The 72089-nt window shown below is 39.3% G+C and overlaps 3 protein-coding genes across 4 annotated transcripts; all 3 read right to left on the minus strand.

Annotated features, from left to right (window-relative positions):
* Window positions 1-1203: 1203 nt before the first annotated feature.
* Window positions 1204-15678, minus strand: wdr41 (WD repeat domain 41). The gene is made up of 13 exons (XM_047373630.1): window positions 15322-15678; window positions 11749-11864; window positions 10964-11012; window positions 9131-9250; window positions 8982-9044; window positions 6541-6652; window positions 6346-6408; window positions 6158-6262; window positions 5887-6071; window positions 5684-5805; window positions 2475-2560; window positions 1985-2118; window positions 1204-1896 (listed from the first exon to the last, which is right to left on the minus strand). Exons 1-13 carry the CDS (start codon window positions 15367-15369, stop codon window positions 1756-1758), a joined length of 1344 nt encoding a protein of 447 aa, XP_047229586.1. The 5' UTR covers window positions 15370-15678; the 3' UTR covers window positions 1204-1755.
* Window positions 15679-33542: 17864 nt separating this feature from the next.
* otpa (orthopedia homeobox a) lies at window positions 33543-38601 on the minus strand. Of its 2 annotated transcripts, none has more exons than XM_047373012.1 (3): window positions 38398-38601; window positions 37519-37934; window positions 33543-34935 (listed from the first exon to the last, which is right to left on the minus strand). In XM_047373012.1, exons 1-3 carry the CDS (start codon window positions 38471-38473, stop codon window positions 34414-34416), a joined length of 1014 nt encoding a protein of 337 aa, XP_047228968.1. In that variant the 5' UTR covers window positions 38474-38601; the 3' UTR covers window positions 33543-34413. The 2 variants fall into 2 exon arrangements, with proteins under 2 accessions (XP_047228968.1, XP_047228969.1); XM_047373013.1 differs by having other exon boundaries at window positions 38437-38594.
* A 7227-nt stretch (window positions 38602-45828) lies between these two features.
* On the minus strand, window positions 45829-58844 carry tbca (tubulin cofactor a). Its single transcript, XM_047371727.1, has 4 exons — window positions 58682-58844; window positions 51541-51646; window positions 48067-48153; window positions 45829-46587 (listed from the first exon to the last, which is right to left on the minus strand). Exons 1-4 carry the CDS (start codon window positions 58732-58734, stop codon window positions 46507-46509), a joined length of 327 nt encoding a protein of 108 aa, XP_047227683.1. The 5' UTR covers window positions 58735-58844; the 3' UTR covers window positions 45829-46506.
* Between the last annotated feature and the right edge of the window lie 13245 nt (window positions 58845-72089).

Below are 72089 nucleotides of genomic sequence, written 5' to 3' on the forward strand. Positions count from 1 at the left end.
ATGTTTTTAGTGTATTCCCAGCAGAGTTGGGTCTGTTCCCAGTGTGCGTTGGACCAGGGCTGCCCCTTGTCACGTATCTGTTGGTAGTTCATGGACAGGATCTCAAAGCAGAGTTGTGGAGAGGAGGGTGTCTGGATTGGGAACCTCAGGACCTCCTCTTCGCTTTTCTGTTGGCTTCCTTAGATCATGACCTTCAGCGTGCACTGCAGCGGTTCGCTGCTGAGTGTGATATGTCCGCGATGAGATTCAGCTCCAGGCCATGGTTCTCCACTGAAAAAGGTGGACTGCCTCCTCTGGGTTAGGCTTCAGTCTCTGTCTCAAGGGGAGGAGTTTATGTATGTTTGCTGTCTTGTAGAATGAAACAAAAGATGGACAGATGGATTGGGGCTTCATCTGCAGTAATGCAAGCGCTGCTCCAGTCTGTTGTGGTTAAGAAGAGCTAAGGCAAAAAACAAAGCTCTTGATTTACTGGTCTGTTTATATTCCAACCCTCCACTATGGTCATGAGATATGGATCATGAATGATAGAACAAGAATGAGCTTCCTCCAGTAGGTGGACTCAGTTTTAGAGATAGCACGAGGAGCTCAAAAGGACACAGTTGAGGTGGTACGGTCATCAGGATATCCCCTGTGCACGTACCACTGGCAAGAGGTACGTGCACTGTGTCTTCCTGGTACTGCCAGGAAGACACAGAACTCGCTGGAGGAACTATGTTTCCTGTCTGGCCTGGCAACACCTTGGAATCCCCCAGAATGAGCTGGAAGATGTCGCTCGGAAGAGGGAAAATCCCTGCTGCATTTAGCAAAGTTTAATGAATAGATGTTCCAGACCAGGCTTTAGGTAAAAAGTCATTGGATGTCTGTGGCCCTGCTTACTATATTAAAACAAAAAAAAAACATGGGTAATAATGGAGAAATGCTTCATGTTGCAGCTAACAGTTTCCATTTAAGAATATATAAATTTGCCATTGAAAATATCATCCTAAAAATTACAAATATGTTGATCTACATCAGCTCCATTTGCTGGATGGCCAAATATGTACCATTCTTGAACTGTGGTCGGGAGCCACACAAAACAATTCCAAGGGCCACAAATGGCCCCCAGGCTGTACTTTGGACACCCCTGATTTAGAGGAAAAGAAGCGCTGAAGCAGGTCCAGGTAAACAGTTGTTTCTGTATAAATGGAAAGACCAGCATTCCTGTCATTTTGAGAAATATGATTTATTTCATGAACATATAAACAGATGTGCAAAATCACATTTACAGTGCACTACATTTAATATGTGAACATGTAGGCGCACTGGCTGCTGCATTTAATTAAAACCTCAGAACCACTTAGGAGGAGATTTCTGACTGCTGCCACCATCCCCCGTACCCGTGGAAGCTGTAAAATGATTAATGAATTTAAGTGGCTGGAATTTTGCAACATAACACTGGGCTTGAGATGAAAAAAGAACAGCATGTGAAAATTAGCAATCATTTCCTGTAAAAATCACAGCAGGGATTTTTCTTTCCCCAAATAGGATTCAGCAGCAGCTTAATGGATCTAAAACACTGATGGAAAGAAAAAGCTTTTCTGTTTCTGAAGAGTTTTTTACTCCATTTTTGTTTAAGCTTTCTTCAATCAAAAGGAGAAAAATAACTAGTTGACAAATGAATGAAAAAAGCAATCTGTAGACTACAGTCTTATGATATGTGAGCAACAATAATCTTCCTCCTCTCCTGAAAAAAAGCCGTGGCTTCAGGGTGAAAAATCAAAGTCTTCCATTCTCCTCCAGTTTCTGGAACAGCAACTGGCTGCGCAGACGGGACTGTCTCTCCCCGTCCTTCCACAGAATCAGCAAGTGGTCCGTTGAGCACGTCACCAAGCCTTTCTCCTTAAAGCTCAGAAACATCTGAAAAAAGAAGTCCAGCGTTGACGGCTAAAGAACAATGGCGCCATCATTGTTATATCAATCGTGTCTGTTTGTCATGGATTCGTACCTGGACTGCTCCCGAGTGTCCAATCAGATCTCCAGTCAGCTCCAGTGTCCTCAGGTTGGGAATTTCCAGAACCTTCTTTGACTGTGGACCAGACTGTTTGCTTGACCGTCCAAAAGTCAACATCCCAAAAAACCCTGTTAAAAGATCATAAAATATGGATTAAACACATTTTGTCATGTTTTGTTGGGAATTTGTGACAGTTTAGCAAAAAGATGTATCGCTGACGTTGCAGAAAAATGAGACATAATTTCACATTTTTCTCCAAATAAAACTTGAAAAGTAAGGTAAGCATTTATATTTAGTCTCCTTTAATCCAGTTTAAGGGGTATGAATGCTATTGCAAGGCGCATATGTGATTTAGGAGAAATGATTGAGTTAGGACAAACTAATAAACTCCCTACCACCCTATGGGCTGCTAAACACTTGAATTCCAGTTGAATTTAAGTGTTTTGGGGTGTGTGTCCAGCAGTGTGTGTGTGTGTGTGTTAACCTGCAGATGCTGGTTCAGCAGCCAAAGGCAAATCTTGGATCTCCCACATCCTCACGCTGCCATCTTCAGAGCACGACATCAGCTCACTGAAACAGAGTCAGTGTCACACACCATCAAACACACACAGCTAGAGATTCAATCAATGTTTTTAGCACTTTTGAACAACTGTCCAGTTTTTGTAATGTTCTTGTTTTCTCATATTTCCCCCAATTAGTGATGTCTGTTTTCACTGTGCCATAGAATATAAATATATCATGATGTGATTTTGTTTGTACCTTCTCCTGACTGATACCTTTGGATCCTCTTTGGATCCTTTGTAGCATATCTGCAAACTATGGTTTTAGCTAAAGGATATGAGCAAATGTCAGCATATATCCTGAATTTCTTTTAGGTAAATCAGAATCACTATAATTGATGTTAGGTACGCATTTACAAAAACTAAAGACTGAAACTGGATCTAAATGTGCATAAAATAAATTATTTGTCTAATGGTGTGGACATGTATGCAACCAGGGTATTACAGCTATTTATTTTGCTATATCTTCCTCCTGACTGATTTGTGTTTTTGTTTTTTGTTTTTGTTTTTGCAGATGATTAATTGTTATCTTCATCATAAAAATCTGGCATTTTAATGGGGGTGTGTACCCTTTTGAGATCTGCTGTACATTTTTTTACTACAGAATAAAATGCCTTTAATCGTGTTTATTATGAAATAAAGAAACCTAAAGGTGATCCTAACTTGACTTTTGCAAGGATGCTTTTGATCTATGAAACACATTGAGGGAAATGGCACCCTTATGAGGCCAAAAAGTGTAGTACATCTCTGTTGTTAGAAATGCCTACAGAACTGTTTGCATGTATCAGAGGTGACCATGAAGGGTTTATTTAATAGTTAAAGATGCAAATCAATAAAACTACTACACACGTTCTTCCAAAGATTTAGTTCTTTTTTTAGATAACTTTGCAACTCTGGGAAATACTCTGCTAAAAACAGCAGCGGCCACAACTACCAATTATGGCGTCATGGGGTAAGAGGAAGGAACTAAAAGGGGGAATCTCTGCAGTCATGATTAAATTAAATATAATCGCATTCAGCAACTGTTTTTGTACAAGTCAGATCAATAAAATAAAACCCATTTGGTTCCTACTGGGTATATAAATGCAGTGAAATACAGCCTAAGATGAAAATTACAGTAAATGATACATGCCGAATGGATTTGGCAGTAACACAAATGTGTATCCCACACTACATAATTTAGGTATTTGATGTGATAGTTTAAATTATTGTTAGATCACTGAGCAGAGTAATCAGACACAAATGAAATTACTGCTAAGAGCTTTATTAGCCTGTGAGGTTATAACAAAAACCTTTTTTCACAGTATTTTTTACCTGACCCTAAAGATTGGTTCTGAAACTCTGAAAGAGTCCAAGAGCTGAAATCGGTTCTGAAGTCAATTAACAGACTGCTCCTTTAAACGAAGAGCCCATGTGTTTGAAACCTTTGCCTTGTAGAGTTAGAAAGTCTAGAAAGTGATTTCATGCAGCCATCCTCATTTTGCATCCAAATGGCCTCACATGCAGAACACTGCAGCTCAGAGGTTGTTCTCAGGATCAAGAACTTCAAGGTGAGAGAGGTTCAGCTGCAGTGAGACGATTTAAGCTAGGTATGTCCAGTAAAGTTCAGCTAGAGCCAGGGCAGTCTCCTCCTCAGGACTGTGTGATACACGTTCGTTGCCACCAGAGCAGAGCTTGCTCAAACCCGCCAGCAGGTAAGTGGGAGGGCATCTACATACGAACTGAGGTGAAAGCTTTTAAAAGAAAAGGCCTAATGGCAAAAAAGCCAGAAAGAATCCACCCTTGTCCAAGGAAAACATCAGACAGACTGAAATTCTACAGGAAGTACAAGAACAGCAGAGGACTGGTGCAAGTTCTTTCTTCAGAGAAAATGTTCCATGTTTGCTGGGAGAGGTTTTGACTGAAGAATTTTCCTTCAGATTATTTGGGACATTGGAATTATAATTTTTTTTCCCGCATATAAAAAAACATGAGAGCAACTGTGGGTTCTGTGTGGTGCCAGAAGGGGACCCTGATAAAATAAAGGCCTTAGGGTTGTTTCTCATCCCTGGGAGTGGGCTTAATCACAGCTCGGCCCCATGAAACTGCCGTGAATAAAAAGTGGGTTAAAAATGTCCAACAAAATCCAAATACAATGAATCAAGAAATATTGCAGCCACTAAACACAACATTTGTGCCACTACAGGTGCAGCTAAGTGTGAAAACTTAGCACACCCTGCAAAACAGAACCTAGTAGAACCACATTTATCCCCTTTCTCCTAAAGCAATGACCCCTGAAAGATGCACAGAAAGAAATAGCTTCGGACCAAAACCTTTGTTTTGATAATTTAAATTAAAAGTGTATGTTTAATGTTTGTTTTTTCTACCTTTTTATAGGTCTGATTCTTTTTCATGCTGCTGTGAAATCTGTGATGGGGAGCTGCTCCTGACACAAGAACCTTTTCTATGCAGAATGACCCGTGCCTGCTGTGGACTGGTAAATCTCAGCTTAACTGTCATGGACGCTAACGTTTGAAGAGACTTGATTTACCTGAACTGAAACTGAAAAAAAGTCCAGCAAACTGAAAGGCCGGGGGTCTTTCTGCATGGAGTTTGCTTGTTCTCCCCGTGCATGCGTGGGTTCTCACCGGGTACTCCGGCTTCCTCCCACAGTCCAAAGACATACCTGTTAGGTTAATTGGTCACTCTAAATTGCCCTTAAGTGTATGTATGAGTGTGTGCATGGTTGTTTGTGTGTTGCCCTGCGACGGACTGGCGACCAGGGTGTACCCCGCCTCTCGTCCATAGACTGCTGGAAATAGGCACCAGCTTCCCCGTGACCCACTATGGAATAAGCGGTAGAAAATGACTGACTGACTGACTCATTTTTTTCCCCCCTTAAAACTTGAGCATAAATTCAATGCTGTATCCCAGTATGATATTGGACTCCTTCAGAACTCTATTTGATCCTATTTGATTAGGAAAGTCAGTAAAGTGGTTATAATTATCATTAATCAATAATTCAATCAAGGTAAAATGTCAAATTTAAACAAATATCCCATGGCAAATTAAAGCAATAAGCAATAAAACAGACCGTGCACAGCTGTTTTCTGGCTGAGGTCAAAGAGTAATGAGACAACGTGTAGCATCGTACTTGTCAGACATCAGCATGATGTGCAGCACATCGGAGTCATGTGCAGCCTTCCTGTAGGCCACCACGGCTTTGGTCACAACGTCGTACACATAGAGCCCGCTGCCCACGGCTGCCAGGATGAGCTACAAAACAAAACACTGTGGCTCACAGGAAAACCACCATGTCCATGAAATATTATTCACTGCCCTCTTTCCCAAGCTCACCCTCCCATTGGTGGTCAGGTGCTGGATGGACATCTCGCTGGGTTTGGGAGCAGCCAGCCTTGTTTCAGTCTGGCTGCTGGGGTGCGACTCCTCCCACAGGATGTGCTCATAGGCCAGATTTTGAAAATTAGTCGAATCCCACAAGATCAACTCGCCTGCATGGGAACCGCTGGCAAAAATCCCATCTGAGGAACAAGACACCAGAAATTCTTAAAACTCCAAAAACCTTTCAGCTTTATTGCAGCTTCAGGGTCTTTGCAAACGAGCGGACCGTTGATGTTAATCAGAGCTCGGATCTGGTCATGGTGCTCAGAGCAATGGCGGACATCAGTCACTGATACGGATGAATCAGGTGAGACCACCAATTTGTAGATCACTGCAAAGAAGGGGAAGTAATTCAAAGCGATGCGACTTTCAGCGGTTTCTTTAGCAGATATATAATATAACTCTTTCTGTCACCTATCTCTTTATCCACAGCAGCTGCGATGAGGTTCTCCGGTAGCTCTATGAGAGCAGTTATTCCTGCAGCATGTCATAACACAAAAATATTCATCAGCATACGTTCAAACAGCAGCTTCAAAGGTAAACTCTGTTGGTGCAACAACGGAGAACGCTCCCTCAACAGCGTTTTCGCTGTCTTGTGTTTGTTCTCACCAGTGTCGCTGTACTTTTGTCTGTGACACAGCAGCTGGAAGTCTTTGTCCCAGACGCACAGCTCTTCCCCGCCGGAGACCCATACAGACAGTCGCTCCAGCACCAGCAAACACTGAGACGCACATACAGAGATCAGAGTGGGAAACGCTCCCAAAGAAGCACAGAAAACATCTGCAGGGATGAGAGATATAATTAACCTGTGCATGATGCAATTAACCTCCATCTGCAATCAGGAAAAAAGCAATTACAGGTTTTAACCTTAAATAATAGCTGGGGGGAAAAAAAACATTAGTTAAGACTATTTTATATTCTGCCATTACTAACACGGTCTGACTTTTTCATCTTTAATTAATTTCTTAACTCTTCTTAAATCTTTATTTAAATTGAGAACCTAAATATTTGGAAATAAAAGGAATGTCCCTCCGATACCCTTAAATAAAACCATCCAGCGCAACCATCTCCCTTTATAAGTCACCTAATCACTAATGTGAGGAGAAAGTGTACTTAGTAGAAATATGGTTGTTCTGTAAAAGCCTCAGAGGCCTCATGAAGACCAAGGAACACAGCAGTGACAGGGAAGATGGATGGAGCTGATGGTGGAGGAAAACCTGTTAGATGCTGCACAAGATTTGGGGGGGTACTGAGGAAAAATTTGAAAAATGTGGAAAACCATATATCCCTTACTTTTTCCTTGTGACGGAAATTTTGTCTTTTACAGGTACATCTAAAAATAAATTAAGATGTCGACGTCACACAGCAGCGCACTGTTTATGGAAGTAACAATGGATGTCGTCTCATTTTTACGTTTTTGATCAATGGGAGCCGGCAATATTATGACCACATCATAACAAGATGACGAAAGGTAACAATAAGAGTGAGCATAACTAATTACAGTGGCCTTTAGTGGAGCAGTGATTGCTAATTGTTTAGAGAAGTCTTTGAGGATCCGTAGTCAAAGCCAGGACAATAACGTAAAAGTTAGATGAAATGGGACATGACTTTTCTGACTACGAATGCTTTGAAAACGGATACATATCTGATTTAGTACCACATATGAAACTGGCACAATATAGATTTATTATTAAACAGTGAAAAGAGTGAAACTGGGCCGTTCTTGCTGCCATGAAAAAGTCTGATATGGTCCACATTGGCCTGCAGTGTGAAGGTAGCCAAAAGTAGAAAGTTCCTTTTATAGTATCAACTCATCTGGGGGTTCCAAGCGAGCAGAGTCGAGCTGAAAATGTTATATCAGAGGACTGCGGGTCCCTGATAGGCTAGGGGCTATCACTGGTTGAGTCACAAGAGCGACTTTGTTACAAGAATATAATCCGCCGTTTTTAAAAACTCGCATATGCCTGAGCTTTAAGGAAAATGGCAACACCAAAATCAACACCATGGTCCAACGTCAAGCTGCAGACGTTGTATTTGGTGGCTGTTGAGAACATATAGAGGGAGCTAGATGATAGCTTTACCTTTCAGCCGCCTTGCTATAACAGCCCCACCTACACTGAGGTGATATTCCATTGTAATAGAAAATAACCTGAATGATGTTATTGTTTTTATCTTATTCGAGTGTCCAAAGTAGATTCCGGTGCCTTTATTAAAACAAAACCATGTAGCCGCACCTTGGAATGTCAGAAAAGCCTCATTAAGATAAAGAAAGATGCTGTATCTCGTCTAGAGTTCATTTTCTTGTACAATAAAATCTCACAGAATATTTCAAGGTCAGTTCGTGCTCCATGTTGGTGAAGGTGCTCATAAGATAACAGTAGGAGGAAGCAGAAAGGCTCTAGTTTGAATGTTTAAGAATTTCTATGCTAACGTACTAAGACAGGTTATTGTCTAATATAGAGAAACAACTTCACTTGATCCTGCTGTTAAGTTCAGAAAATCTAAGATTAGCTGCCAGTGTTTTCCTGAATACCATCTACATACATACAACTACATATATTCCACTGGCATTCAGGGATAGCATAATGATTTAATTGCTAAAGGCATTAAAGGGTTAGGAGCCCAAACCATCCTAATGTAAAAACCGGAAATATAAACTAAGAGGACCTGTTCGGAAGACTGCCCCCTAGTGCTAAACTTGAAATCTTCACAGTCGTTCAACTTGTCTCTCATTTGCCACTCAGATGACAAAAGCTTTGAGCTTGTCTTAACTCTTAAAAGCCTTTTTAGCGGTAGAATGAGGTCATTCGCAAAATTTTACAACCTAACTTATAAAGCTATGGCTGAACTTCTAGTCAATTAGATTTGATTATTGCTTTGTTGAAATGCTCGTTTTTTCTCCATTTTAGAGCGTCTTTTTTTAAATTCATTTAGTTGTTTTGATACAAGGCATTTTGATAGATGCTTCATGCTTGGACTTTTGACTTTGTAGCAGTAAGAACTAGTACATCCACTAAAAGGAAATAGTAGTATTGAATCTCTTCAGGTACCTTTACAGAAGACTGAAGATCTGAGATGGTCTGCACTCTGTTTCCTGTATCAGGATCCCACAACTGACAGCAACGTCAAGGAGAACAGAGTACTGGAGTGTGTACAACAATGACATAAATTCATGTGATTGTGCACGACTTGAGGATACACTGAGACTTCGGTCTGAGGAGGCGGTGATGAGCGATGTGAACCCATTACTGCAGGTGAAGGTGGTGATGGCTGTGATCTGCTGGGAGTGGCCTCTCAGCTCCTGGAGCCTCTCTCCAGTCTACCATCAGACAAAAAAAAAAAAAAAACAATTAAACATAGATTACCTTGCAACAGTATCCATATCCCTTAATCTTTTCCACATTTGGTTATGTTACGACCACAAACCTCAATGTATCTTACTGACAATTTATGTGAAGGGGGTCTGTAACCTGCAGTTTCACAGCTGCTCTGGGTCATCTATATGAAGCCTTAATAACACTGGCCAAAAAAAAAAGACATTAAAACTGAGAGGTATTTTAGATATAAAGACAATAAAAGCTTAGTTTTAGCTGTTTTTCTCTGTTTTCATGCAAATTCTGCAAAGAACCCCCACAACTGAATGGCAATAATGGTACATGAATTCATTTTCTTTTTATTATGTTAAATGAAATTTGTACTTCATTTGCCATTACTATGAAACATATTCAGGAAGATTTATTCATTTTCTCTCTGTAAAGGTTTGGTATTTTGCATTGTTCTAAAACCACATTTTATATGATAATGTTTTGATTAACACTTTTTTCTTTGCGCCTCTAGACAACATTAACTTAGAAGCGGTGGGGGTGAACATGGCTCTTTAGGATTGTAAAGGTCGTTAACCCCTATGATAGACCAACACAACCCCAGGCCCAGTCTTAAGTCTTTTGCAACTGTTAATTTCCCTGAACCTAGCTCCATCCATCTTCCTGTCCCTGCTGAAGAAAAGCATGCCCACAGCATGATGCTGCCTCCCCCATGTTTCACAGCGGAGATGTTGTGTTAATGGTTCTACGCAGTGTTAGCTTTCCACCACACACTGCATATGGGACAAAACGTTGAGTCTTGGTCTCATCTGACCAGAGAACCTTCTTCCATATGTTTGCTTTATCCCTTTCATGGACTGTTTCAAACTGGACTTTGAGTGACACTGGTCACTCATCCATTCCGGCCAGATTTGTGGATTTCACGACTGATAGTTGTTCAGCTGACAGATTCTTCCATCTGAGCAGTGGATATCTGCAGCTCCTCCAGAGATGACATGCCTGCTTCTTGGGTTAATGCTCTCCTGGCCCAGTTTCAGTAACTGACCATGTGTTGGTAGGTTTGCAGTCCTACCATACTCTTGTGCTCTCAGAAATGCTTAGAATATTATTTTACAGCCCAACGCTGCTTTAGACTTTCCCAGAACTTCCTCTCTGACCTGTCTGCTGTGTTTCAAACCTTTTGTAAACAACTGGCAGAATATACTGAACTTGACTGCATTGTATTATTACCAATACTGAATTTAAATGTATTTCATTTAAACTTTAATTTGTCTATATGGTTGAACTGAAGTGATTCAGTTTTTCTCTCTGTTAACTGGGCCTGCCTGTCATAAAGTGCCTTGAGAGAACCTGGACCTTCTTGCCACAAAGCAACAGTGCCACTGTGCAGATATTTATGGTGAGCTGGCACTATAAAATTGAGTTGATCCTTAGTCTTCATGATGCTGTTTGTTCTCTAGCAGACATTTGAGTCCTTCAAAGGTCTGCTGGATTCAGTTATACTGGATTTGAATAAAGGAGGGTAAATACAAATGTGAGCCACACTTTTACAGATTTTGTTTTGTAAAAACCTTTTAAAAAGAAATCCTTTTCTCTTTACTTCATAGCTGAAGGTTGTGGTTGTAACATGACCAAATGTTAAAGCTTCAGGTGTGAATAATTTGGCAAGGCTATGTCAGCGATATTGAGGTCAAATTGCAACTTATTACCTCAATGTTCCACACCAAAACAAGGCCGTCATCCCCTGCTGAAGCAAACCTGGAAGACAAAAATGATATCAGCCGCTCGGTTTGATCCAGCTCTCCTCCGTAAGCAGACTGGCTACTCTACCTCTCTCCACTCATGTAGGGGATCATTTCCCCACATCTTTACTTAGGAAGCCCTACAGAACATCAGACTCATGGCTTATCACCTCAACTTGCCCTCTGACCTTGAACCATCCACCCCGCCTGTTCTCAAAAATCAACACAGGATGAGCTGATGAAACAGAGATTAAATGAAAAGAGAGAAACTGTTGAGGATATATTTCTCGGACTTCAGCAGCAATCTGGAGGGAATTTTCTGGCCTTTTCCCCCCGACTGCGAGCCTTCGGGCCGAGAGGACGAAGCCCCGAGGAGGAGATTATTACTGCAGGAGACCAGGCGTAAAGCAACCCCCACCTCCTGACACATACACACTTACTTAGCTTTGTTATAAATCCCCATCTGACCACTTATGCTGACCCACTCTAGCATGCCAGGGCCCAGCACAGCTTTTTTTTATTATTACAAAGAGAGGACAGCAGGTGCAGCACCTTTCTATCGGTGAGTGCGGACAGCAATAGAAGTCTACTGTGAGCACACAATCACCTTCTGGTGATGATGGGCCTCTTGTCATGCTCTGTAAGTTTGCTGTAGGTGAGGATCTCCTGTCAATCACAGAGCGATGGAGGCCAGCCAAGGGTGGAGAGGTTAGAGAAAAAGGGGGTGGGTGGGTGGTTTGTGGTCGGCTTACCTGAAGTCATCAATCTGCACCAGAAATCGAACGATGTCAAAATGTCCTTTCAGCACCTGCAGCTCAGTGAAGCAGTTTTTGGGCTGTTCCTCTCCAATGCACAACACGGGGCTTTTCTGCACACACAGGAGAGAGAGGCACGAAAAGAGAAGAAAAGAAAGTGGAAATAATTGAATTTTCAAAACTACCATTTGTTGAAAAAAACAAAAATCATATTTATTTGTTCCTTTCCTCTTATCATATGTATAGAGCTGTGCCTCCTTACAGATCCATTCTACTTTTGCTTTTTTTCACACTAAAATATTTGAGATCATCAACTAATTTTTATATTGTCCCCTAAACCTAATAACTAGTTGTGCTTCCCTTAGCAGGAACAACTGACATGAAGATTTTGTGATAACTTCTAATAAGTCTATAACATCACTAGTGTTTTAGCCAACCATAGCAGAGATGTTTTAAAATCACCCACATTGGAGGGTTTTCAAGTATGAACAGCATGTTTAAGGTCGTACTACAGTATCTCAATTGTATTTCTGTCCAGCCTGTGGTTTGGCCACTCCAAAGCTTTGTTTTATATTTGAGTCATTCAGAGGTGAACTTGCTGCAGTGGTTTGGATCATTGTCCTGCTGCAGAACCAAAGTGTGACTGGGCTTAATGTCCTGGACTGATAGCTGGACTTTCTCCTGCAGGATTGTCTGGTTGATTCCATCAATTATGGCAAGTCGTCCAGCTCTTTTGGAAGCAAAGCAGCCCCAAATTATCACACTACCACCACCATGTTTGACCGTCAGTTTTATGGTGCGCTTCTGAAATGCTTTGTTAGTTTAAGGTCAGATGTGGCATGGGCCTTTGTGTTCTTTTGGGTCAGCAGGGGTTTTAGCCTTGGGGCTCTTGCATGGAGGCCAATTCTGCCCAGTCTCTCTTTCTAAGTGTAAAATCTTGAACACTGACACTAACTGAGCCATGTTACGTCTGCAGAGCTGTAGATGTTATTCTGGGTTGTTTCCTGGCCTCCTGGCTGAATCATTGATGTGCTCTTGGAGTAAATTTGGTTGACCAGCTTCTCCTGGAAAGGTTCATCACGGCTGCATGGTTTCTCCATTTGAGGATTATTGCTCTCACGTTTGCTGGCATCCAAAGTCTTAGAGATGGCTGTGTAACCCTTTCCAGACTGATAGATGTCAATGACTTTATTTTTCTGATGTTTTTGTGATGATCTGAAACAGTTGAAAAGTAGTTACTTTCTTAGACCTTTCTGCCTTCAGAAAGGTTCTACTTAGATTATTATACCTTTAAGTCAGGTAATAATCAGGTCTCCATATAGCTTGCGAAACCTTTTGAAAAAACTTGTAGTTTAATCCCAGTCAATTCATGATTTAAGAAGGGAGACATAGGGCCAGGTTGGAATGGTTGGAAGAAGACAGAAAGGAGAGTTTGATATGTTCAAACACCAGACAAGAGCTTCAGATAATCTGATAAGGACTGCCTAGTCTTGGTCTGGGTCTTGCTATGCCACCTCACACTGAATCATTAGACCTGTGGTTCTGAACATCCTGTTTCTCAGAGCAATGGATGAGAGATTCTAAGCACAACGTCTCCTTGACCTTGCCTCATGGTCATCTCTCCAGGGAGGCTCTGGCTCTTTATCTGGCACAGGTGTTAGATATGCGATGTTCCTCTATTAGGAGTTCAGAAATGTCTAACATATTATTCAGGTGAACGCAATTATTGATAGCTTTGTCTAAACCCCATCAATACTTTGTAAAGCCTAGAAAGGTTCTCAGGGCCTTTAGTCCCACAACATCACAGATCCTTCAGTGTACGTAACAGTGGGTATGAGGTGGTTCTCCACATATTTGTCCTTGGTGACCGCCAATATATGCCTCTTTGTTGCAGTTATACAACAAAGATCTTTGGAGAATTGGTCACCTTCCTTACAATCTTACCCATTTTACATGGTGGCAGGATGAATTGCTCTGACTCTGGACATGGACAAGTATTGACACCATTTTCTTGTAGCCATATCCTGGCTTACGAAGATCAAATCACATAGTCTCTCGTCATTCCCATTTTCAAGAGAAGATGAGAGAAATAGGCAACTGTGTCACATTGGGGAAACAGAGGGTCATGGTTTACCAGTTCAAAGTTTGTTGACACTATTCAAAACTATCAAAATATGTGTTGATTTGGCTAGATGTTCTGTTTTGAGGCAGCAGATTTGTATATTTTTTAAAATCACAATGCCACAATCTCTAACAAAGTTCGCAGAGTCTTTAGAAGAGAAACAGGCTCATAGCATCACGGATCCTCCACCATGTTTAACAGTGGACATGGGGTCAGATCTGGGGTGTAAAACAAGGTCTTCTTTGAATAATGCACATTTAAATTGGATTATATGTGAGATTTGAGTATTTTATGACAATTTACATCTATAGCTCATGAAAATACTGAACTACAAAGTGATAAAATGGCAACGCCTTGGTATAAAATTGGGGGTACAAATGGTCAAAGGGAGGGAAATTGATATAAAGTTTTAACTCAGTTTGTGTAGAACATTCTTGCATTGTTTCCCCATTACCATATGTTTGTCCACCAGCTACTCTACTACGCAGCAGGTTAAGGACGTGTTTTAAGTCTTTCCTGCATTGAAATCAAGTCATAAGCTGTCTAATCTTAACTGAAATGTCTGTCCTCTAAACAATTAAGTTTGTTTTTTTTAATCATTAAATGTCACAAAGGTCTTGCTGAGCACTTTAAGGAAATATTTCCAGGTGTGTTCACTGTTGCATGAAATATTTTTACAAAGAGATCAAATCTAACCAAGAGACTACAGTCTGATTTATACTACACATTTTTTAATTGCCTCAGCGTAATAGAATCTAACAGTTCTCAGAAAATCTCAACATTGTCCTAATCTATACATCCTTGGAAGAGAAACTGAACACGGTTGGTTTGTTGCACAGCATCAGCAACTAGTCTAGTATATAACATTGATTTTTTGTTGTTGTTGTTTGATCTTGTTAAGAATCCCTCGCTTGGTGTTTATGTGGCCCATGGTCTGGTTCTTAAGACTGAAGAACTTAAAATCTAATGTGATCTATTGCCTTCCTATATGTTGAGCTCAATATATTTCCTTCAGAAATGTGATTTAGATTTTATGTTAGCATGGTGATTAATTTACAACTGTGCCTAATTCAGTCAGTTTGACCTTGCTATTAATTTAAAAAGTCATTATCCAAAGATGCTGCAATTTAAAACATATGTGCTTTACTGGCTATTTGTAAAGATAGTGCTGAATGTTTCTGAATAGCATTTTTTTTTTTTTTTTTTTACATTTTAAAAACCGACAGCTATTTCAGATTTAATTCAAATCAAATTTAATTATTCAATAAAACTAATATATAAAACTTGAAAACGGTCAAGGATCTAAATTATGAAGCGTTTAATGTACCATAAAGTTATCATATATGATTATATGACGCCGTTTGGACTTAGGAGCGCAAAGGCCGGACAAGAGAACCGAACCGAGGAGGGAACCACATTGGACACAACAACTGCAGCAGCTAGCCTACCTCCACTGAGCTCTGCGCTTCCCGACCTCCGAGAATCCACCGCAGCATGACTAGCCGTGGCTCCAGAAACAGCCCCACTGAACTCACTCACTCAGACTAGAACCAAAAAAAATCTACTTAACAGCAGCCTAATTATGTGTCTAGTTTAGGCTGCAGAAGCAGAAATTCTTCACCAATCATCAGACTAACCGAGAAACCCGAAACACTCTCGCTTCACTGTTTCTGGAAAGATTTAGAAGCGGACGAATCGTATGTTATAAGAAAGAAAGGCGACGAAAACACGACCAGGACTGCAGCTACATGGTGTAAAAAATGAACTAAAACAACCACAACAACCCATTCATGTGACTACGGAAGCTTTTCGCGGACAAGCTAGACTGAGGTCGATTCATATTTGGGAAGTGGATCTGCATGACGTCACGGTGTGTGTTAGAAAAGTCGACATTCACTCCGACTTTCTTGTGTTTTATTTGACTGAATTCCTTGAATATAAACCCCTGATATAACATGTATGTTGTGGCATCATGTACACCAGCTGACTATGACTATAGCGGAACATCTTCATGTAATGTTCTTGTCACCTGCTTTACTGGCTCTGTTGAACTGTCACTGTCACAGTGTTTTCTGGCCTCTTAGTGACAGGTCTGACTGGCCTAATGCTCTAACTCAGAGGGGTCCAACGTGCGGCCCAGGGGGCCAATTGTGTAGCCCCTCCAACCACAGTTCAAGAATGGTGCAAATTTGGCCCTACAGGATGTGGAGTTGATGCAAATAGATATATTTTGTCATTATATTGTATTTTTTAGGATTACTTTTTCAATTGAATATTTATATTTTCTTATATGGAAGAATTTTAGGAAGAACACAACATATTTTTCTTCTAATAGCCTTTATTTTAATATTATTGTAAGTATTGTAAGTATTGTTTTATTTAAAAAAAGGCCCAGGTTCACCCATTCATTAAACTTGGCTAAATACAGCAAGAAAAATAAAGTTAAAAATTTCCTCTGGCAGAGAATTCAGATGTTTGGTGGTTCCTTTCAGGACCAAACTGTATAAAGTGAAAAAAGTAATCACAATAAATATGGTTTTGTCTCTACCACAGGCGTATAAAAGAAAAAACACACAAGATTAAAGTAACAAAAGTAGAAATGTGAACAAAAAGAATTGTGCCAGCAAGTCTTCAACAAATTGGCCAGGCATGGATCAATCCAGTTGGGCTTTTCTTCTTGATTCTGTGTGTGTTTCTTAGTGCATCGCTTTCTGTATCAGCACCCTGCAAGTTTGGAGACTGAAAACTGTGTGTTTGTGGCACATTACTTTATCTATTCAAGACCAAAAGAGACTGCCTTTTTTTTATATATACCCTGCTGTTGAAGTTTCAAGAAGAGAAACTCTCCCCTTGTTGAATAAACTTCCTGAATGTTGGCAGCAAATTATTCTCAAAGTCTAGACATGCCATTAAGAAAGAATAAAAAGACATGTATACATTTCAAGTTTAACACATGGAATCACAACTGATTCTGAATGAATCATTTTAAAAGCTTACTACGTTCTACTAGCAGGAAATTATTATTCCTTTTAAATGAAGCTATTTGACATGCATTGGTATGAATCTAAATAAACAGTTTTAGATTACGATAGCTTTAGGAACAAGAACATTGCATATTTTGACAATCTCACAAACATAATCTGAGGGATAATAAAACGTTCGAGCTCAATCTAGTGTCAGGAGGACGGCCTTTTCAAGGTCTTAGTCAGAGGAGGGAAATGTGTGGTAAAGGTCAGTCAGTCATCCTCTATACCGCTTCTTCCATAGTGGGTTGCAGGGAAGCTATTGCATCTCCAACAGTCTATGGGCAGGAGGCAGGATACACCCTGGACAGGTCTCCAGTTCATCGCAGGGCAACACACAAACAACCAAGCACACACTCATTCATACACCTAAGGTCAATTTAGAGTTACCAATTAACCTAACAGGCATGTCTTTGGACTGTGGGAGGAAGCCGGAGTACCTGGTGAGAACCCACACATGCACGGGGAGAACATGCAAACTCCATGCAGAAAGACCCCCGGCCGGGAGCCAAACCCAGGACCTTCTTGCGGCAAGGCACTTAACTATTACTTCATATCGCGATCTTGGGATTTGTGATCCATTCCTCTGTTAGGAGCCTGCAATGCACAAAGTCACATGACTAAAAGCTAACCTTCTGACTGTGATGCTTTATAATGCCACCGTGAGGTGGCTATGAAAGAAATTGTGTTGGTCAGAAATATTTACAAAATTCACACTGTTGGAAAAAAAATCTGTTTCAGGGCATTTATTTAACACCTTAGCTGGAAAACTGAACCCTTTGTGACTGTCCGATTTGTTTTGCTACTACACAATACCCATCTTAGTTTTTCTATATTTGTGTCTTTATTTTGTTATTTATTCTTTATTAGTGTTTCAGCTTATTTATTTTTAGAACTCTGATTGATTAGCTAAATTATTTCAAAGAAAACTATAAAATGCACCTTTTTAAACATCTTGGCTTTGCAAAGGTCTGCAACCTGCGGCTCCAGAGCCACAAGTGGCTCTTCTGACCTTCCACAATGGCTCTTAATAACTTTGGCTAAAATTGATAAAGAAAAATGAATGTCTTTAAATATAGATATAATAGCAATTGCAGGGTTTAGCAGTTTTTCAGTTTGTTCATGGAAGAATTGCATTAAATTTTGACAACAGAATGACACTAAAAGTACCAGTAATATTTTTTTTTTAATCTGTTTTTCTTGTAATTAGTTTGGAAACTATTTGCTTTATTTACATAATTTTCTGCAAATATTAACAAGCCATAGAAAATAATGTATCTATTTTCTTTTTGCAAAGGTTTTATGTTTTTCTTTATCATAAAAGCCTAAATACAGAAAACATAATTGTGCCTCTTGAAAAATAAACTGTAGCGGATATTTAATAAAAATAATATATGTTTTTTTCTTTTCAAAACGTCATTTAATATTTGTGGTTTTATTCTGCTGGACTGAGGGCAAAAATGGGTCCTTGGATTGTAATGGTTGCAGACGACTGCCCAAGTGTAATCACAGTTAATGCCTATTACATCAACCTTAAAACAATTGTGCCTGAAAACAAAATATATATAAAAATAGATTAAAAGAAACCATACACTAATGGAAAAAAATGTGTTATTCAAGATATTGGCTAATCAGCATGAGTAAAAACTATGGTGAACAGCTGACTTTTCACAGATTTCAAGATAGATTCTGAAGCATTCAGGTTCATAAACTCCATCTGTTTGTGAACTTTGTGTCTTATAGTTGCTGATCAACTGCCTTCTGTGATGTCATTAGAAGATGTTTAGACAATGAAGCTTGTTTTTGTTTTCAGAGGGTAGATTTGATCTTTAATAATAAGAATTACAACAAAATAGCCAAAAAAATTAAGAAATTGACCATGTCTTTTCTATATATGACAAACAATATGTAAAGATAATTAATTTTGCAAAACAGGTCTGACCGGTAGCTTTAAAAAAGACTTAACATCCTGCTAAGATCAGCTGGAACATGACTATGAGGGAGTTTATTTTAGTGACGGGATGGCATCATGTCACTGAGGAAACATAATTGAAACTTAAATATAAAGTAAAAAACGGGTTTTAGTCCGGTAAGTATTGTATACAACGGATGCAGTTCATTATTTTACGACTAGATGGCAGTATGTCCTAACATCACCAAGAGACCAATTCTCTGTTGAAGATGAAATACCTAATAGTTTTTCTCAGCTCTTTCCTCATCTATCATATACATTACACAAAATGTGCTGAGAAAAGTATTTAGTTTAGTCAATTTCAACTCAATCAGCAATTTTTTTGTTTCTTTTTTTCTGTCTTGTTCCCCATCCAGACCTTCTTCCTCCACTCCAGCCTCCCTTCCTGTCAGTGTGTCTCCTGGTAACACCAGCATATACAGTGCACACTCCCAGAGTCACACATCACCCCGGTCGTGTCTGCTTCTGCTCCCCCGATTGAGACGACATGCAGTGTGGGCCCTGTGACCTTCATGGTGGCTCAGATCCTCGGCTGGCACTGATTTCTGATTTAGTGTCGATCCGCCGCGCTTGTCAGGGGCTGCGAGGTGTTTTCCATGTGGTAATAGAAAAGCTCAAGGGCAGCCCGGGAAGAGGAGAAGGGTTAGGGAGAGGGATTGGTTGACGTGAAGTGAATGGGTTCTAAATGTGAGGCTGTGTTTGTTTTACTGCACTCACCAGCATATATCTGAGCAGAGGGATCATTTGTGTGAATGTAACTGTGTGCTTTGCCATTATTGCTATGGGATTTGAGTTATAAGACAACAGGTTTGAAGCAGCCTTGATGCTGTGTTTTCACACCGGCTGTTGTTGCAAAAGAGATTTTTTATTTGTAAATATCTTTCCAGGATGTATGAAGATAATCTTTTTTATTCTCCTGTAACACAGATCATGACTTGGTCATCCTGTTCCCATTCTTCCAACTTGGAACGGTCTGGTGGCAAAAATCGCCCCTTTCAGCCATCTGAGAACTGTAGCCGTGATTTTTATTTTTCTATTTAAGAATGTAACAATTAATTCTGTTTTTAGAAGTAAAACAGTACGTGGCCAGGTTTGGATCAGGCATGTCAGATGATGGGGTCACTCTTATCCATATATTTTGGACATGCTCTTCTTTACCAAATTTCTAGGATAAGCCTTTATCTCAATCTAATTAAAGATACTGAGCTAAAATTGACTCAGTATCCTTCACTTCTCTATTTAGAGGGTGAGGAAGATAAACATAGCGTTGGATGCTACTTTGGTCCCATCCGGGCCAGGCTTGCTATATTATTGAGATGGAAGAATGCTGCCTCGCCTACTTATATTCACTGGCTTCCAGGCATCATGTCTAAAAAGATCCATTGTTCTATTCAGAATCAGGATGACAAATTTGATCTGATCTGGGTTATCCTGAAACATCCAGTTCAGCAGTGATTGGCAGCAGCTGCATAATATAATGTCAAGTAGCAAGTTTAACATGTATAGGTTTGTTAGGAAGGCATTATATCTATATTAACTGCCCCTCCTCTGTTTTTGGGGTGTTTTTTGGTTGTTTTTCCAATGCATTTCTTCTCTGGGGTGTCAGCTGTTTTGGGTAATTTTTTTTTTTACAAAAATATTTCAAGCAAAATTAAAATGTATCTGAAAATAAATATAGCTATAAGCCAGAAAACTGAAAAAAAAAAAAATTGTGAATTCTGGTTTCATTTGAGAATCAGTAAAGATGTTTTTTTTTGTATTTTTGTTGTTATAAGCACCACACAGTCATCTGTTTTATAGGTAAATGGTAGATGCAGAAAAATTAACATGAATTAAAATATTTAATTTTAATCTTGATAGATTTTCCTTGCTCAAATAATATTTTATTTAAAAAAATTGAATGTGTCCATTAAAATGCATGTATAGTTACACACAAAATCATAGCACAACGCCCAGCTTAACAAGGTTGAGTAGCAACAGCCAGAAAAAAACATTACATTTCTTAAAGGTACAGTTCGTTTACATACACTCAATAAAAAGACACATAATTGTTTTTCCTGACTCTCTGGAATTAAATCAGAATAAACTTTTTCTGTTTTAAGTCAGTTAGGATTAATCAAATGTTTCATATTTACTAAGTGACAGAATAACGAGAGAGTGGTTTTGTCTTACTTTCTTCATATTCAGAAGGTTACATACAGTAAGATTTCTATACCTTCATCAATCTGGGGAAGCCCAGATGTTGATGTCATGGCTTTGTACGCCCCTGATAGGTTAACTAATTTGAGTTAAATGGAGGCGCATAATCCTGACCCCTAACTCAGTAAAAGTATTTTAAGGCAACACTTAGAACAGACTGCTTCTGGGAGATAATTGTGGTCCTCCATCAGTTTGCTTCATCTCTGGCTACAATTTCCAGATGCCTGAAGATGTCACTTTCATCTGTTGTCTATGTCTCTCATCTGGGATAGGTAGCTAGGGGTTTGTTGTATAGAATATTTGAACGTTTTAATAGAAATAGTTCTGCATAAAAAACATATACACCACTCCATCTGTGGTTGGTAGCCTCTGGAGCCATGTACTGAGCCCATAGCAAATTTGAGCATAAAACAATCATCTAAGGAAATACATTAGTTCTTATGTACAGAAATTCTGCATGATAACATTAATGGAGTGGTGTTTCATGACAGACTGTAATTTTTTATTTATTTGTACTATTATTGACTAAAAAAGGTGGCGAAAATGAAGGAAATTTAGCAAGTGCAAAACAATTTATAAAGGGAGCTAAGAACTGAAGAGGGAATCAGTGGATGGGTAGAGGAGATGCGGTGTCAAATATTACCAATGCCAGAAACTCTCTAAGCGCTGAAGTCATGATCCAATATCCATCGCTACATTCACAGCATTATAGGCCAACCAGGAGCTACAATAAGACAGAATAAAAGTCCGTCTGCTCACTCTTTTTCTAATATAGTGCCTGAACGCATCCCCCAGTCCTCTGGGCCAGGAAAGAAAACAAATGGTTACGATGATGGAAGAGGAATTAGGCTGTAATTTAACAATGGACCAACAACAGCATTCAGAAACACGCATCCTCCTAAGCTGCGGTGCAGAGCCTTGCAGCAGAAAGGGTCTCATTCCTTGCCAACACCTTTCACTGTCCCTTTCCATCAGGATTTCACTGTGTTCTGCTTTACCTGGTGTGGCCTCTGGCTCCACTCAGACCTCAGGTCTCAGAGCAGCACTGGCACTATTAGGTTAAAAAGGTTAAAATTTATTTTATTGGGGTTTTATGTGGTTGACCAACAACAAGTAGTGTACAACTGTGAAGTGGAGGAATTATTTTATTTTGGTTTCAGCTTTTTTTTTACAAATACATTACTAAACAGTATGGCAGCATTTATTGGTGGAGCATGCTTCAAACGCAAACAGGCAAACAGGTTGGCAGATGATGCAGTCAGTCTGGGACTTTACTTCATCCTGCACCACCTCGATCACCCAAAGACGTATGTCAGGATCATGTTTGTGGATCTAAGCTCAGCCTTCAACACCATCAACCCAGATATCCTCGACCAGAAGCTCAACCAGCTCACAGTGCTGGCCTCTACCTGTCAGGGGATCACCAGCATCCAGACTGACCTGCAGCAGAAGGTGAGACTGGGGAGCATCTTCTCCCACACAAGAACCATCAGCACCAGCTCCCCCCAGGGTGTCATCTCTCCCCACTCCTCTCTGTACACAAATCACTGCAGCTCAGCGGATTTGTCTGTGAAACTCCAGAAGTTTGAAGAGTACACCACTGTTATTAGACTGATCCAGGACAGTAATGAGTCTGCATACAGACAGGAGGTGGATCGACTGCTCCACTGTTGCGGTCAGAACTAACTGGAGCTTAACCCACTCAAGACAGTGGAGATGGTGGTGGACTTCCGGAGATCACACCCCATACTCCCTCCCCTCACCATCCACAACAATAGTGTGTCTGCTGTTGATCACTTCCAGTTCCTAGGAAACACGTTTCTGGGGACCTGAGGTGGTCCTCACACATGGACAGTGTTCAGGTGGAGCAGAGACTGTACTTCCTGAAGTCAACTCAAGAAGTACAACCTTCAACCGAGCTGCCGATCCCACACATCCTGGACACAAATTATTTACTTTTAACTTCTCATCAGCACTTCAGAGCTCTATTTGCAAAAACCAGCCATCACAGAGACAGTTTCTTCCCCCCGGCTGTCTCTCTGATGAACACTTAACAGTCAGAGTGCCCAGATTGATACCATACATATTTGCACAATTCAACCATGTCCTTCTTTTAGGAAAAACACTGTTTACCTGCATATACATACATAGTAACATACATAGTGAACAAATAGATTCATGAAGAAAAAGGAGGGGCCATTCAGGTCAGAGAGAAAGTTATGGAGACATTCAAAGCTGCGTTAGGTTATAAGACAACATGGCCTATGGATGTCCACCTAAACTGACAGGCTGGAGTAGGGAGAGCAGTAATCAGAGAAGCAGCCAAGAGGCCCATGGTAGCCCCTGAGGAGCTGCAAAGATCCACAGCTCAGGTGGCAGAATATGTCAACAGGACAATGTTTAACTATTTACTTAGAATTGTGATTCTGAATGAAAATAATAGGACATGACATTTGCAAACAAACTATAGGGGATACACAACCCAAAATATTCTTTCGAGCTTCCACCCAAAAGCCTTTGTGGGGCAGAAAGTTAACATTGCATACACCTCTGGATGCACCATCCTTATACTGAACCATGGAACCATGGTGTTGGCACAATCATAGGGGGGCTTGAGTGTAGGCCTGGGTTCACCTTCCAGAAGTATGACGAATCTAAACATTCAGCTGGATCTTAAATGAAATGGATAATATGAAAGCATATTGTTTTTTTAAATGGCCTAGTTAAAGTCCAGACCTAAATCTAAAGAACAATCAGTGGCAAGACCTAACACTTGATGTACACAGATGCTCTCCATCCAAACTGACTGAGCTTGAAGTTAATTAAGAAGCATGGAAGAAATGTCAGTCTCTAAAGTCTACTTAAAGCAGGAGGTAGAACAAAAACAGGATGTGCAGTTGATTAGAATATATGTGGCATTAAATTTCGTTCATACGCTGACCAGGGAGAGAGTGTATTCCAGCTTCTGTCACTTTGATTTGTCACATGAGCATGACTGTAATCGCTGTGTTTCAGTCATCATGGGTTAATTATAAGCCCTGACCTGCGGTATTACAAACGCTCATACCGGTACAGTCTCCGCAGGAGGGTGGAGGGATTATTTCTAACTACCAAAACTTAGATGACACACCATGACAACATAGAGCTGCCAGGTCTCTTTCCCTCTGTAGAGCCTAACTGATCATCACCGTCTCATCTCTCACGCCTCCCTCCCTCCATCATTTAGTGACCCACTAATGTTCTGTTCATTTTCTCTTATGAATAGATAATAGGCAAAAATCAAATCTCTTCATTTGCATGTAATACAATTAAGACTTTTTCAAACAATGACAAATGGAGGGAGCAGCGAGATGTCAGTCAGCCTCATCACGAGAAGACAAAGACAGGATCGGCAAGGCCCTGCGTTTTAAACAAAAATTAATAAAACCTGCAAATGGAATCTTCTCAGCACCATCTGGAATAACAATCACAGAGACACCCGAGACTCTGACTGTCAAATAAGATTAAAGTTCCCATTAAATTGAACTTATAACATGGACGTGAAACCCTCAAAAGTGCCTACTGAAACTCCTAGGATTAGATCTGTTTTATTGGTAGTATTGATAAACCGGCTTTAAAGAGGCAGGTGCTTTTTTCCCCTCAGAGCCTGATTTGTGGGGCAAACTAAAAAAAAAACAACAACAAAAAAACACTTTTTTGTATTGTTATATTATATTATATTTGAGAAAATAATCATGCCAAAAACAAAAGAAAAAATCCAGCCTACCAACCCCAGCAATATTCCTAACAAAATTAAACATAAACTCAGGGGCCAGATTCTGGAGGATGCGGGCCCCTGGGCTAGAGCCAGTTCTGGTGCCCTACCCACATACATTTCTTTAAATCTTGCAAAGTAAATAAATTGATTTATAGGCCCACGAATCAGTGGGTACAAATCGATGCACAGTCGGTTTAAAACATCCAATGGCAGATGGTTCCATGATGAACCCTAAACAGCAAAGGACAAAAGGAACCAGCACCCTTTCTTGAAATCCATTTATCCAGACAGAAAAATGACCAAAAATGTTTTCACAACTAACCCAGTCATTTTTGTGTTGATGCAATGCAATCACTGAAACACATCAAAAGCCACGGAGGTGTGGAGTATGCACTTAAATCTCATTGTTGTTAGATGTGACTTGCCTGGGGTTTGGTCAGAAGTAGAGCTATAACTTCATAATTTTCAAATTCAATTCAAAAATACTTTATTAATTCCAAAGGGAAATTAAATGTTGTTGTAGCTCATTATGTAGGTTTCCTCAAAGAGCCGTTGTAGATGCTGATGGCTGTGGGCAGGAAGGATCTCCTGTAGCGCTCCATCTTACAGCAGATCTGAAGAAGCCTCTGACTGAAGACACTCTGTTGTTGTAGGACAGTCTCATGAAGAGGATGCTCAGAGTTCTCCATAATGTTCTTCATTTTATGAAGAATCCTTCTTTGCACAATTATCTCCAGAGGTTCCAGAGGAGTCCCCAGAACAGAGCCAGCCTTCTTTATCAGCTTGTTGAGCTTTTTTAAGTCCCTGGTTCTGATGCTGCTTCTCCAGCAGATGATGATATTCTCCACAACAGACTTATAGAAAATATGCAGCATCTTGCTGCAAACACCAAATACTTGAGTATTTCCAAAATTCAGTGTCGTGCTGACTTTTTCTACAAACATTTGTGAAAGAATGAGTTGCTCTCAGGAGCTCAGCGAATTCCGCTTGTGCAATAAATCCAGTCATGAAATGTCCTCACTGCTGAATATTCCTAATGTTGTCCTAATGGCTTAAGGGCAGCAAAATTACTCTGTTGCCCTTAAGCCATTTTGACTTGGACTCTATCCGTATGATTGGATTTTCTGACATTGACTTTTTCTAACAGAGATCAGCAACTTTCTGCAGAGCCAGTAGCTACAGACCTCCAAACTTCATGTAGCCTTAAGATTATCTCAAGAACAGTCTGTAGAGCTTCATGGAAGAGGTTTCCATGGAAGAGCAACCACAGTTTCAAATCCCCTAGTCAAATGCAAAGTTTAGACGGGAGAGGCCTATGACCTAAAACCCACCGTCCTCACAGTGAAATGGAGGTAGTGGCTTCAGTGCATCTGAAGCTGCAAATCATGTCAAGGTGGAAGGGAACATGAAGAAAGATGACCAAAATGACTTCCACAAAAGTGGAATGAACTGAAGACTAAGGTCCATGCCAATAGGCCATCAAATCTGACGGAGCTAGAGAGATTTGCAAAATCTTTGCAAAAACACAGAATGTAGGATTCCTCAGGACAACAGGTTTGCGGCTTAGTTAAAAACTACAACAAATGCCTTTGGGTTGTTAAAAAAAGGAGACACAAATGACTGCTATTTTCTAGGTTTTTGTGCTATAATATTGTTTTTGAGAAAAAACAATATTATAGCACATTTGGAGAAGGCACTCTACAGTATGAAAAAAGACTAAAATTAAAAATGCTGTTGTTGATTTTGAAAGGTCATGAAATTAACTTGTGAAATATTATTACATGAGAGGCTTATACTTTGAGGTATCTTTCTCACAATCCAGGAGACAATACATCTGCTTGAGAGCATCAGAAAGGCATTTCTGTCTTAAGGCAGTCACAGAACATTTAGAAATACCCATTTATACTTTGAAACACGATTCACATGTTTCCAAAATTCAGTACCTGTAATGCTGAGTGTAGGATGTGGTGCTGAGAAGAAATGATTTGGTAAAAGTCTGTCAGGCCATGACCAGCCTATCTTTAACACATGGTAGAGGTTCTATCGTGCTAAGGCACTGCTTTCCTGGGCTCCCTTTGTCAAACCTTTCTTATTACTCTATCTGATGAGAATTTTTTCTTTTTGACAATAAATACAACAATACAAGATCTGACAATGCTGGGCTTTTTTTTCCCTTGAGATGCGTATTTATTGTGATAAATTCTGGTGGTGTTTAAGGAGATGTACTCAAGGGTCTTTAGCTGAAAGCAACAGTCTATGGGTTCCCCCTAAAGCAGGGACCTCAATTACTGAGGGCATCCTGAGCCTGTGAAACCCCCATGGATTTATGCTGCCACCACCACTGGGATTTTTGTGATCAGAGGTACGTGCAGTTAGTTTTCCGTCACCCATAGTGTTTTGCATGTCGGCTAATTAGTTACATTTTTGTCTTATCTCTGCCATGGTTTGCGGTGGTTGGGGACCAAACCATAACGGTAAATGAATATTTTAATGAAGATAATGATAAACTTACAGGAAACTTGGAAACCAGAACATGTGCGACAGTGAAGTAAATCCGGCAAACAAAAACCAGGAATTTAAAGACAGTGGGGATGGAATAAATGACATGAAAGCCAAATGAGTACAATCAACAGAACACAAAACAGCTGTTGGTCATGACAATCTCACCTTCTTCCTCTGTCTTTTATATGGCTTGTGGAAAACTGCAGACAGGACTCATAGCACATTTGAGTGCTCTGTGAGATAATTTAAGGTTGATATATTGTTTTGTGACCTTCTAAAGTCAATATGTGATTTTATTTAAGGGAATCAGAGTGAAGGAGTTTTTTTATTTAGAAAAGAAAAATTTGTGGTTGAAAAGGGACAAAATCTGGGAATGTTTTTGGGGAATGAATACTTTGCAACGCACTGTAATGCATGCAACAAGGACATAGTCGTGGACTCAAATAACATCATGCCCTCACCTTTACTCTTACTGGACAGATTTGTATTAATCTTCTAACAAGAAAACGTCAAACTATTATTGTTCATTTGTAATTTAAATTACAAATACATGAACCCCTATTGATATTCAGAGGCGTTACAAATGTACAAAATTTAACATTCGCTCTATGGGCACAAAAATATGCACAGAAAAAACACCTAACCTGTCTGTCTAACACAGACACATAACCTCACATGCAGGAAAATTAATGAGCTCTCATTCATAATCCTGGATAGAGAGAGCCATATTCACCCTTGGATGGTTTATTGACTGATTTCATTTATTTATGTGGAATAAGTAGGAGGTAAACATTGGCTCAAGTTCACATTTTCTGCGACACACTCGCTGCACAGCATTCTGGGAGAAATGATCCCACCAACAGCAGGGTCACTGATTGGCTGCCTCGTTGTTGTGTGACAAATTACCCAATAAAAAATTGGTTACCCGTTTCCACAAACTAATTAACCTGGTTGATAGTGAAACAAATTATTACATTTTATATAATATTATTTCACATCTGTCGCTGGACTGCAAACAAATCTTTATCGCGTACCTCCACGCCCCTCTAGCAGTTCTTTCTCTGTGATGAAATCAGACTTTAGATGCAATGAAGGATTTATAAAGTCAACATGTATCTGCAGCTCAGAACAAAGAAAGACAGGATTTTGTTTTACAAACAAAATATAATAATAAATAAACATTTTACCTGCAGTTTTACCTGTTGGTAGGATATAAATGAAACATCTGATAAAACTTATAAGCTAGCTTGCTCTCACAAACCAAGTTTTCTATGAAACCAAGATCAAAACTTTCTGATGGAAACACCAAAACACTGATTTTGTTGTCCTTAAGCCATTTTGTAACTAAATCGATGATATCCCACGGGCCATTTTCCATTTGGAAGACCCATTTGTCCCCAAGCTTTAACCATCTGGCTAACCTTAATCCTAACCTTGTCCTTCCTCCACTTCTTCTTTTTAGAGTCCCACTTTCAGAATTAACACAATAAAACTCATAACTTGATGTTTTTGTAGAAGTGGTATCTCAGTCAGACCTTTCTGGTTCGTTTTTGCGGCAGCAGCAAGTCTTGCATTGCGGCATTTTCCATTCTGTTGTGTGACACGGATTTGAATCATCCAGATAATACAGTGTGACATGTTCAAGTCCTATACAATTTTTGAAAATGCACAGTGTATACCAGGCGTTAAACATGTATCTTGCTATGAATCTAACCCTAACCCAGGAAATACAAAAAAGCTCAAGATCAATAAATATTAAATTTATTTGGTTAGCCTCATAGCATTACTGGCTAAGTCATGTGATTTTACAGTGTTTAATTTTACACTGTTTGATTTCAGAATGCCAACTCTCTTTTTAATGTCAGTGTAAGATGTCGCTAATTTAGCTCCATAGAGGAACTGCGGGTTCAGAGAACCAAGCCGGTTCACTCAGAGGTAACACAGCAAGATCTGGGCTACTGTAGAGGTGATTTTCTGCTGCTGGAGAATTTACGTTGTGAGGGTGAAATCCTTCCTTCCTTTTTTTTTCTATTCGCAGGCTCTCCCACTCAAATTAATAATACATGCTAGATTGTGAATCAGTTCAGTATCTTATTCAAACAACTTTCCTCTTTTTCTTTGCAGCAGTAGACTAGTCTGCAGAATTTGTGCTAGCGCCTTTGTTTTATTATTGCATTGTGTTTCTTTTTCTTCATTAAAAAATTAGGAAATAGACATGAGTGTGATTTATAATAACACTTATTTTTGATTTCATTCATTTTTGTTCTCTTATGTTCTTTCCATAAACCTCCTGACTGAGGTGAAATCATTTTAGTAATGCTGAATCTCCTTGCTTCTTTAAATCTCAGATGAAATTTGTTTCATGGGTTAGGCAAATAAGTAATTCTTCAGCTGGAACTTTCATCAGATGATAAGAATGATAAAAATACAGATCATTTCTGTTCATTAATGTCTAACGTAGGTTATTAACTGCTACAGTGGTACCAGGTAAAAATTGTTTTTCATTCCTAATTATATCTAATATATCTAGATTTTACATCTATATCTGTTGTCGAATTTGTGAAAATTACATTTTTGCATTCAGAGAAATAAGAAAACATGTGGCAGATGTTTGATCCTTTTGTCATTTATTTATCCATCCTTCCATTATCTATACCCAGGCTGGGGGTTGGGGGATGCTGGTGCCTATTTCCAGTGGTCATCGGGTGGGAAACGGGTGTTGTGATTATGAATCTGAGAATATTATTTAATATTTAATATTAATATTTTAATATTTTATCAAATAATATTTCTGTCTGTTAAGGGTTGTCCTGCGAATACCAGCCCAGTAAGTCGATGGTATTAGGACAAAATAGAAAGGTGTGAGACGAGCTCTGACATTATTGAACAGCATAAACTCTGCACACACATGGAATGAATTCACACAATTTCTTAAAATACAAGAATTTATTAACAAAAATAAGTCAACTCAAAGTCAAACATATTTCGATCAACAAACTCTTTACTATGCTAAAACAATCCGACTAAACTACCAAGCAGAATTAAAGAATAAGGAAGACTAATGGGCTATGTACAATATAAACAAGTTGTTTAAAGATGATTGGAAATCATGACCAAAAGAGGGATGTAACATTACCATGCAATATTTATGTTTGAGAACCAAGGATTATCTTGAAGAATCTGGAAATGAAGTTAAGTTAGTCTTGGAACCAACTTAGGCAATAATCAGCAAACGTTTAGACAACCATTCACAATGCAAGATCAGGTAAAATGTTATTTTAATAAAATAATGTTTTAAGAATGATCTGCTGGATAAAATCAACCTTCTGGATGACTAATTCTCAACGGTGTCTCATTAACTGCCTTTATTTATTAAAATAATATTTGAAGAAATATTATTAAGGGAATATTTTGGAAAAGAGCCAAATCTTTCTAGAGAAATGGGGCTTAATGGTGTTTACTTATTATCATATTTAGCAAAATAATGTTTAGAGACTATTATTTACTAGCTTGAAAACTAACAACCTTTCTGTTAAATACTCTTTAGTAGCAAGCATGTGTTCTTACCGGTTAGCAGTTAAAGCTAACAAAAGAAGCTGATAGCTTAGCACCAGATTCAAACACACCTTTAGAATACCGTCAATAAAAGGGTTAAAATGCATAAGCGCAAACAGCGCGTTATGATCAATCTTCAGTGTTTAAAATCACCCTTCAAGTAAAGTTTGTCTTAACTTTAAAAACACACAAACACAGAACACAAAACTGAGCACGTGCTGAGCCGATAGCCTGCTACCACCAAGATAGCAGAGTTCAACACAAACAAAACCAAACTTCATAAAATGAAAAAGGTTTAGATCATTAATCTTTCACTATTACTTCTATCTCTCTGCCCAAAACCTAACCTCGTATGAACCATGCTGAGGAGTTGTCCGGGCGACAACGAAGTTTGAAGAGAGCTCCGTGAACGAAGCATTTAGCTGCCAGCTAACCTCCGGAGCAGTGACTTGGCGGCCCGTTCTGTCCGCTGACCACACTGTACGTTAACTGCCGTAATGCGGTCTCCGTTGTCCTTCCTTGGGAAACTGCTGCACTCGGCCTCGTGCTGGGAACTCTCTGGAAACAGTTCGCTTCTGCAGATCTCAGAGAGAACAGTCAAGCAATGCTTGTACCTTGATTACCCCGTTCATGAATGAAAATCATGAACAGGGATTTATTTCTACTTATCTTGTGCATATGATCGCATGATCTTATGACACCCTTGGATCCAGTTGAAGAGTTTATGTCTGTTTGCCAGCAAAGAGACATTAGCGCGCTTGTTTCCCCTCCTATCAAGATGATCACCAGCGTGGAAGAGAAAGACTTGTGGGAGAAGTGGGGGGTTTTATGCGGGCATTGGCATCATGGGAAGTCCTCAGTTGCTGGAAGTCAGTTAAATGCAATTTATTTTGAAAGTTCCAGAAAAGTTTGTACCGGAGTTTTAATGTTGTTTCCATGGCTGTGGCTCCCAACACGGGGTACACCCTGGAAAGGTCACTAGTCCAACACAGGAAAACACAGAAACACCCAGGACAAACACTCATTAATGCACACATTTATTGGCCACTTAGAAAACCAGTAAACCTAGCAGTCATGTTTATGGACTGTAGGAGTACTTCAAGAGTACCCTGGGGAGAAAATGAAAACTCCCTGCGGAAAGATTCAAACCCCAGACCTTCTTCCTGTAAGGCAACAATGCTAACCATTTCACCACTAGGCAGGCTTTTTTTTGTGTGTGTGTGTGTGTGTGTGTGTGTGTGTGTGTGTGTGTGTGTGTTCTTGTACTTGTTGCTGAGTGAGAACCATTTTTCGTATTTTTATCGCAAAGTGAGGACATTTTGACAAAGTGAGGATGTTTTCTTGGTCCTCACTTTTCCAAATTCCGTTCAATGGAAGTAACTGAAAAGTCCTCATAAAGAGAGTAAAACACGTGTGTGTGTGTGTGTGTGTGTGTGTGTGTGTGTGTGTGTGAGACACATCAGTTACTTTTTAAGTAGGTATTTTTTATTGTTATATTATTTTTTATTTATTGGTAAGTAAATATTACATATTGTCTACTACAGAGAAACTGTGAGCGTATAGAGGCAATCATGGTAAATTAATTAGCCTTAACATAAATGAATGCTGGTGAATGACAATTAAATTAACTTATAATTATCCAAAACACACGCAGCACGAGAGAAAATATCATAAAAGGATAGCAAGATAAACATGGCCTCAGAGATTATACTGTATCATAAGCCTGTTATTAGACTTTTATATGAAGTGTTTGAACGCTGAATGAAGGATTTAATTGTTGATTTTGGCTTTGCAGCATATCAGGTACTAGTTTCTCTTTTCCTCTGTTTATTTGTAACATTGGTGCTAATGAGGGTTGAATATGACAGCCTGATATTGCCAGAATTGCTCATTTGGGTCCCATGAATGAATATATATGCTCAGTAAAAGTTAAGAACCGGCAAAGGATTTTGAACTTGAGAACGTTTCTTTGTTGGGATGAGAATTTAAGTTTGATTCAGATTTAAACAGTTTAGCCACAGTGCTAATGCTAAAGTAAAACCTATTAGAAAGCTGAGCTTTTCAACTCTGAGGCAGTCATTACCAATTAATGGAACATGTTGGCTATGGTTGTCGGGGGAAAAGTTTACATGTCAGCCTTGAAGAACAGATTTAAGAGGTTTAGCATTATTTTAATAACATTTAAACAGAAACCAACTATTGTTTTTAGTTTATTACTAACATGTAACAACACAGATTGTCTTAATTTGTAAGAATTTACCTAGCTGCATAAGTAGGCTACATTTTACAAATAAGTTGGAATTTGTCTACTACAATGGGAAATTGTAATGGGATTCTTATGTATGTTTTGTGTATGGGAAGTGGTGGCTGTCGGGGGTACAGAAGCAGGGCTCGCCCAGGGCCACTTTCATGAAAAAACCACCACTGAGTTGGCTACATGTAACATTTCAACAGAACATAAAATAAAGACGAAGGAATAAGATGCATATGAGGAAGATCCAAAGAATTTTGTTTAAATTTGATTAAGAATCTGAACAATGTTAAAACATAAAAAGGCAGAATATTTCTGATCTTTCGCATATTTTCACCTTTTTATCTTTCTGAGTGTTAGGCAAATTTTTGAGCTTAGGTACTTCAAGAAAGGAGGGTTGATCCATGATGTGACGTTATTGAAAATGGTTTTTATTGGCTCATTTACACTGAATTGATATAAACATGTCCATGAAACAAAAAGGTTCCAACATTAAAGAAAGGCATATTTGATCATAAGCACAGACAGAGTTCTGGAAACATAGGTTATCACAAACTGACCAAATGGGAACAAGAGTGCTTCCGCTACACAAAAAACATCCTATAGAACAGGTTATAGTTAAGTCAGCTTCCACGTCTTACTTTAAAGTATCCCCCTCCTTTATTGTATTTTTAATTTATCGTTATTATTATTATTATTGTCATTATTATATTTTGCTTTTGACAGCACATGCAGTCAAGGTATTCTCCAGGTTGTCCTAAATCCTGATAGATCAGATCATTTCTCTCTCCTGGTAGTAGATGACTTTTAGTTCTCAGTCTTTGAAACCTCCGAGCAATTGCTTTTGCTTTGGCACTTTCAGTGTGCAACCCCTTTGGCCCTTTGGCAGCAGGAGGAAAAGTGAAATCTGCAACCTTGTTGTGTTCTGAAGCATCTCCAGGAGGTTTCCCCAGAAACAATCAGTCACAGAGCGAGCGAATGTCACCGAGAGCCCGTGCCCAAATAAATACCCAACAAACCAATAAGTTAATTTAAATAGACAAATAAATAGACAGAGGCCACATGCGAAATAATAAATTATAGCTTTAAACGGAACCAGCCCCGTGGTTGATAAAAGGCCGGCAGGCATGATGGAGAGCGTCTCTTCTCCTCGTATTTGTGGAGGAAAAATAAGGAGCCAGGTGCCTGCGGATGAAGAAGTATCCTGGTTTTGTTTTTTTCCGGCTGAATGCAAGAGAACTAAATGCAGAAAGAAAATCTCTTCTCCCAGCAGCCCCGGCACTAAGTGAAGCTCATGGACACTGTGTGCTCCAGCGCTTTGCGGCGCAGCGACGCGATGCTCGTCCCTCTCCAGACGTCATTGTCCGGGGAGCTACACAGCTGAGGCGAGCCGGTCACGTTGGTCGGGCCGGAGAGAGACGCGGGCACCATTCCGGGGAAAGTGGGCTGGTAGAGGTGCGACTGCAGCCCGGAGCCGTTGGACGACATATTGGACAGACCCATGGAGTTGGGCGGCGGCCCCGCGCCGAGGCTGCACTGGGACAGGGACTGCGCCATGGCCTGTTGGCGGCCCAGAGCGGGCGGTAGCTGCAGCTGAGACACGCCAGGCATCCCCGCCGTGGCCCAACGGGTGTCGTTGGCGTGGAAGGAGCAGAGGCTGTCGCCCATGGCCGCCGCTGCGGCCGCCGCGGACGGAAACTGGGGAAGGCCGTGGTGCGTGGGCAGGAGCGTTCCCGGTGCTCTGAACACGTTGGTGGTCTTCTTGCGCTTCTTCCACTTAGCGCGTCGGTTCTGGAACCAGACCTGCGGACAGACAGGCGATGAGTCAGGTGGAGATGGTGCATTGACAGGTCATGTTGCCATGACATCAGTGTGTCATCAATATAATGCAACATGCAGCAATAAGTCAGCTGGATGGAAACACGGCTCCGGGTCAATTCACCAATTCTGTCCCCCATTTTGTACCCACGCGTGGCCATTTCGTCTCTTGTGCTGACTGCCTCTTATGAAATGCGATAGATTATTACGTGTTATCAAGCAAAAATAACAGAGTACGATCTCAACCTGGTAAATATTGTGTATTGGAGTTACACAGTAAACTATATTGTAGACCTATATATATAAATATATATATATATATATATATTTATATATATATATATATATATATATATATATATAAATATATATAAATATATATATATTTATATATATATATATATATATATATTAAAAAAAAAAAAATATATATATATATATATATATATATATATATATATATATATATAAATTTCAGCCAAACAAAATACAAAGATATACAAATAAAAAATACTTCTAAAAAAAAAAAATGAAACAATAAAATGGATTTATAAGAACAAAAACTAGAGCTTGAATTGTTATTTTGGCTGCAGCTGATTTCCAACCCACGCTCGCCTCCAACAAAGACAATATTCCATGTGAGATCAATAGTTTGCTCTGTATTCCCGCAGCCCTTGGGTTCCTGAAAGCAGCAGCCGTCTGTGATTAATGTGGAGATTTGCTTGAGAAAGCGGGCCGCGGTAATAAGAACGGGACCATCTCGCTCCCGGCGAAGCCAGCCGTGAAATCCGGCCTGAAATGCATTACACTTCGGCGTGGCAAAAAGAAAACGCAATCTCTCATTGGGTCTGGAAAGACAGAGCGCTGTGCTGTCTGTGCAGAGCTCCGGCATTAAGACGTGCAGAGCGCTGACAGGCCCATCGCTAAAGGCGCGGTGCACCTTCCTCATTCTGAGCCGGATCATAAGAGCGGATCAGCATCATTTCACTAATTCTCATTTTATGCAAATGATCCAGAAACTGAATGGGCCCATGCAATGATAATAATGATTATTAGAGTATTATTCCACATGGGAGCAGCTAAAGTTCAATTGCACTGTGCGTGTTTTTTTCACTCTGGATCGGTGCAGAGTCGATGTAAGAGTACGCCACTAAAGTCAAAATGCTGAGGGGGATAAAAAGCAATGCAGATAGTATGTAGGCAAATATATAAAGTAGCTTTAAGCATGACATAAATTCAGGACTGCTGAAAGCTAATATGGCTTGATCAGAGGCCATTAAATGACTGCAATAAAGCTGCTATCAGTGTTTGGGTCCCTGTAGATCCATTATACGGGATGGGCAGGAAATGAAGGCCAATCTTACTTAGGCTGAATGAATGGCAGGGACGCTTCTCCATTGCAATTTGCTTAAGGAAATACGTGTAAAATAATGGTTTGTTTATGGTTAGAAAGCACAACTTTTGATTTTAATAAAGAATAACTTTTTACGAAGCAGGATGTAGTGCCTCTGCGAAAAGCTCCTTGTCTAAAAAATTTATTTGTAATGCATAAATAAATAAGTTATGTTCTAAACGTAAATATCTACTTTATATCGTAAATTTGACATTGTTATTATTAATATCATCATTATTATCATTTTTATCACACGTATTAAATTGCAATATTAAAATCTGTGCGGCCACAATAACCACAACAACCAACAGCGATAGCTATTAATTAATATTATAACCGGCTAGTAAAACAAATCTTCTTAAAAGGATCCTGGTGTATAAAAGAAAAACATATTTTATCACCTGCTGCACTGGCAAAACGTCAATAAGACATCATTGTTATAAGCATGTTATCATTATTATTATCAGTAATATTCTAAACTGCAGGAATTAAACCTGCGCATCCACACGGTGTGCGCATCTTCGATGTTTATTTTATAGTGAAGGAAACAAATCCTAACTTTAACGCCACTGGCTGAATTATAAGCAATGATCTTAGTATATATTTTTTTATTATATTTGTGAATAGCCTATACATTTTATTTGATTGTTTATTTATGGGTTTGTTTGTTTGTTTGTGTTTCGATTCCTATAAAAAAAAGAAGTCCTTCAGATGACATTACGTATTTCCTGTTGTGAAGGAACGCGGTGACTAGATCCGAGTTTTGCTGTCACCAGTTGGATCCAATAAAACGTTTTTTGTTCTCGTTTTTTTATTTTTTATTGTTTTGTTCAAATTTACTCTGGAGGATTTTTTTTTTTTCTGCTGCGGCCATCAGCAAATAAATCTTTTGACTTTAATTACCCCCTCCTGTGAATCAACGCGATGAGACAACATTAGAATGGAAGCCTCTTTTTCATTGGGTCGGATAGATAACATGCAGAAATAGCTGTTCTGTTCAGGATTTTATTATAGTTTTTAATTTTCATTAATGAAACGCCCTAAACAAGCATTTACTATCTATTAAAATATTAATAATAGCGCCTGTTTTTGCCCCACTCAGCTAATAAATTCTGTCTGTTTAAGGCTTCAATTTCCAGAAATTTACAGTAAAATCGAGTGTCAATCGGGCCCACCTGCACTCTGGACTCCGTCAGGCCGATCCTCAGAGCCAGCTCCTCCCGCATGAAGATATCTGGGTAGTGCGTTTTGGCGAAGCTGCGCTCCAGCTCGTTGAGCTGCGCCGGGGTGAAGCGGGTCCGGTGCCGCTTCTGCTTCTGGCTTTGCTGCCCTCCGGACTGGTTTGGGTTGCTTCCGCTGCTGTTGTTCTGTTGCTGTTGCTGCTGCTTCTCCTGCTCCTTGCTGTTCACCTGCACCGGGTTGGATCCGGCGCCGCTGCTGATGTCGTCACCGGGGAGCATCGTAGCTCCCTCCACGCCGTCCGGACCGGGGCCGAGCTCCCCGGAGTGTCCCGGGTCAGGTCCGCCGCCGCCGAGCCTGCATTTCAGAGCCTCCCTGTGGCCCAGGAGCTCCGCTGCAGCATCCTTCATCCCTGCACATGAACAAGCAAAGCAGGTGAGATTTGCACTGTGAAACCCCTTCTGTGGTGAAAAACAACGGCATGGTTAGGGAAACATGAATATGCACGTAAGAAATATGATACATTACAGAAGATAATGTTGGATTATGAAGAATTGAAGCATTATTTTACTGATAAAGCAGAGTCAAACGCATGCATTAAACAATCCAACACAAATACAAGAATTAAAAAGCAAGGTCTATCTGCTTTTTAGAAAGCACACTGCAATCTGCTCCTTAAATAGTCTTCATTCAATTCGAGCACATTGAGATCTTAGAAAATTGTTAAATCAAATTATCGCGTAATATAATAATAATAATTACTTTTCCAATGAATTAGGCGAATTTAGCTCTATTCAGCCACATTAAGACAATATAAGGAGCAAATTGGACAATTTTCTGAGCTTGATTTAAGATTAGAAGTTCCCCCAGCTTACAGTAGAGTTGGAGACCGGAGTTTGGTGACGATAACTCACCGAGGCGAGCATCCAGGAGGTCGGCATGAGAAAGCATTGCGCACCGCTCCAGGGCGAAATGCTATTCCCACACACGAAAAAAAATAAAAAATGAAAAAAATCTCTATGACTTTAACCTATTTAAGAAAAATATATAGCCTAAATGAAAGCAAATTCGGTTTGTGGTTAAAAGGGAGGCTCGTTGCATTATAATGTAGTTTAGAGGAACGGGGAGGCGCTTAGCGGCGGAATGAACCCATGAGCTCCTCCAAACGAGGACCAATCAGAGCCGAAGCCCAAAGCATGTCAGCTTCAGCGCCGGACCCCCCGGCTGCCCCCCATCCCATACCACCCACCTCCCACCTCCTCCTCATCCAGCTTCTCACAAGTTCATTCCTCCTCATTCCTGTAATTGGCTTTGATTTCTCCTCCAAATTACAGCCAATAAAATAACGTGATTTAATATCTGATGTCAAGGTTCGACCCGTTTAAGGAATGTTGGACGTTTAATTGCGCGTTTGTCGCTTGTTTTTATTGTGAGCTACTGGAACAAGGGTTGGAGTTTTTCATTTGAAGGAGAGCCACATGTATTAAATATTTCAACATAAACCTGACTTTGTTCCGTTTTATGACATGTGTAGACCGGAGCTGATTTCATTGACGTTTGTTTCACGCAAAAAACAACTTGATACACTGTAAAAAGGAATTTTGGAGAGCATAAAACATAAACATCTCATTTTAACCATGTTTATTTAATGGTCAGTAGATGTCTCATTCGAACATTTGCTAATTACTTTTGGAAACAAATCCCACCTAGGCATATAGGTTAGAGTTCACCTGAAGTTAGCTACACCAGAATACTCATTCACAGTGCACCAATAAGACACACTGTTTAACCTGTAAAATTGGTGTAAGAATTTGCATACATTTTTAGGTAGATTTTAATCAATTCAAAGTAGGAATTAGGTAAGTTTAACAGCAAAAAACACTGAAACAAATTTGCCTAATTTCAACCAAATTTTAAAACTTACTTATTTAACTAAATTGCTGGCAAGTTTGACGTTCGCATTAGCGCTGTTGCTGAAATAGCTAAAGCTGGACACAGAGTTAAGCCCATAACAGAAACTTTCTCATCCACAAGTCTTACAACAGTTCTTCACTTTTCCTAAGTGGATATAATGGAGTCCATTCCTCCTGACAACTGCATAACAAGAATGAGAAGAATTGCTGACTCAGTCAGTATATTTCATTCAATTTTAATGAAGATGTTTAGGTATGATTTGTTACCAAATAACTAATCTTGTTAGAATTATAACATAATTGAACATTATGTTTGCAAACTAATAAGCTCAATAAAATCTTACTTTTTTAAAAATGTATTATTTAATAGCCTCCAAAATTCGTTTTTATAGTGTAGGCCACTGGAGCGAGTTTCAGAGTTATTCATACAAAGAAAAGCTGCATTGAGACAGCATGTAAGGTTAATATAATCTGCATTTTAACATAAAGTTTGACTTTCTCTCATTTCCATCACATCTTTAGTCTTTAGTATGACATACACACAACAAAAATGGCTCTTAAAGACCAGCCAAGAGAACTTCCTGTAATTTGCCCAACTCAACCCAACCGGGCCATGTTTTATGAATTGATGTGAAAAATAAAGAAACTTGAAAGCATTATTTGGTGCTATGAAAAGGAATTCAGGAGGGTTTGGACTAGGAGCGGCATAAATGTTTTAAAAAGGTTCTGTCAGTTGTGCCAAAACAAATTTTCTGCTGCTCCAGTAGGTGGGGAGTGGATCCCACCCAGTGTCAGAACTGTAAACACATATAGTGCAGGGCCTGCATGGCTAGGCCTACACTACAAAACAGAATTTTTGAGACTAAAATGATGTTAACTAATAAAATTATTCACATAATGGTTTTATTTTAGCCTTAGCCTGTTTACTTTGGTAATAAATCTCAGCAAAACATTTTGAAGAGAATCTGACAGAAGACGTTGGTTCAGAAAAACATTTTACTTTGGTCTTGTATGGTGTTTAGTATAACTAGGCTGATATGTGTCACATTATGAATAAGTGTATAAATTTAGTTAGTAAAGTTAAAAGTTTTCAACAGGTATAGTTTGGATCCATCTTTGATCTTTAGCGGCGGCGTTAATGCAAAAGTCAAACTTGCTGGCAGACTGAGCTTTTTAGCTTTGAGGCAGTTGTTGCCAATAAGAAGCACATCTTAGCTGTTGTCAAGGAGAAACATTATTACTATTTCAGTCCTTTTCTGCCTTGTTCACAAACTAATTCTCAGTTTTGTTTCCTTTTTTTAGATTGAAAGGACAAACCAGAGGAGAAAAATTATCAGAACGATCAATGAGAATTTAACTAATTAAGCTGAGTTAGGACAGTGTATAAAATTGGTTAGAATTTAACAAATGTACTGTCTTTGTGGTGTAATCTAGTCCTTCAGTTGGTAAACTTATATTATTACTACTCAGAAATCGTTATGCTAAACTTATTGATTAAATTGTTTCATTTAAATGTATAGATCTCCCATTTCACTGCGTGTTTAAGCAATCAGCATTTTAGTGCGAACTGATCTTATAGTAAAAACACACCAAAATAGTAATTTTGGTGCAAACTCTCCAGTATTATTATTAAAACATTAATGTTCGTTTTTATTATATAGCATGTTGGTCAGCCTTGGTGATGCTTTTTAAGTGCTTTACAGAGAAATTATGTCAACTACTTAAAAAAAAAAATGTAGCAATATTTTTGACTGCATAACATGACATCTGCAGACACAAGCGCTAATTATTTCTCCGTTCTATCTCGCTTTATAATCTGCACAAATTAATGTTATTTCATTTGCAAAAGAGAAAACAAAGTTATTTTATGTCGCAAAATCACTTTAAACGTAATCATCTCAAAGGATTTTTAATGCACACACATACTAGTCAGCAACAAATGAAATTTAGAGAGGTGGAAAAAAGAAAATCAGACATGTTGTAGACAGATGTCGGGAGGTTTCTTTTTTCAGAGAGCAGATTTATTTATTATGCGCCACATTGGAGGCGTCCGAGCGTGAAGCCCGGGGTTCTTTTCTTTCTCCATCCGTCCAGGCATCCTTTATTTGTCTGCAATCTGGTGGCACTAGGAGGGATGGATCTATGCGTTCCTCTCGGCATCTTTTTTTTTTTAAGGAGCAAGAGAGAAAGCTGCTAATATATATATATATATATATATATATATATATATAGCTGCATATATATATATCTTCTCCTTTAGTTAGAAGCAGCCTTGATTGGATTCCTCTCGGTTTTGCAAGGATTAATTCGTGCACCTTGTCCTACAGCCTATGTATGTAGGCAAAAGAGCGGGTTGTAATTACGCTTATGCGCAAATTTCACAGCGTTTTTAACCCTAACAGCGGTACCTGTACAAACATCTCCTCACGCACCGTGCCTGTACGAGGGTAATTTAGACCCGTCACATTGCGCGATGATGGATTGTGCGTTTCGTTTTACGACTTTACACTTGCGCCACGCTTTTATAGCTGTGCGCAAACGGCTGTGAATGACTCCTCTCAGTGCAGCGGGTCATATTTAACCCGAACAACCAGAAGATCATGAGATGTCAGGAATAATGATGCGTCTGCGAGAAAAACGCGGCAATTACAATAGAATCCTTAGTTCTTTGAATATCTGACGTGTACAAGCGCACAAGAGGATTTCTTTTTGTGTGTGTGTGTGTTTCTTAAATCATGAGCCTGGGGTACCCTTTTGGATTGAAAATAGTCATACTGTTTTAATTAGAAATTTCTCCTTATTTTTGAAAAACAAAATTTTCCTGCGGACAGCACCTTTGGACTCCTCGTCATTGGACTGTGAGCGTCTGCTGGCTTGATGAAGACTGTAATTAGGGTGGGAAACATGGATCTTCGCAATGTCACCCTCTATGTATAGATTTTTCTAATAAGCCCGGACAAAGAAACAATTCATATGGTGACAAAGTTAATGCGGTGCATCTGTGTGTATCGTTGGGCTTGTTTCAGGCGCTGCTGAGATGAGGAGCGACCTTTGCACTGGTAAAAGTGGAAATTATGGAAGTTTAACAGCTAAAAGTCACTCAAGTAAGTTAGGTAAATTTCAACCACTTTTGAAAACATGCTTCTAAAAATTAGACCTTAGCATTCGGACTTCACAGTGACAGTTTTAGCACCCTGGGAGAGACCACCTTTTCTGCAGACTAAACTTTTTTTTTTTTAAAGAAAACTAAGAATCTGTTTTATTGTTTTCACAATCAGAACAAATGTTTTACAAATCACCTGATTTTTTAAAATGTGCTATTATTGTAGTTTATTCCTGACCAGGTTTGACCAGTCCTCATAAATTGTAGTTTTCACGTTTGCCCTCATCTGATGTGCTCCTAAGGCAGAAAAAATATGAAGGTGCTGTTTGTTTGTTCTCTCTGATGAAATAAAGGTTTAATTTTCCTCAAACTGTGTTTTTAAAGAACCTCCGGTCTTCCTTGAACTACGTATTTCAAGTTTTCCAGTAGTGAGCCTTCATATGCACTGAAGCCTCCAATCAGATGGATCACTTTTGTTTTTTCTTCGTGGACGTGTGCCATCCTCTGACAACACGGCGCCCTGGGCAGTCAGCCATTTTACCCCTACCAAAAAACTGCAACTGGTTGCTAAAATTTCCTAGATATTAACTTAAATTATTGCGTTATTACAAACTTTCTCAATTAAAATTCTCATGTTTTTTTTTTTTTTTTTTTTTGCTTTTTTTTTTTTTACCAAAGTGATAAATTTGATCATATTAGCCTTGACGTTTTCTGTTGGACAACACAAATAATAAAATGTTGATTTTATTTTCATAGTGTAAAAAAAAATCACCCAATAAATCAGTGCAATGTTAAACAGCCTCTAATGTACCAGACACCCTCAGGGGCCTTTTTTTCCCCCTTAGCTCACCTGCTTATTTGTGATTGGCGGGGATTGGACCCATGACCCCCTGGTTACGCAGACCAGAGCCGGTGCGGTTCCTGTTTCTCTCTGCTTGCAGTCTTTGCAGTCCGTATTCAGTCAATTAGAGATTTCTGAGGAGAAAAACAATCGATCTTCCATCTGCACCGTGCTCCCAGTTCAACAAATGAGATTCTTGTTTCATGCAGCTGATTTGGTGACAGTCTGGGGGATTATAGGAGGAATGAAGTTACTGTGGTGAGGAGGAGAGGAGCAGGTGCCACAGAGTTCTGCTGCAGAAAGTTTGACACTGACGGACTTAAAGGTAGAAAATAGGACAACCTCTGTTGTGTTAATAAAGTGACGGAAATGTATGACTGAAGGCTTTTAGGTTCAGTGACAAAGGTCTCCCATCCTGTGTAACATGTCAACAACTCTATTGCCTCCACCTTACAAAAAAAGATTTTACAATTCAAATTTGTAAAATATGCTTTTAAAAGCTTACAAAATCATTGTAAGCAAAAATATCCATACGCTATGAAAATAAATTTTAGAAGGCATTAATTATAAGCCATTAAAACTGTATAAAAAATGAGTCAAGCATGCTAGTTTGTAAATTAAATGTTTGATAGTAGTTAAATTTCAACTACATTAACTTCTTCATCTTGGTAACAAATCCTACCTGAACAATATTAGAATTTAACTCAAGATTAACTGGTACTCTTATTTGTTCAGCGTCCAGGAGAGAATGGCAAGGCTGACACTTATGGGATGTCCTACCTATGAATGAATGTATGAAGTAAACACAAAAATTCATGAGTAGTGGTTGTGAAGTTGATGTGTTGAAGCAGGGTTGGAAACAAACCTGATGCCAAACTCAAACTTGCAAGTGAAGCTTCTTAACTTTGAGGCAAATAGCAAATCTTTGCAGTGGTTGTCATGGAAAAAGTTTAAATAATTCATTTTATATTTCCACTAAATTTTAATACTGAATAGTTAAAACTTCAGTCAGTCAGTCAGTCATTTTCTACCGCTTATTCCATAGTGGGTCGTGGGGGAGCTGGTGCCTATCTCCAGCAGTCTATGGGCGAGAGGCAGGGTACACCCTGGACAGGTCGCCAGTCCATCGCAGGGCAAACTTAATTTGATTAATTTAGTAATAAAGTATTTTTTTCTGTTAAACAAGTTCAGCCTTGAAATTAAAATGTAGCCCTTCAAAAAAAAAAAAAAAAAAGACATGCAAATGGGTCCACCAATTTAAGTGGTTAAATTCTAGCTAGTCCTTTTTCTAGTGTAGTTTTCGTTCCTAACCTGTGATTTCCCACATTATGGTGTAGTAGAAACAAAGGTTGATAAATTAGAGTACCCCAGTATTGAGGGAATACACGCCTTAATAAAATGAACACGCAGGGTTTTATTTTATGATTAGTTTTTAATCATTAGATTGGAAATGCATGTTGGTGCTCAGAGGGACAACTCCATTTACTGGGGGTTAATTTCATAAAGCCAAATGAATTGGGGTATTAAGGAGTAGCTTAAACTATTTACCTACCTAAAAACCTGTTAGATCAAAACACTGCTTTTTTGACATTGTTACAGACTGCAAAATGTTATAAAGTTTTTAAAAGAAATGGTTTACTGTAAAATGTCTTATGGGTGTCTTACACGGATCTCAATGAAGGCTTTTTTAATGTTACCTTATTGAGATAATGTTGGGTTTTAATATTTGGATCTTTACACCTTGTTCTAGTTATTTTTACTCTGGTTTTAGGGTGACTCATCTGTTAGAGCACGTCTGGCACACTTAGTTCATTAAAGTGAGATGCCCATGTCCAAGAAAACCGGCCAGTGATTTTAAGGCTTCTCCTACCAATAAACCTGAAAACAGGATCTCTGATCATGTTCTCCCATCTCCTGCTTTCCCCTCCCACAGAACGGGACCTGAGCCACGTGTTTCCAAGCTGCGATCAGCGTGCCTGGGGTCCGCCCGGTCACCCCAACCACAGGTGGAGCGCCCCGCCGGCGCATCTCATGCCTCAATTAGCGCCGCTGCCCTCCTGCACGGACTCGATTAGGCCGTGATTTATCCGAAAGAAATATAATTATACCTCCAAATAAAATAATCAGCATTGAAGAGCGATTTCCTTAACGAGACGGAGCGGGGTGGATGTCACGGAGTAGCAGCGCCTCATTAGGGCGGTAATGAGACTTTGGGGTGATCCCGATAATTATCGAAATCTGCAAAATAAGGATCAAGTCAAATGTAACCTTAATTTGTCTCGCAATTGAGTTCATTTATTAGCATGACTATTTAGGAAAGACTCACTCTGCGTTAATGTAAGGTGTCATTATTTTAGGCCATTTGAATAACAGATGGGAGCGCAGCAGGGACATGAGGCGGCCATGTTTTGTCATTCACGGCCATAAGCAACATTTGTCAAGACTGACAGAGTTTCCCAAAGTGCTCTCTTCTTTATTGTAGGCATCAAGACACAATCCAGTTCAGTGTTGTTAACAGGAACACCAACAAGTACATACATGCAATTAAATCCTTCCAACTGCTTTGCCAAGTGGAGTGATCAATTAAAAAGAAATAAAAACCAACAGGACGCCTCTAATAAAATAATTGCACAGTGCATATCTGGACTGTGAATTGCTATAAATCACTTCCCACCTTATTTTCTATTTATTCAGAAACAAAAAGGCAGATTAAGAGTCAAAATCAACATAATCTGAGCTAATAAAAACCGAGAGAAGGCAACAATTCTAATTTATAAAAGAAGCAAAAGTCTTTCAGTAATGGTTCAAACCAACAAAGTGTCCTGCAGAAAAGTGATTGGACCAAAAGCGTGCATTTAATAATGAGAAAGCTTAGAACCACCCCCCCATTCACTTCTTCACTCTTTTGTGTTAATAAACAGAATATTTTACTGTATTCTTATGGGATTTACACAGAAGTTGAACAAATGTGGTGGCATGCTAGGAGTAAACAGTAGAAACAATCACATCAAGAGCAGAAACTTTGAATGGATTCTGTTAGGTGTCTGTGGTTCTAAAGGAGGCCTGAAGAAAGGAATGGACATTTAAGCCGGTGATTCCAGCAGTGAGGACAGAAAGCCGGCAGAAATTATCCTTCAAGCTTCACTGAGTCCAATACGTTTCTAGCTTCATTGTACTCCTCTGATTTAGCCAGCTCCTCTTCTGTTTCCTGGGCAGACACAAACACAAGCACACACGTTTGGTTTTATTGCAATCCACTGCATTGCTGCTGGCTTTGAAGAAGCGTCTAAAAGAAAACACACTGAACAAACTGTCACCATTAGAAAACTGGTTACAGGAACCTAAATTTAGCAGAGAAGCAGTCACTATGAGGGACATCACGACTGTAAAGCTGTCCTTTAATCAAGTACATTTGAGTTCCTGTGGTGGTCACCACGGTGACAGCGCTGCTAATGAACTGTGATGAGCGTGTGCATGTCTGTCTCAGGGAGGATGAGCTACAGGAGAGGGGACATGTCTCTAATTCCAGGTTAGCTCCCTCTGCCTACCATTCAGCTCCGTGTGTCTCTCTCTCTCTCTCTCTTGCTGGTGACTCACACCTCGAGCTGCCCGGCTGCTGCTCTGCATTAATTGAGATGACCCTGGGCCATGCATGCTTATGTTTGCTCCTCGCTATATCAACTTAAATCCCCAGGGTTTAGGCTTGCTCTCTGCTTGTATAGACACAAGATAATTCATGCAATGGGTGGTTTCGGTTCATACTGAAAAATTCACTTCATTTAAAGCATCAAAACAATCGTTGACATTTGCTACCAGGCAGCTTGTTGTATTTGAGAAGAACGTTTCCAACATTTTAGAAAACGGGACAGAGAGCGCATCTTACTTTGGCAATATTAATGCTCTAAAAGTCTTCATAGCTTTTTTTATTGGTTATGTAGCAGTACTTTAATAAAGAGAAAAGGTGATAGAGTAAGAACGTATGAAAGAAGGTGCTGTTGGGGCAGAGGTTCACCTTCCAGCAGGACAACCCTGAACATGTAGCCTGAGCTACAATAGAGTGGTTTAGATCATGGGCTTTCAAAGTACGGGACAGTTAGCCACCTCTCAGAGAGCAAAGAGACAAATGGGCCCCCAGAGTTCATTTAGCCTCCTGTCAAAAATCTCCCAGGGTTTGGTCACCAATCTTAGATGTTTGGTGTCAATATGAGGCCAGAGTCAACATGGTCTCGTTGTTAGGTAGCACCTCTCGGCAGACATCACACTGTGGCAGTGGAGTTTCTTCAGATCCAGTCCATGAAAATTCATACTTTAAATAATCGTGGTCATACTTCCTTTTTTTGCTTGGCCCAGACTGTCTCCTCACTGTCCATAGCTTTAGGTACTAAAAATCGATCCATTTTGTCTCTGGCATAGGCTAGCTGAAGTTGGCTAAATGTCCGTAGTTACTTTTTCTGGTTTATTCATTTCCTCATGTCGCGCCGCTCTGAAGAACTCAGGCTGTTTGGCAGCAGTAATTTACACAATGCCGGTTTTGTTGAATCCTGATATAATAACCTCTTCACAAAACCCAACAGTGAATCATTATTCTACCTTAAAAGACAACTATATAAGATTCTGGAGGAGCCATCACCCTAATATTTTTATCTTTGTTTTGTCACATTTTCCCCTACCACCAAGTTTTACTTACAAGTAACTGAAGCAGGTCTGCGTGGGCTACAGCCAGACGGCGGCGGCAGTCTGGGATCATCATTCTAGACTCCTGCAACACCTCCACCTGTGCTCACACAAAAATCACATTGTCAGTTTTTTTCCTACCATATTTAGAACATTGATCGAAACAGCTAGATACATGCAGATTGATTAGCTGGATTTTGTAACATGGAGGGTGTCCCACGCAAGCTCGGCTGTGGTTAACATCTCTCCAATGTGGCGGCACTACATAAAAAAAAAGGTTATTGAGTTATCGATCGGGCTGGGAGTTGGGCAGCGAGGGACCGCCTGGATCTGCCTGCACACCTGGATGAATGAAGAAACCTTGAGGCGAGGGCACGGTGATCAGGCGTAAAGAGGTATTACAGCGCCTGTAGTGAAACATACAGTCGGGTGGGGAACTTGCACAAGCACTGCTAATGTGGAATTCCCCCAGCCGGCACCCCAAAGAGCAGAAAAACAGTCTGCTAACGTTGTCAGACACACTTCTTCTTGACAGATGCTTCCTCGCCTATCCCAGTGTGGTGCTGCACAGTCAAAACATGGACACAGTCGCCTGCATGGACACTGCACAAGCCTTCATGTGGCTGAATCGGAGAGCCTCACTGACACACAGTAGACGGCTGGTCGTCTAAATGTGACAAGGTGAGCGAGACAAGTGGAGAGGCGCTGAAACAAGAGGAAAGTCACAGTGCCCTCCTGGTGCAGTGGAATGATCCCATCAGGACAGGATAAAGATGACACTTGAAGCCTATTGATTCCATTAAAACATAAACCTGTAAGCCATCCTGTCTCAGGAACCTCTTATCTTCTATAATCCATCTGGCCTTCCAATCTACCCATTTAACACCTACTAAGCCTGTCGCTCAGGCTCAACTGCCTCCTCCATGAGACAACAAAGAAAACCCAAACAGAATCTTTCATACACCAGAGTTTTTATTTCTGAACTGTGGTGGATGTCACACTGGGCAGATATGACAGATTATGTTTTTATTGTTTTAACACACAATTAAATAAAAGTAGAATAAAAAATTAAATGAAATACAATAAAGAGTAACCATAAAACCATAAAATAGTCAAACTCTATTCAGGGTTTCATAAGTAAGTAAAATGGGGAAACTAAATATAACAGGGCTGAATTTAATATATTTTCCTTAATAATCAGATTACTGAAATTTTTATAAGGCAAGCAAGGAGGAGGGTTTCTGTATTTTAGAGTTCCTAACAGTGCTGGGAGGAGCTACAGAGTAGCATGCAGAAGTAAACACCTCGTTGCCTAGTCCTCTCAGCTGCCATGCGGCTAGCTGTAAGTTAACTGGGTGTTTGCTATCTTCAAATTTAAATTCAATTTAGAAATACTTTATTAATTCCAAAGGGAAATTAGTTGTTGTTGTACCCCATAGTATGCAGGTTTCATCAAAGAGCCATTGTAGTTTCTCTTAAAATCTACAATCATCTCCTTTGTTTTATTCACGTTCAAGATGAGAGGATTGTTTCCACACCATGCCACAAAGCGGTCCACCAGCTCCCTGTACTCAGCTTCTTGTCCATCTCTGATCCACCCCACGACTGCAGAATCATCCGAGTATTTCTGCAGATGACAGGAGTCTGTCTTGTACTTGAAGTCTGAGGTGTACAGAGTGAAAAGGAATGGTGAGAGTACAGTCCCCTGTGGTGCTCCTGTGCTGCTGACTACCTGGTTAGACTCACAACCCTTCAGTCTCACAAACTGTGGTCTGTTTGTCAGGTAGTCTTTGATCCAGGAGATTGTTGAGGCCTCCACCTGAGTCTTCTGGAGTTTCTGACAAAGCAGATCAGGTTGAATTGTATTAAATGCACTGGAGAAATCAAAGAACATGATCCTCACAGTGCTGCTGGCTTTGTCCAGATGACAGTGAGTTTGTTGAAGCAGGTGTATGATGGCATCTTCAACTCCAACTCCACAGCGATAAGCAAACTGAAGGGGGTCCTGATCATTTGTTTGCTTAATCAAATGGGCCAACAGGCGTCTCACTAGGACCTATATGATCTGGACGTTCAACAAAATAGAGTCTGCAATGCAATGTTGCAAATGCAAAGAACTGCTTGGACACAGCATTCAGCAAGCCACTGTATTTAAAACATCAGGCATTCGCTTTCTGCATATGGGTGATATATTTGGCCAGTTGGATGGACTCCAATAATACCATCGCAACTAAATATGTTCCTGATAAGGTACGGATGTGTTTGTCTGTATAATCTGTTAACATCGTATCTGTTGTCTTGGTGTCCAAGCCCTGTAGCCAAGGATTTTCTTGTACTCTGCATGACAGCCAAAATTATACAAGAATGTATTTACTTACGTAAAAGTGTTAATACAGCAAATCAACTGTGACAGAGCGTTCAGCAAACATTCACAGAGCCTTAAACATGAAGAAACTGGGTCAGAACATATTTTAAGGCTAAATAAACTAATTAAAATATAATCGTTGCCCACAGAAACAGAGGTGTGAATGCTTTATGTGTTCAGGCTGCAAAATTAACAAAGGGTCGCTGTCAAATTTATTAATATAAATTTATAGTGTATGACATTACTACTACTACTACTGATAACTACCGTTAATGCACTGGCTTCACTTTTAGCGCATGATTTCCAGCCTGTTAAAACATGATAATATTAATAACCATGCTGACTTTGTATACACTGATGATAGTAAATCCCACTGTGTTTCCAATATAGATTATGAGCAACTCAGATTTTCCTTTTTTCTCCATTATCACAATGCCCCACCCACTCTGCATGACTTTTAGACTCCGTCACTAAAATTACTGGCCATGCAGGACTGTCAAAGTCCATCCATGTAGCCAAATGTACTCTTCGCATGTGACTGCTAAGAGTACATTTGGCTACATGGATGTGAATGCACGACTCACAATATTTCACACACTAATAGTAATTGTGATGAATGTTTCAAATCCTAACAATAACGTTCCTTGTGAAAGGCCAAGGTCATGTCAGGTCAGGTCAGGTCTATGACTTGAAACACCATTCTGCTAAAGATTGAAGCTATGATGGTGGCTTTGATTCGATATGTTGTGCAGCAGTTTAGACCGTCAGACGCTTCATCTGGTGACAATGAATATGAAACATCATTCTAACACAAATACTGAACCATTTTGGTCTGCATCTATAGAACATGGTATGAAATCTGTACACCTATTAAACCAAATGATGCGAAAACAGCACGTATAGAGGGCAGTATATGGGTCTTTGGACCCTTTACTACATGTCAGCAGTTATTAAACTACAATAACCCAACATGATAATAATTATATCTGCATCGAGGAGTTTAGAAAATCACCAGTCATTCTCCTTTCAAAGACTAACTTTTCTACTGATTCTTACTCAAAATAACCAAGAATCAACCAAAAAATGCTGAGAATTCAAAACAGAAAAGTAAGACTTGAATACCTGTTTCTTGATGACAAATTCATCCTCTCCCTCTGCCTTCAGGCGCTCAACTTTCTCTTCTTGCTGCCTTGCTTCATTTATGTATGAAATCTCCTCTTTGGCCAGCCTGAAAGGAGAAGAGGAGAAGACACGATTAAAGGCGATGACACTCTTGTTCCTGCAAACATCAAACACTAGAGACACAATATAGGCTGAACCATGAAAGCCAGGCTGTGATGGTCACTTTTTACAGACGGGTCCATCCGTCTTCACGCACTTCCACTGACTGGGGGGTGGGGTCACAGTGAGATCATCTCCCACAGGATGCCAAGATACACTCCACAGTAATAAACTCTGAACAAGTCATATATCCTCACTGCTGCCAGAATAAGATCCACTAGCTTCTTACGCTGACTGAATTAAAAATCTGAGGCAGGACGTATCAGACTGGAAGGCATTTTGGTTATCAAGACTCGAATCTACAATAAAAAGAAAACTTAAGACATATATAATATATATTACCCATTCAATACAAATAAAAGCCTCAAAAACAAATTTATCTCCACCATTCGAAATACTGGTGTTATCCTTTCTTTTTTGAAATTATCTTCTGGTTGTCTCAACTTATCAGGCAGCATAACGTTCCCCACATCTTTCACATCAGTGACCCTTTCATGTCTGTCACATGAGCTCAGAGTGACCTTGCTCTCATCTGTGAAAAGAACAGAGCGCCACTGCTGAACCTGCCAATCCTGGTGTTCTCTGGGAAATGCCAGTGGAGCTCCACGGTACCGGGCAGTGAGCACAGGGCCTACTGGAGGACGTCGGGTTCTCAGGCCATCCTAATGAGGTCTTATTCTAATAGCCCGGTCAGAGACATCCATGCCAGTGGCCCACTGGACGTCACTTTGTAGAGCTCTGCCAGTACTTATCCTGTTCCTCCTTGCACAAAAGAGCAGGTACCGAACATGCTGTTAAGCACCTCGGCCGACCCTGTCCAGCTCTCCTGGGGGAACTCCATTTTTCCTTGAATCTCCTCCTTGCTCTAGACTGTGCTGGGAGACACAGAAACCTTCAGGCAATGGCACGTATTGATGTGCCATCCTGGTGGAATTGGACTGCCTGTGCAGCCTCTGCAGGGTCCAGGTATCGCCTCATGCTACCGATAGTGACACTGACCCGGGTCAAATGCAAAACTACTGAAAAGCAGTAAAATAAAATGAGGAGAGAAAAAATATCTGTGGCCTCCACCTGAAAAATGATTCTTGTCTCTGGGGTCGCCTCTTTGTTTCCCCTTTACTTCACGTTGTTAATTTCATCAACACCAAAACAGCTGAAACTGATTAACAACCTCTTCTACTACTGAACTGACCAGATCAATATTCCAGGAGTTTAACTGACTCGATATTATGCTCTGATTAAAGAGTGTTCCTGTAATTTTTTGAGCCGTGTATAATGGACAGGTACTGACATCCCAGCTCACCTGCAGCAAAACCAATAAGTATATTTAACAATATCATTCTGTAAGTTAACAATATGACCGAAAAGTCTCTGATGGCAGGTTTCATAAATTATGAAAGCCAAATGTAATCCCTTCATTAGAGCTGCAATATTAACACAATGGGCTTATTGGTCAAGTTAGCATTTTTATTTATTTTACTTTGTCCTAAATACTGTCTTGAGAGTAAGTGGTGTTCTTATTACTGTGGAATAATCAGGTTTGCAAAACATATTCCTATAAACTTCAGATGACTTGCCATACACCTCCCTCTGCTCGCCTCTTCCACAATGCAGCTCCATAGTTTGAATGATGGAAGTTGTGTTACTAGACATCAGAAATTGTATAACCATTATAACCAGTTATCATCTCATCTCATTTTTTATCTTTTATCTTATACTTCAATATTGTCAGAATCATCGAAGTAGTTTATACAAATGCATAATTCATTTCTAAAACATTTATCTAACCTAATCAGTCAATATATATTTGATTTTGTTTAAATAAAATAAAAAAAAGGAAATATTTTCCTTTTAAGTGAATAACTGAGCCATTATCCCTAATGATAGTTTTTTTGTTTAGCATTAACAGGTATTAACCAAAAATAAAAAACCCTTTTCCATCCATAATAATTGCATTGTACCATCCAGCTCACATGGTAACATCATAGCTGGCCCTTTAACCCACCTTTACCGTCTCTACCCCACACACTCCCACATAGTACTACTGCTTTTTACTGATTAATTGATCATCAATTCCTCCCTAATCTGGACCAAATCAGGTGGTAAATGGGCTTTCTTTCATTGATTGGTAGTGAAAATGGGCTTGAGTACATTGATAAATTTTGATTATTTATCAATTATGGGCCAAATGGAACTAAATCTATTAAACAGATTCAGAGGCTGATTGGCATAATAGAGTTTGAAAATATCGCTATTAGTAATAATTTCCATCTAATTGTCTTTTTCCGGCTGCGGCCGCTCGTCGAGATGACAACACAAATTTCATTTTTCATAAAATCAGCTGTGTGTATGTGAGTAATCCTTCATTAGTCAGTCATATTACTGAAGAGCCTTGCCTCCGTGTTGCGGCGCTCCTCGCCTAACCAAGGAAGCCAACAGCACTCTGTCATATTTTACATCAATTACCCCTTATCGTAATACGGTTCCATCAAGAAGCTTTTAAACAGGCACCATATGTAACGCCACCTCCTGTCTTCGACTCCCGTGTCTGACGCACAGTGAGTGATGTCGTCTGTTTAGAAAGAAGAAGGTGGTGCGCAGAGGAGGAAGAAAGACGGAGGAAGGGAGGCTGGAATAATTTAAATAAAACTGAAGGACAGTCTAATAACAAAATGTCCATTCCTCCACCTTCCAGTCCGGATGTTAATTTCTTATTTCTCCTGGAGCGCAGTGTGAATGAGGGGTGGGGTCGTGGCTGGTTTTAAATAGACCTGCCAACTCGGGCTTAATGGAAAAGCCAGCTCTCTGGAAAATAGAAAAAAAAAAAAAAAAGGGAATTAAAGCCAACCGACACACATTCGGCTGCCTTCTCTGGCACTGTATTTTTGAGCCACGACGTAGTCTGTGCTGCGACCGGAATGACAAAGGCAAATTACTGTTGTCATTTTATTAAGGGCATCCGCCTCGCTAGGGCAGAGAAGCACTGACTGGAATGTGAGAAAGCTGCAGGAAATAGGCCCCCACTAACAGAGCAAGGCAGGCTTACCCGAAGCCAGACTTTATGAAGGGGTGGAGGGACTGCGGAAAGAAAAGGAGAGCAGAGTAACAAGGACATGAACTTGAGACAGAGAACAACTCTGTGTGTTTAAAACTAACAGTTTGATTAAAGGTTCATGTCTTGGAGACATTTCCGGTCTAGAGGGATTGAGATTTAATATCCCCTGTCTGGTACTGGAAGAATATACTAAATGTTAAACCTTCATACAGTAGGAAGGGATAATGGCTACTCGGTGTGACTGCACAGCTACTTTGCTTCAAATGACTACTGCTGGACAGCATGTGGCATTTTCACAAAATTATTATTCAGTTTGTCCTGAACAAGTTCAGTCTTGTGTGGTGTGGCTCATCCATAAAACAGGACAGGTCCAAAACTGCAACGAACAATTAGATGTGCAGGGAAGATCATGAGGACTGACCTTCCCTCCATCCAAGATTTGTACAGGTCCAGGGTCAAGAAAAGGGCAGTTAACATCTCTTTAGACCCCACACATCCTGGACACTAACTGTTTGGACTTTTACCTTCAGGTCGGCGCTATAGAGCTCTAACGGCAAAAACCAGCCGCCACAGAAACAGTTACTTCCCCCAGGCGGTCTCTCTGATGAACACAACGAACACCTCTACTGTGAAACTAAATAAGCATGTTGCACTACCACAACTGCTCATTTTATCCTTTATTTCCTCTATAGTTTATATATTTATACATAATTTTTGTATGTTGTGAGCGCTTGAAACTGAAGTCAAATTCCTTGTTTGTACACTAAATCTTGGACAATAGAGCTGATTCTGAATATCTTCCAGGGGAAATCAGTCTGTCATTGTTATGTCTGTAGGACCTTGTTAACCCTGATACAGATACTTAGAAAAATACTTGATACCACTTTCGATATGGCGGCAACTTCTTTTGAAAGCACAGGGTTCTTACGAGTTGAGAAAAAAATGTCGCCAGTTACAATATGAAAATAATGTACCTTCCCTAATTTGGGTGAAACCAATAGGTAGGGGACAATTCAGCCCTCATTTAGAAAGAATATGTAACTTAAATGTCACTTCCCTCTTAGTACAAGTGTTAATATCCTTTATGGAAGTATGTACCTTTGATTCAGTAATGTTTTTATTTTCTTATTATAATGGATTATATTTAGTGTGGCACTGTGTGCTTCCAACTGCCCATAAATTTGCTGCAGATACAAACAAATGTTACTGCTGAGGCACAAATAAAACATTTCCATTTATCGCTACATTTTAATATAGTTTTTATTGTTTGTGTTTTAGAACAATTTGAAACCCCTGGCATTGTGTTTATTTTATTCTCAAGTTAAATCCTTTTGGTTTATTACTCCTTTCTGTGTTCTTGTCAGCTTGATGCATCCCATGTTCTGTTTGTTGTTCTTAATAAAGTTTTTTGGGGGAAAAAATTGCATTATTTACATTGAAAGTAATGGGGGCGCTGCGCCGGTCCGTTGTGGTGAATAGAGAGCTGAGCCAAAAAGCAAAGCTCTCGATTTACCGGTCGGTCTACGTTCCTACCCTCACCTATGGCCATGAACTTTGGGTCATGACCGAAAGAACGAGATCACGGATACAAGCGGTTGAAATGAGCTTCCTCCGTAAGGTGGCCGGGCACTCCCTTAGAGATAGGGTGAGGAGCTCGGCCATCCGGGAGGGGCTCGGAGTAGAGCCGCTGCTCCTTCACATCGAGAGGAGCCAGTTGAGGTGGCTCGGGCATCTATACCGGATGCCTCCTGGACGCCTTCCTCGGGAGGTGTTCCAGGCACGTCCCACCGGGAGGAGGCCCAGGGGACGGCCCAGGACACGCTGGAGGGACTATGTCTCTCGGCTGGGCCTTGGGCTCTCCCCGGAGGAGCTGGAGGAGGTGTCTGGGGAGAGGGACGTCTGGGCGTCTCTGCTGAGTATGCTGCCCCCGTGACCCGGCCCCAGATAAAGCGGAAGACGACGAGTACGAGTACATTGAAAGTAAAGTGCTTAGTTAACAAAGCAGAAGAACAACTCTTTCTCTGAGATTTATCTGAAAGTAATTCATTGGAACCAGACATGTTATGAGCCGAATTATCACTAACACACGTCAACGTAGACAGGAAGTAAGCTGATGTTTGCCCAAGAACTCCGCTAACATCTGAAGGAGAAGCAAGATGTGCGAGCCTGAAGTGTTACTGGATCTTTATAGCAGCTTATCTGAAATTAGGGATATTAGCAATCGTCTTTTACTCTCACACTAAACATCCGCCAATTTTTTTTTTATTCCAAAACATCTCACAAATAACTGACAGGTAGATTTTTATACACGCTTCAAAAAATACAATTAATCCTAACAAATTCTATGTATGTATACTAGTGATGGGATGAGATTTTAAAAATGTATTAATCAAAAGGTTTTCCAATAAATTAATCATAATTAATTGCATTTAAATCACATTTTAATCCAAAAGCTCAGTAATAGTAAGAATGTAATATCTTTAACACTACACATCACACCCCCACACCAAAAGAAAAAAATCCAAGAAAATATCCAGTTTTACATACATATATGGTATAAAACCACCAGGCTATCCTGAATTAAATAAAGACAAATGATTATTTTCCTATATTTTTTAACTGACTGCATTCATCTGGAACGTTTTGTCAGAACATGGAGCTTTCTTGCTTGAAGACAGTATTCTGGAAAGTGCATTTAAGCGGTAAACCAAATGTTTTAACAAATAACAACAGTATGCAAATCATGTTTCACAAATAGATAACTACTCCTGTAATGGATTAATGTAATGCATTATATTTATTATTTAATGTATGTGAATCCTGAGAATTGTGGCATTCTTGGCGGCCACATTGAATATGTATGTTGAATTTTTTTTTTTATTATGTTAAAGCAACAGTGTACAAAAATCCAAAATGAAATGTCTAAATGCATTCATTCTATAAATATATAAATAAATAAACTCTAATTTCAGGTGATATGTTAAAATCATTTTTATTTATTTTAGTATTAAATCAGTTATGTCATTGGGTTCCTTTGTTGCAAAGCACCATAGAATAATTTCCAGTGTCTTGTTAAATAGACTAACATCTGACTGGTTAACCTTTACAAGGTGAACAATTCAGACCAGTAAACTTACCATGTTAGCCCTGCACACCGACTTTAATGGGAATGGTTGACAGGTAAAGTTCATGATGTGTTGCATCACATCAACTAAATTATATATGCTTTGTGTAAATACAAAACCTTTTTATGGCATATTTAACAATTTATTCATAAAAATATTTAAACATTTGTTCCCAGTTTTATAAAATACTGTCACTGATTAGGTTTTTTTATTAAATTGTGGAACTTTTTGTGGCCCTAATGAAACTGGCCGACACGGAGCAGATTTTACTCTCTTTCGGACCATGCCGTTTGGGGCTTTTTTGGTCAACTATAAAAAAAAATTCATAACTATTGTATGCAACGTATTCTTCATCAACACAGTCAATCTACAAATAGTGGAACTGCGGCAAAGCAGAGCAGCATGGAGGCAACTTGGTATTAGCCATGAGCTAGCATGTTAGCTTTCCTCTAGCTTGGTCGCCTCGAGGTTCTGCGCACATATTAAACCATTTCAACACAATTGATAGTCGAAATATCACATTTATTGTCACACTATAAGGGGAGCCGGAGGTAGGAGACAGAGGTCTGAGTGCCGTAAAATCACCAGCAATAGAAGCTAACAAAAGACATGTCCTTGCTAAGCTAGCTGTTGTGCTCAAGCAGCACTTCAACATCGGAGACGCAGGCGGCATTTATTGCCCCATGTACGTCAAGTGCTTGTAGGTCTTAGCTGGCTAGCTTACTAGCAATAGCCTTGTGGCTGCTTCTATGGCATCTCTGGCTAAACTCACTAAATCGTATTTAGTGTAACAAACCATTACCTCTTCACGATGCCCGTTTTAATTTTAATCTGCCGTATTCTTGGATCCGCCATGGCGATAGAGATGATGAATGAAATCCGGTGTTGTTTGACCTCTAGAGCTAACTGCAAGCGGGGAGCAGATGGACTTCAGTGATGAGAAGCTGCTCACAGAGAAGTCGATCCGCAGAGTAGATTGTTATTGATTTTTCAGGTCTGAGTGGCAGGACGAGACAACTCTGAGCTGAGTGAGCTGGTCTGGACCTGGGGCTCGCTTATGTTCAAATTGATCTATAAATTGGATGCCGTTTAAAATTATAATATAATATCCTAATTATTTTTATGGTTGTTGATTTTATCAACAATATTTATTTTCCTGGTAAGCAACGAAACAAAACAAGGAAGCGTTTGCTTAGGGAACTATAACTCCTGAAAGAAGGCAAACCATAGCAACAGACATAGGAGGAGTATAAAAAATGTGTTGAAATCATAAAAAGACACAGCTACTAATTGTCAACGGAGACAGCTGAGGAGAAGTGGAGGAAAATGTATAAATCATTTTAAATTTCTTTTTGATTATTGGCCGGACTCTCCTCTCCAGTACCCTGGCATAGGCCTTACCAGGGAGGCTGAGGAATTCGATCCCCCTGTAGTTGGAACACAGCATTTTCTTTCTTTCTTTTTTCACTGATTTCCTTTTGTTTTCCTGATTTTGCATTTACTTTAATACACTTTGTGATTTATATCTGAGAACCATACTATGTAAATACTTGCATTAGAGGAACACTATTATTTTCAATTTACTACAGTTTCCGCAGCCTAATTTCTTCCTGTAAATTGACTGTTTACCAACACCCACTCGTTAAACTTAAGTGAAGACTTGATCACATTTGCACAATTCATATGATGAGTCTTTTATTTCATATTCATGTAGCAGCAGTAAAATTCAGTCAAGCCTTTGGTCAATCTTGCCTGTCTCTTTTGCAGGTGGATCATCCTGAAAGACAAATCAAATTAAATCGGATTCAAAACACAAAATGAGATCATTAGTGTCCCATTGTGAACCTAAAAATCACTGTTCATTCAACATATTTTTCAAAGTAAAAACTTTAAATGTCACTGCCTTCATATTTACTTGGCTTTTTGCATTTACTTTAAACAAAAATTAAGCTCTCCATACTGAAATGTGTCAAATGGAAAGATATAGACCAAACAAATTTAAAATTTACGCAGTTTTCCACCTAGGCTAAACAATTTACATGCTTTTACAAAGCTGTTTTACAACGACAGCACATTCAATATCATTTGAATCAGTCCGCGTCTAATATTGATTTGTGTGGTCACAAAGAAAATAATCAATTTCATAGCATTATCTGAGGCAACTTATGCCAAAAATATATACTATATTCTATAGGTCAATACTTGTGCCTGGTGCTAGTAACAAAAACGGTTTATGCACAGAAACAGCACTGAATTTTCTTTATAAACCATACTGTGAATGACTGAAAGTGTGCCTAAAACTTCATGCCAATATCTGAAGTGTTCCTCGAAGCGGACATTGTTACCAAACTGATGAATCCTGCTGGTGTCAGGTTAGTATTTTCACAAACAAACTGAACTTCTTCTATATGACAAAACTACATGTATGAAACAGAACATTAAAAATTTCTTAGTAGAGCGTATGTGTATTCTGTCCACAAAATCTAAATAGGCTTTCATCAGCTCTTACTAGAGATAATATTGTAATCTACTTTAATCTGATGACTATAAGCAAAACTAGGAAGAGGAATCTATTTAATTAGTGATGAAAGCAGTATTTACAACACAAAGGGAACGAGATATCTGGAGCTTGTACGTCTCACAGTACAGGAATAATTATAGTCGATTTTTACTTGCATTTGGGTTTCTTTTTGCATTGCCTCACTTCAATATTTCAGGTCCTGCATGTTGATCCTAATTCAATATACATTGGCGGTACCTGTGTATTATAAGAGTGTACAACTCAAATTAATTTGAGATGGAAGTGTGAAGTATTCAATAACGGCAAAGTCAGCTAAAATGAACAAAATAATGTAGGGGCAATATGAGTTTCTTTTGTCAGATTAATTGGCCTCACTATAACCTTGAAAATTTCGCAATTCTTATTGGCCAAAAAACGTATACTCAGTTGGACTTTGATTGGGCCATTCCAAGACATAAAACTGCTTAAAAAAATACAAACATTGTACCTCTTGCTTTGTGTTTAGGGTTGGTGTCCTGCTGGAATACATCATCCCCCACTCCCATACTCTACTCTTTTGCAGCCTTTTACACATGCTGTACTCATGTAGTAATCAGTTCTAATTCTGTACCATTTTGCCAAAAAAAAAAAAAAAGAAACACAATTAGAAAGCAATAGTATAAATGAAACAAATATAAAAAAAACAAACTAAATCATTGGTTGGGGTCTAGGTTAGCTGACTTAAGCCTGCAAATGAGCAAATACTGTGGATGTTAAGACTTTCATGGAAGAAATATCAAGTTTCTTCCAAAAAAGTAGAGTTTGTTTAACTGTTTGTGGAGATCAATATAAATGAAATAGAATAAAAACAACTGTGTGAAAAAGTTAGAATGCAGTATTAGAGTCCTATGGATGTTTAATTAAATAAGGATATTTAATATGTGTTTTAATAAGACAAAATAAAATACATAAAAATTCAAATGATACAAATAAACAATAAAGATGAAGTAATAAAAAATGCAATTTCTACAGAGAAATAAATTATTACATCTCCATATTCATTCCCATTTAAAATGGCTAAAAAATCATAGAGGCATGACACATCTGGTGCACAAAGTTTAAAAGGGCAAAGGAAGAAACCAGCAGAATTACTCAGGGAGATGTGGAGAATGCCATAGGATGTAGGTGAGTAAATCAGGTGATAATGTGGAACAGCTGAGGCAGAGGGAAAGCAAAGCAACTGAAGGAGGGAGACTATTTAATACAGAAGGAGCTGACCTAAAACACAATATAAACCGAGGGGGAAAATATATGTATACTGATCTAAGAATTAAATCCAACAGGCTAAAAAACAGAACGCAAGAATAAACTAATAAACTACACTTCTCAAAAATAAAGGGAACACTTGAACAACACAATATTACTACAAGTAAATCAAACTTCTGTGAAATCAAACTGTCCAATTAGGAAGCAACAATGATTGACAATCAATTTCACATGCTGTTGTGCAAATGGAATAGACAACAGGGGGAAATCTTTGGCAATTAGCAAGACACACTCAATAAAGGAGTGGTTCTGCAAGTAGGGACCACAGACCACTTCTCAGTACCTATGCTTTCTGGCTGATGTTTTGGTCACTTTTGAATGTTGGTGGTGCTTTCACACTCGTGGTAGCATGAGACGGACTCTACAACCCACACAAGTGGCTCAGGTAGTGCAGCTCATCCAGGATGGCACATCAATGCGAGCTGTGGCAAGAAGGTTTGCTGTGTCTGTCAGTGTAGTGTCCAGAACCTTGAGGCACTACCAGGAGACAGGCCAGTACACCAGGAGAGGTGGAGGAGGCCGTAGGAGGGCAACAACCCAGCAGCAGGACCGCTACATCCGCCTTTGTGCAAGGAGGGACAGGAGGAGCACTGCCAGAGCCCTGCAAAATGACCTCCAGCAGGCCACAAATGTGCATGTGTCTGCACAAACGGTTAGAAACCAACTCCATAAGGATGGTATGAGGGCCTGACGTCCACAAATGGGGGTTGTGCTCACAGCCCAACACCGTGCAGGACGCTTGGCATTTGCCAGAGAACACCAGGATTGGCAAATTTGCCACTGGCCCCCTGTGCTCTTCTCAGATGAAAGCAGGTTCACACTGAGCACATGTGACAGACATGACAGAGTCTGGAGACACCGTGGAGAGCGACCTGCTGCCTGCAACGTCCTTCAGCATGACCGGTTTGGCAGTGGGTCAGTAATGGTGTGAGGTGGCATTTCTGAGGAAGTTCACCCAGAAAGCATCCAGCAACATGCTAAAAGAAGCCTCTAAAAACCCTAAAATATCATCATGGAACCCACAACAGGCTCTTGCTAATCTTGATATGAAAATGCAAAACTGTGCAATCAAAAAGAGATGGAATAAGTTTAATTTCATTTCTAATAAAACTACCAAAAAGCTGCAAATATATATTCTAGATATGTTCTTATTTTGCGATATTACTAAAACAAAAGCATGGGAGATAATACTGTAAAAGTACGAAACACAAATAAAAGGTATTGCTCTAACTGCACTGGGAGCAACAGCAGAGCACTAATTCAGTCCATACTATCGGGGAGAATCATGGTGTGATTGCATCTGAGTGGAGGGAAAAACCCGGAGCTCTTTCCCTGCAGCTCCATGGCCGTTGATTATTGGTATTTTCCGAGTTTTCCAAACTAATAAGTGGCACTATCAAGCATTTGGAAGCGCCGGGAGACTGCAGACGGGCTGCTTGGCCTAATTGATATTGAGCGCGGCGCTGGTAGGCGCGGACGGGGCCGCTGCTGGGTAATTTGCAGTTTAATCAGCGTTTGTAATGAGGGCCGCTGATTAGCGCGGGCTGGAAATAAAAGAGAGTTACAAGGAACGTCTGTCAGAGTCCAGCGATAATTCACCACTAATTGTAATGATTAGAGAAAACTGGATGACTTTGGAGTTTTCTAATGCTTCATCGTGACACTTTATATAGGACTATGCAGCATGTTCCAGCGCCTTGTCCTATACATGTCAATTCATTCTGGCAATTTTCTGCATCAGACATCTCCACAGACCAGAGAACAAGGCTGAATCACAGAGATTTGATTATCAAACAAAAACAGCTCATTTCTAACAGGGCCTTTCAGGTGGGTTGAGGGGGGTGGATCTTGGATGGACTGTGATGCAGAGAAGCAAGAGATGTATTCCTCGAGACGTGCTTCGACCACTGCTGGAATAGCAAATGTGAAATTAGCGAGAAATGTGTGCATGAACGCCTCTGGTCAATTAGCGAGGAGAGGAAGAGGAGGCAGGAGGCGAGAAAATCAGCTGGTGCTCTCATAGTCCAGGTTTGCCTGTTTGGAGAGAGAGAGGGAGTGCACACATACAGCAGCTGCAGCAACTCCTCCAACAAGCCTGCTGGTGGCCCTCCCTCTCCCTCTCAAAAGCTTTATGTGTTTCTACGGAATTATAATGGAGTTGGAGGAAATAACCTATCTGACTGTGATAACGACCAGAAAGAGAGATCTAAACTCACATTACTCCCCTGCAGTGTAATTTGTCCTACATAAAAATATTTTCTATTTTCTAGTTTTGCCTGTGTTAGATTTTGATTGCCTTTGTCTTAAAAATGTCAATCTTTTCCCTGTTTGCTCAAGTACATTAAAGGTCTTGTTTACAAAATATGCCATGCAGAGCTAGTCCAAGGCAGAAGTGAACTAAGTCATAGCTTAAGGCCTCCAGGCCAGCAGGGGGCCCTAAAAGAGAGTTTTATTTCTCACACATAATGTGTTGTGTAACTCAATGCAAAGCAGCAATCACAACCAAAGTAAATGCAAACAGAGTGTAATGCAACGTTTTTAGGTAATAATACAAAATTGTATGAAATAACCTGTAAGATTTAGGTATTTTCCCCACAGTCTATCTTCATAATTCGTGAAAATACACAACTACAACAAAAAAATAAGCTGACACATAATAGTTTAAGTACAACTGCATTAATTGGCTTGTTTCTAGGTAAGAAACTGAAGATGGAGTTTTACAGCTTTAAAAAGTGCATTTCCTTACAAAGTCTGCAAAAGATACCATTACAATTTGCTGTATTCAGATCCTGCCTATAGATTCCCACAGTATCTATACTGTGGGAATATATATATATATATATATATATATATATATATATAGTACAATGACAATCTAATAACAGCCCATACCTAATGTGTGATGATGGTGGAGTGAGTAGAGCTGTTCTTCAATATCGTGTTGGGTATAGTGATCATCATATCTTATTGTACAGATCATCATTCTGTTGAAAATTTGTTTCCGTAATATTCCGTAATATTTTGATGTTGCATAAAGACTGAAACAGCTGTGTCTATCTTCCAGTTAGAAGACTGGGTTCAACCCTCCGCCCAGCCACAAGTTAAAGTGTCTTTGTAAACAGGGCGCTGGACCACCACCTGATTCCACTCTATCTCACCAATATTCCAACTGGTTGTGTAATTTCCTCAGCTGTAAGTAGTGTTACAAAACCATCTGCTAAATGAAAAATATCATATAATGTAGTAATAAAGATAAACAGAGCTTGCATTTCAATTGCCATCACGTAATAGACAGTGTAAATTTGCTTTGAGTGATTGGTTTGTGTCCAAACAGCTAACCAATCAACCCCTTAAACAAACACATTTATTTTAATGTTTTATGTTATTATGTATGTAATATAGAATTGCTCACATTCAATTTAAGTCATTAGTAATTCAACCTGGAAAGACTCACAAAGAGAAGACTGGGATGCAATTAGAAAAATTTATAGTGAATGTTTATTTCTTTGGCGCTCGGACCCCAGTGGAAGACGTGAATGCTGAGAATCACATGCGCTTGAATGAACATCTTATGGTTAGATTTAGAGATGTCTTCCCCCTGGGATCCGATCCTGGTGGTGGAGTGGAGGCCTGAGGAGATTTGAAAGGAATTTGGAAGCCAAATGGTGTAGATGGGGTGGAGGAGGGTCAAAGTTCAGCTGCAGAACAGACGGTTCCATGGATGAAGATCTTTTAAAGCGGAGCCTTGAAGGATGATTGGCCAGGGAGAAATGCAGACTTGACGCTGATTGGTGGAGCAGAGCCGCATGGAGGAGTAATTAGACGAAGCTGGAGGTGATGGTGAGTCTTCCATGTTGAATTTTCGTTTAAACTCCATTACCGTTCAGGAGGATGTTTAAAAGTATAGTGCTATTATTTTATTCTATAAACACTGCCTTACAAAGTATTTTTACCCCTTGAACTAAAAACTTGAAAAAGTGTTGTTAATGAGATTTTATGTTCTACATCACAAAAAAGCACATATCTGTGAAGTAGGAGGAAAATATTACATTGTTTTCAACATTTCTTGCAAATAAAAATCTTAAAAGTGTGGCATGCAAACTGTATGTATTTAGCCTACCCTGAGACAATACATTGTAGAATTAGCTCTCATTGCAATCACAGCTCCAAGTCTTCTGGGGTATGTCTCTACCAGGTTTGCACAACTAGAACCTGAAATGTTCTCTTTTTACAAAATTGTTCAGGGTCTCTATTGGATGTAAAGAACCCCTGAACTTTGACTGGTCCATTATATTCCATGAATATTGGTTTGATCTATAACAAACCTATGTTGCTCTGGCTGTAAGTTTAGTGTCATTATCCTGGTGGGAAGCAGACCTCAGCTCCAGCCTTTTTTTGTAGCTTCTAACAGTGTTTTTCCTGTATTTAGCTTAATTCATCTTCCCACCAACTCTGACCACCTTCCATTTTCTTGCTTAAGAAATGGATCTCCACACCATGATGCTGCTAACACAGTGTTTAAATGTGGGTATGGTGTGTTCAGGGTGATGTTAGTGCTTTACCTTACACAGCGTGCTGCATGCAAGTAAAAAAAGCTTTGAGTTTGTTGGTTTTTTTTTTACTCAGACCGCTTTTTCCTGTATGGAGGACCAGGAGAGTCACTGAAAAAGAAATACAACCATTTCAAATTTAACATTTAAATGATAGAATTAGAAATCCAATTTGAAAAGCGTTTTGTAATTGCACATTTTAAATTTAATTATTAAAGAGCAATTGTAAATTGAATTTATTAATCAATTATGAAATACAGCAATTTGAATGTATTTTCTAATCCTATTTCTAAATAAAGATTTAAAACCAAAATTCTTAAATCTGATTAAATACTTTTCCTTATCAAACATTTAAAAAAATTATTCCTTTTTCACTTTACATTTTCAAATCCTTTTTGCAATTGCATTTTCTTTTTACTTCACCATCTCCATTTAGCATTTCCGGCCACACTTGGATCACAACACTGTTGGCTATCTAACCAATGAGACAGCTGGTTACACCCGAGGAGCAACTGTGATTGGTCTAATTTGGTTTTCAGTGTGCTGAGGGACCAGAAGGGTCACGGAAATGCTAAATGGAGAGGGCAAACTAAAAAGAAAATGCAATTGCAAACAGGATTTAAAAATGCAGGGTGAAAAAAAAAAGGAAATGGGATAAGGAATTACCTTTTTAAATGTTTGATAAGGAAAGGTATTTATAATCAGATTTTTGAATTGTATTTTTTAAATCTCCATTTAGAAATAGGATTTGAAAATACATTTTCAAATTGTAGTATTTAATAATGGATTAATAAATACAATTTACAATTCCTCTTTAGTAATTCAATTTAAAATGTGCAATTACAAAACTCTTTTCAATTTGGATTTCTAATTGTATCATTTAAATGTTAAATTTGAAATGGTTGTATTTCTTTTTCAGTGACTCTCCTTGTCCTTCATACTCCTTTGTGTTTGCTGTGTGTCCTACATTTCCTGTATCAAACAGCAATGGGGACTTCTTCTGACTTTCTTTATTCAATTGCTTTCTTCTTGCCACTCTTGAATAAAGGCCAAATTTATGGAGTGCAGAACTATTTGTTTTCCTGTCAACAGATTCTCCCGCCTGAGCTGTGGCTCTCTACAGCTCCTCCAGTGTCACCATGGGCCTCATGGCTGCTTTTCTGAGTATTGATCTCCTTGCCTGGCCTTTCAGTTTGGTTGGATGACCATGTGTTGTTAGGTTTGAAGTTGTGCTGTACTCCTTCCATTCTTGGATGACGGATTGAACAGAGGTCTGTGAGATGTTCAAAGCTTTCACAGAACACCTGGATTTATACTGAGAATAAATTACAAACAGGTAGATACTAATATTTACTAAATAGTTGAGAACTGGTTGCACTGGATTTTATTTAGGATCATCAGAGTAATGAGGGCTACATAGAAATACACACCACACTTTTCAGGTATTGGTTTCCAAACAAGATTATGCATATTTTCTGTTGGTCTATCTGGTAAAATTACAAAATATGAAAAGGTTCAAATGGTATGTATACATCTGCAAGATACCATAAATAAAGTAATGCATGAGTTTCTCAGTTGGTTGCAAAGAAGCCCTAGTTGTGCCCACTGTTTCAGTGATTCCAGTGGTCCCTGTGGTTCTCATTGGAATGTTGTCTGGTAAACCCCCCTATTAAAATGCTAAAAGCTTCCCTGGGCACTGCAGCTGCACAGATGACCTGTTTGGTATCAGGTGTGATGTGCCACTACACTGATCATCTCAATCTGATCCTCTGGTTGGCGACACAGCGCGACAAGACCGGACCAGCCAGCAGGAGTCGGCGATCGATTCTCCAGCAAGAGGTGATCTATATGTGGTATTTTAATGTCACAGAGTCAGGCCAAATTGATAGTGATAAATATTTACCGGAAGATTAGGAGAGGGGAGTGTTTCTGGGGTGCTCCATCTCAGACCTGTAACCCTGGCAGAGCTGTTCTTCTCTGTGTCGGATTAGCCCCATCCATCCAGTGTCAATGGCTGTCTTGTTGGGAAAATCAGTGGGTAAACACGGCTGACAGGGAGAGACAGAGGAGTGTGTGTAGGGGGGGTGGGGTTGGAAAATATGTGTGTGTTAGCTGGTGGATAGGCAGTTGATTACTCATACAAATAGACTCCAAACTCTCCCTGGTCTCTTTGGAAATCTGTTTTCTCTCTATTCACCTTATCTCCTATCCTTCTTCTCTCGCTGCTGTATTTACTCCCCTCCCTGGTGTCTCCAAGGACCCCCTTGTTCCCCCTCCCCACCACCTGTCCTGCTGTTCCCACTTTGTCCCCATCAATCACTGTAGCATTGTATGCTGGATGTTATATAGAGTGACTTAATATCTCCCCCTTCATCTCTATTCACACCTATAATTCTCCATGAGGGTCCAACCCTGCAGCTTCACATATGACCATGAATGTGTGTGTCAATATGTGTGTCTGTTTCTGTAACAAGATAATGCAAAGTTTAAAAACATTTTTCTGTGAGGCGTCTCCCATGTAATTTTGTTGCTAATCTGGTTTGAAAGCCATCCTGTTACAGAAATCTTTAAATTAACAATGATGCAGATTCATTTTAAATGTGAGTTAAAAGGACTGCACTAAAACACTGTATTGGCCCATTACAGCCCAAGTCAGGTAATATATGTCTGTAAATTCTATGTTTTTGAACAACTTTTTATGCTTTAAATGGAAATTTTAAAAAACCAACTGGATTTCTATTGATTGTATCTTAATTAAAACATCAGGCATTTATGGCTAAGTAATTTCCCATTCAAAAAGAAGAGCCCATAGACAATACCTAAAGTATCACAACTGACACATTTTTGCCACTGCTTTTCTTCATGTTCTACATGTAGAAAACTAATTTAAATTTATGTATCTTTTTTCATTTTATTTCCAGTACACATTTACACAGAGTTGTATTCCATGACAACTATATTTCTTAATTTGTATACCCATTTCAGAGTTTGAGCTTCCACTAGTGGGCAGGAGACAAGTATGGCCAAATATACCTACTACAATATCTGACAATTTAAAATAATCTTTTATAATCTACTCATGATCTAAAGTAAATAACAATGGTTATATGACTCCAGTAAACAATACCAACCAGCAGGAGGCTGCTCCAAGTTCTAATGGTTTATATCAGGGGTCATATTATGTTTCGTAAGAGTCAACTGGTTTGAACGTTAATCACACCCAAAAATAGGGAAGGGGGAACAAATGAAGAGAAAGGAGAAAGTAAGTCTTCATAATATATTGAAATTCAAATAGATATGACATGTCTAGATTTAGATAAGCATAGAAGAGGCAGGGATGCTAACTGTGACATTACTGTTCCCCAGTAAATCTGCTACAGTAAAAAAAACTACACATGCTCAATTTAAGGGATGTCTGAGTCTTTTTTGTTTTCACCAAATTCTAATTTGACATATTTGTATGAGAGAGGCAGAAGCAGCAGAAAATGTTTTTTTTTTTTTTTTTTTGCATCACATTTAGGTCTGTGTGTATCTGCGGAGGTAGTAAAAAATTAGTATGAGCTTCAAAAATGCTTATAATTGAAAATTGCACAACATGGTGAAGCACATGATTTATGTGCTGCTGCTACTTAAAAGGCAACAAATCTGTTCTTCATCAGCTAAAATATCTGCATCAGATCCCCAAGTGTGGTTGCCCTGGTCACGGTGAACGTTTTTTTTAAGAGCAGAAATTGTGTTTTTTCAAATTTTCAGTCAAGATTTTTCTTAAGACTTAATCATGTATATTTAGGTAACAATAATTGTTAAGTGTTGCTAGCTAAAAAGATGTCAAAAGTAGCTAAACATGATGAGAGCCTACTGGCAGGGTACACCAAAATAAATAAAGAATGGGATTTTTTTTTCAAGGCCCTACTTGACTGTCTTTGGTAAATTTTTACTTTCATATGCACCTGCCTTTAGCTACCTGTAAACATTAAAATTTTGGTTTTTGCATTTCCTCACCATGAGGAAATTATCTCTATGTCCAATAATGACAAGCAGCAGTGAGTGCCTATTGCGGTGAAGCTCCTAAATAGAGCTGCACAATGTACTAAATCGCTATCGTCGTCACAATATTAAAACCACCAAGGAATGCTTGGATGCAGACTTTGGTCAACTATTACATTTCAAACGCTCTGCGGTCACGCTCTGCATGCCAGTAATTTGTTTGGCAATCGCCATTGATGTCCACAGCTGCTAGATTAGAGTGGATTAAAGACAAGAAGGCTCAGAGTAATGGTAGCATTTTGATGATGGTAAAGAAACAGAAAAACTGAAAAAAATGGGTTTAATTGTAACTGATTTTGTCAGTGCAATATTTAACAATAAAATTACAACTACATGTTTTACTAATATTTACTGCCCTGGTAAAATACATTCCTTCCCCGTGTTTGTTAAGATTGTGCCTTGTGACATGTAGTAGTGATGTATGTATTTCAGTGAGAACAGATTGTCTCATTTTTGAACAAGGTTTTAAGAAGTTCTTATCAGTAATAGGTAAATTTCCTGTAGTAGAAAGATGTTACACTGCTATGAATTTGTAGAAAAGCAAATAAATCCTAAGAAAAACTGGAGGCTAACAGCTAGTCTGACAGGTGCCTCTGTTGTAAAAATAATAATAATATAATAATCCTAATAATAATACTAATAATTATACTATAGACTTTATTGATCTAACTGATCTTAGCAATTTAAAAACAACTGAACCTAAAAATGAACATACCTGTGGGATTCAATACTATATGAGCAGATATTATACGCTTACACAGGACGCTGTTTTTAAGCATGATGTTGTCTTTGCTAGTATAAAAAAGTGTGATTGTGTCAATCTCCCTAATCAGCTGATTGCACCTCTGCTAAGGTCACTTCCAAACAAGTACAAGCCGAGAACCGTGCCATTTTTAATGCCATTGCAGAGATGACTGTAGCAAAACCTGAGCTGATTCCAACTCTGACTTAAGACTCATGTACATACACTATATATTGCCAGGAGTACTGGGTCACACCACCAAATCAATAAATTCTGGTGTTCCAATCACCTCCATGGCTGCAGGTTTATAAAGTCTGCTGTGGAGAAACTGGACTGTCCTGCTCAGAGTCCTGACCTCAACCTTCTTGAACACCTTTGGGATGAATCAGAGCAGAGGCTGCAATTCTGGCTTTCTCATCTAACTATGAACACACTCCAAAACCTTGTGGAAAATGCTTACAGAAAAGTTAAAGTTGCTATTGCTGGCAGCAGTGGGTCCATCAACAAATTGAACCTTATAGATTAATAATAGGATGTCATCAAAGTCCATGAACATGTAAAAGTAGACAGACAAATACTTTGTGTATCTACACATTTTGAACTTGAATGCGTTCCTGTTGAAGATTTTTTCAGTCCATTTTGTAACAAATATTGTTTCTGTGGATATATTTTGCCATAATAAAAACAAATGTGTTTTCAGATTCTGAGGTGCAACTTTCTTTATTTGGTGAGCGTTACAAAAGAACTAGGGCGAGATGCTGTTTGGCCCAGGATTTAATGGGTGCAGCTATTTTTATTTCCTTTTTTTTATGAATGGATTGTTCACAAACACTGTATTTTACAGATTTCAAAGTACAACCTTTAACCCCATATATTGTGAGGTGTTCTAAGGTCTATAAGCCCCCCTAAGGTCTATAAGCTATTTATAAACAATGATTTCATAGCCCCATCAGAGGATCTTGAACCTAAGAATGACACCCAGGATAAAGGTGTTCTAGTCAAAATCAGTTATCTATTTTAAAGCAATCTTTTGGTAACAATACAA

The sequence above is a fragment of the Girardinichthys multiradiatus genome, chromosome 8, assembly GCF_021462225.1.
Source record: "Girardinichthys multiradiatus isolate DD_20200921_A chromosome 8, DD_fGirMul_XY1, whole genome shotgun sequence".
In the NCBI taxonomy this organism is placed as follows: domain Eukaryota; kingdom Metazoa; phylum Chordata; class Actinopteri; order Cyprinodontiformes; family Goodeidae; genus Girardinichthys; species Girardinichthys multiradiatus.

Excerpts from the sequence above, each read along its gene's own strand:
- wdr41 (XM_047373630.1), bottom strand. The coding sequence starts at position 15,369 with ATGCTGCGGTGGATTCTCGGAGGTCGGGAAGCGCAGAGCTCAGTGGAG. Across the intron at positions 11,013-11,748 it reads GTGCAGATTGATGACTTCAG|GTTTGCTTCAGCAGGGGATG; the intron begins GTAAGCCGACCA and ends TTTGTCTTCCAG. Across the intron at positions 6,653-8,981 it reads ATCTTCAGTCTTCTGTAAAG|TGTTTGCTGGTGCTGGAGCG; the intron begins GTACCTGAAGAG and ends TGTGCGTCTCAG.
- tbca (XM_047371727.1), bottom strand. The coding sequence starts at position 58,734 with ATGGCGGATCCAAGAATACGGCAGATTAAAATTAAAACGGGCATCGTG. Across the intron at positions 48,154-51,540 it reads AATTTGTCATCAAGAAACAG|GTGGAGGTGTTGCAGGAGTC; the intron begins GTATTCAAGTCT and ends GTGTGAGCACAG. Across the intron at positions 46,588-48,066 it reads CAGACCTGCTTCAGTTACTT|GAAACAGAAGAGGAGCTGGC; the intron begins GTAAGTAAAACT and ends GTGTCTGCCCAG.
- otpa (XM_047373012.1), bottom strand. The coding sequence starts at position 38,473 with ATGCTTTCTCATGCCGACCTCCTGGATGCTCGCCTCGGTGAGTTATCG. Across the intron at positions 37,935-38,397 it reads CTCCGGTCTCCAACTCTACT|GGATGAAGGATGCTGCAGCG; the intron begins GTAAGCTGGGGG and ends GTTCATGTGCAG. Across the intron at positions 34,936-37,518 it reads TGACGGAGTCCAGAGTGCAG|GTCTGGTTCCAGAACCGACG; the intron begins GTGGGCCCGATT and ends GTCTGTCCGCAG.